We start from the raw sequence: 71,937 nt of genomic DNA on the forward strand, positions 1-71,937 counted from the left end.
CAGGAGGGCATGGAAGCCCTGCTCACCTCCACTCCTCCTGTGCCCTAAAGATCTCCTCCATTTCACTGTTTCTGATTTTATCCTATACCTTAATGTGAGGAGAGTGAGTAAGAGGTTTCCATAGTTTGGTCGCTGGTTCGATTGAGTTTTTGAGCATGGAGTTGGGGTCATGGAAAGTTCAACTTTCAGTGTCTTGGTCAGAATCATGATAATGCAGACCACATGGCTGGCATCTGAAGTCAGGGCAGTCTTGATATCTCAACCTGTGGCATCAGCATTAACTCCACAAATATGGTATCAGATGTCGATTGACCTTGGTCTGCCCCTTGGCTGTTGGGCATTGTATGTTTGGTGAAAAAAGCATGTATTTGGTGTCAGGAAAAAAACCCAGACTCACCCATCCCTGTGATTTGAGGCCTCATGTAAGGCCAGGGGAGAGGTGAGTAGAGAAAATGAAACCAAGGACCTGGAAACTCTCACCAGTTTTCTGTATTTTTGAGTTTCTAGCCAATCAATAGTGTACCCAATGGGTTGTGACATGGTAGTATCTACTTCTGACCAGGCTACACACAGGCCTGTATCCTGGGGCAAGTCATCTGCAGTTCCCTCATCTGAACAGGGGAAACATGTTCCATGAGTTCTTTGACTAGATGAAGAGTTATGAATGGAAAGACTTTGTTCATGAATCATGGCCAGGTTTGTCCATTTTCCACCACAAAGTGTTGATCTGAAAAAATTTCTCTACTTACCTACTTACTTTGGCCAAGTTAAAATATTTCTTTATCAAATAATGTTTATTCCTGTGTTACTAAAACCATCAAAAGACATTGAACCACACAGAAGTGAAAGCAGGGAAACAAGAAACACAGCCCTCGTGGGGTAGCCTGTGAGAGCAAGGCTCATACAGTATAACAAAAGTCTCCATCCAGGCCCTTTCCCTTGTTGTCTTTTGACTGTCATTTTCTTATCCATGTTTGATCCTTTCCTGTTTCATGGACCAGGCCTCCTGAAACTCTTGAAATTTCCTCCCTTTCATAGGTCAGGTGATGATTTCCAGAATACAGTTCAATAACCATACACTAGAGGAATTGCCAAAACTCAATATTGAATACTCAACACTCAGTGAGGATAATACAGGTTTGTAGATTATGCACCTCGGGAATCACGGAAGGGCACTGAGATTCTGATCAATGACCAATGATTCAATCAATAAGCCTATTTTTTGAAACTTCAACAGGGCATAAATATTTCATTGTGAATTTTGTGCATGTTCCCCCAAGATGTGCTAATCTAAAAACATGTCTTTAACCTTTTCTTTGGGCAAGAAAGAATATTTAGGTGTCGAATAATGAGGATTCCTCTTTCATGAAAAATAATTAAAAAACATGGGTTGATGTTCTGCCGGGAATGTAGCAAAGAGTCCTTATAGAATGACTCTTGATTCCAAAGCTGAGACACTATTAGGAAAGTTTCCATGTCCTTGCCCATGTCCCCTTTTGACTATCATTTTATTATCCATATTTCTTCCTTCCCTTGTCCAGTGTTGACTGCTATTTTATTTGCATATCTGATCCTTACTTGGTTCATGTCCCAGGCTTCCTGAAACTGTTGGAATTTACTGTTGTTCATAGGTGTGGAGACAAGCCATAGAAGGGGACTTGAGAAGCGTTCAGTAATAGATGTGGTTACAAGTATCATCGATGGTGTGGCTACAGGTATGAACTTTCTGCAACTCTGGGGAGAGGAGAGAGCACTGAGATTGAGAAAAGGAACCACTGGCCTATGATTCAATCATAATGCCTGTTTAATGAAACCTCAATAAGAATCCATGAATGTGGGCATTCAGAGAGTGTTTGGTGTGGTAACACATGGCGGTGATGTGAGGTCCTGTGTTCTCTAGGGCATGGAGGCTCCCCACACGTCCACTTCCACTTTGCCCTGCACCTCTCACTCATTTTACTCTGCTTAGATTTATCCTTCATGAAACATGACATCCCTATTGTGAGTGGTATTCCTGAGTATGGTCATCAGATTTACTGAGTTATTGAACATGGAGTGGGGTAATGGAACTTGCCAGTTTTAGACACTTTGTCAAATCCAGAGTAACTCAGGATAACATGGCTGGCTTCTGAACTGAGGACAGTTCTGAGCCCGCAACTTACACAATCTGTACTAACTCCCTGGATTTGCTGTCAAGAGTTAAATTGCCATGTTGGACACCCAGTGGGTGTTTGGAGGAAGGCATGCTGTTTATGCTGCTGCTGCTAAGTCGCTTCAGTCGTGTCTGGCACGTGCGACCCCATAGATGGCAGCCCACCGGGCTCCTCTGTACCTGGGATTCTCCAGGCAAGAACACTGGAGTGGGTTGCCGTTTCCTTCTCCAAATGGCGTGCTGTTTCTAGAGACCACATATTGGTGTCAGGGAAACCCAGACTCACTCTCCCTGTGCTTTAGGAGCTCAAGTGAGTCCTGGAGGCAGGGGAGTAATGAAAGCAGGACACTGTACCCAGAAGCTCTCAGCATTTATCGATATTTTCAGAGTTCCTGACAGAAGGGAAGAGTATATCAAGTGGGTTTTGACAGGGAAGTATCTTGTTCAAACTCTATCACCCTCATGCCATGTGTCCTCAGGCAAGTCATCTGTAGTCCTCATCTGAACAGTAGATCAGTGCTAAATGAGTTCTTTGAAAATCTAGCAATCAAAAAACTAAACAGCTTATTCTCCTTTCATGGCCAAATTTGCTCATTTTCCACCAGGGTATATTCATGAACTGAACTGTTATTCATGAAAAGATTTCTCTACCTGCTTCCTTGGGCTCCTGGGACCAAGGCTTGTACAATATTAATGAATTCTCCCAGCCTTTTCCTTTGTCCACTTTTGCCTATGATTTTACTTTCCTTATTTGAAACTTGTCCTGGTTCATGGTCTAATACTCCTGAAAATTTTGACATCTTTTCTTATAGGTACCAAGATCGTCAAAAAGGGAGCCAGTATACTAACAGGATTGGCTGAAATAATCAGTAAAGCAATTAAAGGTTTGAATTTTCTGCACCTATGGGGAGATAGGAGGGCACTGAGACTGAGATTAGTCACCACTGGTTGACAATTCAATACATATGCCTACTGAGTGAAAGTTCAGTAAAAATCCATAAATAATGGCTCAGAGAGCTTGTGAAGGGAGAGCAAATGGTCCTGAGGTGAGGGTGCTGGGCTCAGCATAGCATGGAAGCCCCGCTCACCTCCACTCCTCTTGTACCCTAAAGATCTCCTCCATTTCACTGTTTCTGATTTTATCCTGACCTTAAAGTGAGGATGGTGAGTAAGAGAATTCCTGAGTTTGGTGGCTGGTTTGATTGAGTTTTTGAGCATGGAGTTGGAGTCATGGGAAGTACAATTTTCAGACTCTTGGTCAGAAGCATAATAAGGCAAGACCACATGGCTGGCATCTGAAGTCAGGGCAGTGTTGATAACTCAACCTGTGGCATCGGCACTAACTCCACAGATATGGTATCAGAAGTCAATTGACAGTGCTCTGCCCCTTGGCTGTGATTTGGATGGTTGGTGGAAAAACCATGTGTTTGGTGTCAGGAGAATCCCAGACCCACCCTCCCCTGTGATTTGAGGGCTCACGCAAGGCTTGGGGAGGGGTGAATAGAGGAAGTAAGACCCTGGACCTGGAAGCTGTCACCAGTTCTCTGTTTTTTCGAGTTCCTAGCCAATCAATAGTGTATCGAATGGGTTGTGATATGGCTGTGTCTTGTCCTGACGAGGCCACCCACAGGCTTGTATGATGGGGCAAGTCATCTGCACTTTCCTCATCTGAACAGGGGAAACATATTCCCTGAGTTCTTCAAATAGATGATGAGTTATGAATGGAAAGACTTTGTTCACATGTCATGGCCAGATTTGTCCGTTTTCTACCATAATATGTTCCTCTGAAAAAAATTTCTCTACCTACTTGCTTTGGCCAAGTAAAAATATTTCTTTATCAAATAATGTTTATTCTGTATTATTAAAGTTAATCAAAAGACTTTGAGCCACGGAACAGGGAAACTTCAGGGAAACCAGAAACAGAGCCCTTGTGTGGTAGGATGAGGGACCATGGCTGAGACAATTTTACAAAAGTCTCCAGGCCCTTTCCCTTGTTGTCTTTCGACTATTTCTATCTTGTCCATGTTTGATCCATTTCTTATTTCATGAAGCAGGCCTCCTAAAACTCTTGAAATGTACTCTCTTTCATAGGTCAGGTGATGATTTCTGGAATACAATTTGATAACCATACACTAGAGGAATACCAAACACTCAAGATTGAATACTCAACACTCAATGAGGAGAATAAAGGTTTGTAGTTTCTGCACCTTGGGGAAGAGTGAAGGACACAGAGATTCAGATCAGTCACCAATGACCAATGATTCAATCAGTATGCCTATTTCTTGAAACCTCAACAGTGCATAAACACATAGGTTCAGAGAGTTTTCAGGGTGGTGAATACGATTGTGAGGGTGCTGTGCTCACAAGGGAATGGAAGCTCCACGCACACAGTCCCTCCTCTTTGCCCTACAAGTCTCCTCCATTTCACTGTTTGTGAATGCTTCATGTATATTCATCTGAGAACAACAAGTAAGTGTTTTCCTCAGTTTGGTCAGTTATTGAACATGGAGGTGAGGTCATGGACTTCCCCATTTTATCCACTTGGTCACAAGCAAAAGTAAGTGGGAACCATGTGTCTGGCACTAAACTGAGGACAGTCCTGTGTGCTCAGCCTGTGGGGTCTGCACTAACTGCTTGAATTTCATATCAGATGTCAATTGAATGGGGGACGCCCAGTGGGTGTTGGGGAATTGGTTGATGGTAGAGACATCACAGGTTTGTGTGAGGAGAAACCCAGGCTTACTCTGACCCGTGACTGGAGGCTATTGTTACCTTGGGTACAAGGAAGTGATGAACGTAGGACACTGACTCCAGATACTCTTACAAGTGAACTGTATTTTCCGAATTCCTGGTAGAATCAGGTATTGTATCAGATGAGTTGTGACATCATAGCAATTTGTCCTGACTCTACCACCCACATGTTCTGTTCCTGGGGAAAGTTATCTGCAGTTTCTTCATCTGCAGAGGGGAGATATGTTACATGGATTCTTTGAACAGGTTACCAATCATGAATATAAAGAATTTATGCCCTGCTACCTTAGTGTTTACAGCATTTGAGAGTATAGTTTCCTGACAAGGGATTGAACCTATGACTCCAATATTGGAAGCCAAAGTCTTAACCACTGGACAACCTCGGAAGTCTTACAGCTATTCAAAGGCATTATACCAAACTTCCTTAAAAGACTTCATGAGAAGATATATGTTTGTACATGATTACAATATCAGGTCACCCCTAGCAACATTCATAATTCTGTCCCAGAAAGGAGGTTTTCAAATGGTCTTTTCAATCTTGCATTCCTCCACAGCCTTAACATTCTCTATGGCAAACAAACTGGGGGTTCTCGTTGTTGTCCTTGTATGGAGCTGTGATGAGCATCCTCATAACTGGGCCATTGCCCCTCTCATTCCAGCAGCTTCTATGCCTGCCTTCTGCCTGGAGCCTAAAGTAACAGGTGGCTGCAATACCATGATGACCAGGTACTTCTACAATGCCCAGACCGGCCTCTGTGAGCAGTTTGTGTATGGAGGCTGTGAAGGAAATGCAAACAACTTCGAAAAATTAGAGGACTGCATGAAGACCTGCTCTCAAGAGGCAGGGTCCCTATGGTAAGACAGGGGGCAGGGCACAGGAGGAAGGGAAGGGCTGGGGAAAGAGGTGGAGCTCAGGGGGCCACACACCACTCACCCTGCACAGTGTCCTCCCCCTCGCTGCTGCCAGGAGGGGAGGCTGCAGTGTCCTGTGAAACCCACACTGAGCGAGGTCTTCAGGGAGAGAATGGCAGAAGGTCAGCCTCTGATGCCTCTTTGTGACCATCTCAGCCTGATCACATGCTCCCCTTTCTCAGTTGGGAACAGCGATTCAGCCACCCTCCAGGGCAGGTCTGCAGTGCTTCTGGGTGCCCTACGTAGTCTTGGAAAATTCACTTCCTTCTTGTTCATGATTCAGGAATGTGGTTCCAAATTTTTTTGAAAATATGGATTCTATTAAGTTGACCATTGTCCATGTCTGGGGCTACACTGAAGGCACTCAACAAGTTCCTTTCTTTTTGCAGAGGACACGCGAAGAGTGGATTCAGGAACTCTGAAGTCTGAGGAGGACCCCTGCAGGGCTGGGCTGTGGCTGCATCTGAACCTCTTCAGTCTCCTCACAGTCCTTCTCAGCCCTACCCTCCTTTACAGAGTCTGCCCCTTTCCTTTCCTCTGTTGGTCAACATGTCTAATTCTGTCTCTACCAGCTGGTTCTCAGCACCATGAGAGCATGTCTTCCCTTTACCCCTAGCACTTCCCACAGTTCCTGATACCAATGAGACAGTTTATAGTTATTTGAGGAAAGAAGGAAGGAAAGAAGGCACACTCCTCACGACCAGAGTAACTGCAGAGCCTGCTGTGTAACACAGGATTTTTGTTTTCACCTCCATCCTCAAGGCATCCTCACCGTCATCCCCCTGCCCACCATCACTGCTCTCCTTGTACGTGGCCAAGGTGGAATTTCCAGCATCCAGTTCCCAACATCAGTAATGAGAGAAGAGTTTGGTTTAAAAAAGCCCCCTTTCCACACAATGATGTTGCAATTTTCATTTCTCTAGCTTCAAACACTATGGTTTATATTTCAGTAAATGTATATTCAAAATTAAACTGACTGGAGTGGAGTCTGTTGTTTATAATTACAAACCTTAACAAATAGTGTCCATGGAAATGGTGGTCCTCCTAACTGTTCTGTAGACAGTGGGCACCTCCCATTCCCCTTTCCAGACACTGTGCCCTATCGGGTATAGGAAGCAAACCTATTATACCATCATCAACTCCCTAATAGCATCGCAAGTACAGATAACCCTGTGAGATACACACATCAACTTGACAACCTTTCCTTGTTACTTTTAATCTCAGTCAAACTGGGGAGCAGGTTGTCCTCCTGACTCTCAGAAGGAGAATGGGTATGAGACTGAGTTGTCCACTGATCTAAGAAATCTGATTCCCTGAGGTCACATGTGGGGAGGAGGCGTCATACTTCAGCTAAAGAAAGGTCAACTACTGTTTAGTATCCCTGACTCTGTGTTAGCATTTTGCCTACATTTTCCCATTAATCATGCTAAGAATCCATCAAGGGAGGAAATGGAGGTGTAGAGATGGCACTTACCTGCTGTATGCAGTCCCTAACATGACAGGTCCTTGCTCTCCCAAGCAGAGGGACTTTGATGATGCTTTCATGCTCTGCTTCTGGGAAGATTTAGAATGAAGGCAACTTTGGAAATAGACAGTATCTGTTTCACCACACATTAGTAAAGTTTGTCATGGAGACCTCCGCAAGTAGTAGTATTAGTGTTTGAATAAATGAGAACCCACAGGGTGTTGGTGCTGTTTTTCATATCTTTCCAGTCTTGGGCAAATTCTCAACATCTCTGAGCTTTGCTTTCTTTAGTATAAATAATGATAAGACTGGTATTTTTCAATGTTTCCAGCCTGGGACCACTGAAATACTCCACTTTTTCTTCCTGCTTTTCTTTTTCTTTGGAATAGTTTTGTTTGTTGTCTCCTGTACAGTATTACGGACCTCTGAACATACGTCTTCAGGCACACTGTTTACAAGTTCTAATCCCCTGAATCTATTTGTTGCCTCTACTATATATTCACAGTGGATTGGGTTTAAGTCATACCCGGTTGGCCTAGTAGTTTTCTGGCTTTCTTTAGTTTAAGCCTAAATTTTGTTATAAGATTCTGATGATTGGAGCCACAGTCAGTTTCAGGTCTTGTTTTTACTAACTCTACACAGTTTCTCCATCTTCAGCTACAAAGAACGAAACCAATTTGATTTCAGTGCTGACCATTTGTTGATGTCCATGTGTAAAATTGTCTCTAGTGTTGTTGAAAAAGGGTATTGGCTATGACCATGCATTCTCTTGGCAGAATTCAATTAGTTGCCTTGTTTCATTTTGTTTTCCAAGGCCAAGCTTGCCTGTTACTCCAAGTATCTCTTGACTTCCTACTTTTGAATTCCAATCTCCAATGATGAATAGAACATTTTTGTTGTTGTTGTTAGTTGTCAGAGTTCTTCTATGTCTTCACAGAACTGAGCAATTTCAGTTTCTTCAGCATCAGTGGTAGGGGGATAGACTTGAATTACTGTGATGTTGAATGGCTTGCCTTGGAAACAAACCGAGAACATGCTGTCATTTTTGAAGTTGTACTCAAGTACTGCATTTCAGACTCTTGTTGATTATGAGGGCCACTCCTTCCAAAGTTAACTGCAGGCAGAGCAAAATGCAGTATTTCCTTGAGTTTGCTTGGGGGATCAAGACTGCTTTTTCCATGCTGGTACAATGTTAGTCAAGACTCAATGCTCTTCCTCTTGTGCCCCTATCAGACTATATTTTATTTCCCTATAATGTTATCAATGATAGTTACATGCATAATTATATAGACAGGGCTCATCATCATAGAGACTCACAGGAATTTTACTTCATCCACTCTCTTCAATGATGGGGCACTTAGCATGAGTATTAAATAAGAGAGTCATTTACTTAGAAATATTTATCAAAATTTATCCTTTTGGTTCTGAGAGCATAGTTTCTTGAGTAGGGAAAAAGCTATAAACAAAATACAGTAAAAAAAAAAATATATATATATATATATATATATATAAGGGAGACAGACAATAAAAATGGGAAAATCCTATGCCAGGTCTTGATGAGAGTCATGAAGAAAGGGAGTGATGGGGATTCAGAAGGTAGCAGAGGGTCAGGGAAACTCTCTGTGATAAACAGGCATTGAGCAGAGTCTGTCAAAAAATGTGCTTAGTGTGTTTGAGAGGCAGACAAGACCAGGGTGACTGGAGCCAAGTGGATTGAGGAGGGGTTAAGTGGAAGGGGACCAGACAGAGCGGCTATGGGGACAGATCATGGAGAGCCTTTTAGAACTTTAAGAATCAGGATCTGACTCTCAGAAAACCAGAGTCACTGAGGGATTGGTCATGGGGGCCATAGGCTAGGATTCACTTTGAAACAGGATCCTGCAGCTGCAGCTGAAGAATGGCCTCTAAGGGGCAAAAGGCAGAGACAGAGGCCCCTGGGCAGGCTGCTGCAGTGGTCCAGTGAGCCACGATGGAGTGTGTACCCATATTGTTCCCTGGGCCGATCTCAGTTTACTAGAAAAGCATGAATAATTTACTCTGTTGAGGTTTCAGTGGAGGCTTCATCACAATCATGATTCATTAAATCTTTAGCCATTTGTGATGGACTCGCTCTCCAAACCCTCTCCTTTCTTTGAGGTGTGGGGGCAGGGAAAAGTAGAAGGTAGGACTCAAAACTCCTTCCTTAAATAATTAAAAATTACTTCCTTCTTGGTGGTCATTGTGATCCTGAGAGCACTGTGGTTTCTCATTTCCAGGACGGTTTAGGTCCTGTCCAGGTACACAGTGTCCAGGTCTGGGGCTTCAGAGATTCAATCAGCAAGTTCCTCTCCGTTTGCAGAGGCCATGGGAACTGGGCTCCCCTGAGAGGTTGAAGTCCAAGGAGTACCCACAGGGCTGAGCTCTGGCTGCTTCTGATAGTATTCAGCCTTTCCCTCTTGCTTCTCAACACTACCTTCCTCAGCAGAAGTCTGCCTCTTTCCTCTCTCCCATACGACTACTTGCTTTTCTCCTGTCTCATCCAGTTGGCTCTAAGCACCATGAGAGCAAGACTTCCCTTTATCCCTAGAGCCATGCACAGTTCCAGGCACATAGGTTACAGTCCATAAATATAGAAGTAAGTATGGGAACCATGCAGGAGAAAAGCTCCTCATGACTGCAGTGAAAGTAGAGCCTGGGATGTGAATTCACGATTCTTGCAATCTTCTGTCTCTACGTCCCAACCTTCATCCTCCACCCACCAGCACTTCGAGAGCCTTGGGAATGTGGCTGCCTGGATGCTGCCAGAAAGGCTGGGACCACCTCATATTCTCGTAAATGTGATTGACATTCATGAAGTCATGTCCAAAATCTTTGATGCATCATCTGTGTTAATATCAAATAGATTTGCATGGGTGGTATTTGTATGCTTGTGTATTAGTATGCTTGTGTATTAGTGACGTTGACTAACAGGAGACACTTGACTAACAGGCAAGTGTCTTCCTCCTGATTTTCAGCAGTTTGTCTTTCCAGCAAGTCAGTTTTCCGTCGCTGTAGTTCGGTATCTTCATCTCTGAAAAAGAATAATACTACTTAGGTGATAAGATTGTTAAAGAAGAATAAGCTATGTCTTTTTCAATACTTACTGTGAGCTCACATGACAGGTCACAATTTTAAATGCGCTTCAGGCCATGTGAGTAATATAAATGGAAGCATGGGAACCATAAAGAATGGTGGTGATTATGGAAACTGGAGAGAATGCTCCCCTCCTGAGAATAGAGCTGCTCTCTTCGGTTTACTGTATGGTTTTCAAAGTGCGGTCCTTTGAGCAGCACCCTCAGCACCTGGGGAACCTTGTTAATGCAGCTACTCAGGCCCCACTCTCTGCTCCTGAACCGAAACTCTGGGGAAGAAGATCTAAAATCTGTGTCTGACCAAATGGCTAAGGGATTCTGATGCTCACGCAAGTATTAGACCCTTGGCCCTTGTTAAATTACAGGACTGTGATGCCAGTTTGTTAACTTTTTCAAGCATTCAAATAAATTTTTATATGAAATTTCCCATTGTGAAATTGTATAAATGTTTAAAATGGTAAAATAATACTCTGTGGGTTCACCATACATATATTCCAGCCAGTTTTGCAACCTCTGGTTTATGCTTTTCTGTTTAATCCTGATGATAATCTTTAAGAAACATACTATGTGGTCCAAACATTGAGCTGCTGTTTTATCATGTCATGAGAAAATGGTCACTTATTACTTGAATATGAATGTACCTCTCAGAGGGCACAGCACCTCAAATATATAAATATCTTCTGTCTTCCCCAAGATCATTCCATCCATTTGAAGATGCAGCCTTAGATAGCATGGAATTCTAGATTGCCTTTTTTTCAGAAGGAGAAACCGAGAAAAAAAGAAACACAGATATGATCTGGGATTCCAGAGGTTTAGATCACTTGTCTGCATCCAGAAGTCAGCTATAGTTTTGTTCCTGTCCTGTAATTTCTGTAAAGAAGCCTGCAGGGGCCAGGAATGTTTCTAATTAGAGACCACACTTCCAAGAGCAGGGAAGGGCGAGGGGGAGGGAGAACTGGCCCATCAGGGGGCTCGTGGATCTTGAGGTCTCTAACTTGGACCAGAGTGAAGAGGGGAACATGAGAGGGGGACACTGGGAGAAAAAGACAGATGAGAGAGGAGGCGGAAGAAAAGAGGAGTTTCTGATATTAAGGGGAGTCTCTGCTACTCCTTGGTCTCAGATGCATAGACTGAGGCAGGAAGAGGAGAAGCACAAGAGGGCCTTCTGAACTAGAATCCTTGTTGTACCATCTGCAGGTTTGTGTCCTGGGCAAGTGGCTTTACCTCTGAGCCTGTGCTTTCTCCTTGACACAATGGGATGAGTATCCTAGATATTGAAGGATGGACATGAGGCTAAATGAAATCATGCATGTGAAATGTCTCAAGAGACAGCAGATCCTCCACTCACAGTGGCTTGTTTGGTGAGTTGCAGGCTATTGATGCCCTTCTGTCCTGGGGCAGCTCGGTACTGAGAGCTCCTGTCCTTCTCCAGGGAAAGGGTATCTGTGCAGGAAGGCAGCCCCCCGTGTCCTCTCAGCTCATCACCCAGCTCTGGGCCTGCTTGACATTTGGCTGGACTTGCTCCTGCGGCTTCTGGGCATTGAGCCCGGCTCCCTCCTCCCTGAGCCTGGAGTGGAGCACAGGGTGTGTGTGTGTGTCTGTGTGTGTGTGTCTGTGTGTGTGTGTGCGCACGCGCGTGTGTGCACATGAGTGGAAAATGCTTGTCTGAGTGCAGATGAGTTGGAGGGAGGCTAGGGCTATGTGATTGTAACTGGGAGTGAATATACAGGAGTGAGTGAAGGGACTGTGGGTGTGTCACCCCTCACACCTCCCCTGTAGATAACAGCTATCAAAGCATCAGAGTGCATATGCACAAACTCTGCAGCCAGATCCCTGGGTTCGAAACCTCTCTCTCTACTCAATGACTGTAACCAACTTACTTTATTTTGTGTAGCTCAGGTTCCTCCTCTGTAACATGAGGACTTATCAATACTTCCTCATCCCCTCATTTAGGGTTTTTGAGAATTAAATCTGTAAATATGTGTCAAGTGCTAGGATAATGACTGATATACAAAAGAATTTACATTTTATCTGTTGTGGTTACTCATACTATTATTATTAACACTACAAAGGACTCTGACTTCTCAGGGCGAAGGAACATATGTCTGTTGCGTCCGTTGCTTCCATAGCAACCCCGTGATGTGGGCAGTGCTGACCTCACCCGACACCTGAAGACAGGAGGACTCTGGGAGATTTCCATCTGCAGACACAAAGATGGGAAAAGGCAGAGCTGGTCATAAAAAGGGGGCCGTGTGACCCCGAAACCACTGCAGGAGAGAGGAGGAGGAAGTGGGTGGTTGCGGGCAAACTTCCAAGGTCCCCTGAAGTCCACTCAGGCAGACAGCTCTCCTGTTTGTGAAACCAGGTGAAGAACGGCAGGTGGTCAGGCTGTGGAGACCTGTGCAGCTCCCTCCTTCCCCTCTGCCCCCTTCCCTTACTCCTTATTTGAAACAGAAAACAGGGTTGCTGCCCTAGCAGGACATCACTTTCCTAGCTAAGTTCCTGCAGGGAGCAGCCAGGTAAAGAGCAAGTCTCCATCCAGTAGAGACGCTGTAGCAATGGATGCAGGAAGGTGTCTGTTTCACACTGGCCTTCTGAGCTAGGTGAGGGTGGTGGGGGCAGAGGGTGGTGGTAATTCATGCCCAGACGTGATGACCCCAACAAAGGGCCAAAAAGGAGGACCTGAGCTCACACACTGCTGTTCACTTATTCGACCTGTGGTTTGCTCTTTTGCCCTCACTGATTGTCCATCACTTGCCATGCACTGGTCTAGGTGCTAGGATCCTCCCTGAGTGACCATATTGGACAAAGTTCCACCTGTACAACTACAAAACATGTTTCCGTGAAACCCACAGCAAAGTCAAGTTTAAGAAGCATTGATACTGGACACTTTACCCCAGCAGGCTGAAGCAGGACAATGGATAGTGGGGGGAGCACACACTGTACAATACTGACCCCAGGCCCTTCTCTTCCTCACTCCCCTCCTTGTGTCTCTTCCAGGCACTGAACTGGGGCGTGAGAAGCTCAGTCAGCTGCCATCTTTCCTCAGGAGCCCTCCTGCAAGGCCATGAAGATAAGCCAGCTCTGCTTTTTGGCAACCCTTCTTGCCCTCCTGGACACGCTTGTGGCCGGTATACCAGGGTGTGAAACTAGCAACCAGGTCCAGGGTAAGTCCAGGCTCATCTCTCCTCTCTGGAGGCGGGGGATGACGGGAGTCTATGGAAGGGGTTGGGTTGTTTGGGTGGGGTGAGTGCTGCCAACCATCTCTGGATTTCTTCTGGGAAGTGGGCAGTTTAACACCATGAACAGTTTTTGACTCTTAAAAGATATTATTATGTGTTCAGCTTTTAATCAAAAGTATCTCAACCAACTCCAGCAGATGAGGGACCCCATCACTGAAACTCTTGCTTCCTGGACACAACCTTCTGTGTACACCTCAGTGTAGTGTAATCACTAGATCCACTTTTGTTCTCTGTCCTCGTTCATGCCCAGGCTTCCTGAGATTCTTGGAAATTACTGTCTCTCTGTAAGTCGTGAGATAAGTCTAGGATGGGAACCTAGATAGCGTCTGGATGGGACTGGACTCTAGAACATGCCATCAGGTGCTTAGAGGGTTAGAACTATCAACTTCCAGCCCCTCTGGGAAGAGGAGAGGATACTGATACTGAGTGCAGTCACCAATGGCCAATGATTCTGTCAACTTGTCTACCTCCAACCCTCAATTAAAACCCTGAATACTGGGTTCAGAAAGCCTCAGGAGAAGCGAACATTTCAAGATACTGCAAGAGGGAAAAGTCCTGAGAGGGCTTGGAAGTTCGGCACCCCCGAGTCCCCATTTGCCCTACACATCTACATTTCTTTATGCTTTATTATAACTGGGGACAGTAAGTAAAGGGCTTTCCTGAGTTCTCTGAGTGATTCTAATAAGTTATTGAATGTGGAAAATGGGTCATGTCACCTCTGAGTTTATAGCTCACTGGTCATTTGTGTAAACAACCACAGAAATGGAGCCCTCACCCTGTGTGGTCTGGGTCGCCTCTAGGGGTTTAGTGTCAGAAGTGACTTGACTCCTGGAATTTCAGTGGGTATTGTGGAACTGGTTGCTGTTGGCAGAGACCCTGCATATTTTGAGTCTGGGAAAAAAACCCAGACTCACTCTTCTCTCCCATTTGTGTCTGGTGTGAGGGTCAGGGGCTCTGGGACTATATTATGTGGGGCAGAGCACTCAGAACCCCTTTCCAGTTCTCTGCATTATCAGAATTCCTGGCAGAATCAGGTACTTGATTAAGTGGATTGTGACAGAACAGTGTCTTGTCCTGATCCTGCCACTCACATGCTGTGTGTTGTGGGGCAAGTCATCTATCATTACCTCATCTGAACAGGGAGACCAGGTTATGTGAGTTTTTTTGAAAGGATTACCAGTCATGAGTATAAAAGTTTGCAAATTCATGGACAATGATGTCCATTTTCCACCAAAATGTTTTAGTCTCAAACACTTGTCTATCTACATTTCCTCACCACCCATTCAAAAGAAATTTATGTGTCAAATAATTATCATTTCTCTGTTATGAAATTAATCAAAACTTTGAGAGACAGCTGAACTTCATCCCTCCAGAGGCAACTGCAGTAAGAGCAAGAAATGCAGTACTTCCTAGAGTTTGCTCAAGGTGCAAAGACTGTTCTTTCCAGGTTGGTACAATATTAATCAACGCAAGGTGCTTCACCCTGCTATCCTCTCAGACTACTATTTCATTATCCTATCAGGCTATAGGATGTTAGAGGAGACTCAAAATTATATAGACAAGCCTCATTATCAAATAGACTAACAGAAATTTTATTATATCCCGTCTCTTTAATAACTATGCACTTGACTTGAGTGTGAAACGGAAGATTCATTTACTTGAAAAATATTTATCAAATATTTGTGCTTTTTTCCCTAGAAGGCATATTTATTGGTGTAGGGAACCAGCTGTAAACAAAATAAAGTAAAATAATATGCCTTCTAAGAGGCTGACAGTGAAGACAGGGGAGAATCCTATGGCAGATGGTGATGAATGCCATGAGTGATGGGGTTTCAGGAGGTTAGAGGGTGAGGGAAACACTCTGTAGTAAGAAGGCCTTGAGCAGAGGCTGCCAAAAATGAGCCTGGTGTGTTTTCCCAGCAGCCCAGACCAGGGTGGCTAGAGCTGAGTGGGTGAGGGGAGGGGAGTGGAAGGGGATGAGGCAGAGATGCCATGGGGGCAGGTCATGAGGAGCCTTGTAAGACTTTATAAGAATCCGAATTTGACTCTGAGAGAGCTGGGGAGTCACTGAGGGATTGGTCATGGAAGCCATGTGATAGGACTCAAATTTTAAGAGGATCCCTGAGTCTGCAGAGTGAAGAGTGGCTTCTCGGAAATAAGAGCAGAGACAGAGACCCCCGGGCAGGCTGCTGCAGTGGTCCAGTGAGCCATGGTGGAGTGTGTACCCGTGTTGTTCCTAGGGTAGATCGCAGTTCTTTAGAACATGAATGACTTGCCCTGTTAAGGTTTCTGTGGAGTCTTCATCAAAAATCATGAATCATTAAATCTTTAGGCATTTGTGTTGGATTCACCCCCCCACCCCTCTCCCCTCTTTGAGTTGTGGGCGCAGGGAAGGGGAAAGGTGGAAATGAAAATCCCCACTCCCTAATCAAGTGCTGGTTACCCAGGCAACCAACCTCATTTTGGGGTTAGGTTGAGTTTTTCCTAGTCACCTCCCTCACATGATAAAAGACTCCCTGTCGCTGTCATCTCTCAGGAAATTGTAATGGTTTTAAGAGCTCTGTGCCATGAATGGGAAACAGAGCAAATTAGTATTTCTTATATAGTCGTAGTATCAATATTCTTTCAATATTCCATTATTCCAGTGCCCATGATGTAATCAAAATGAATACTCTGGTGGGTTTTCTTCCACGCATTTTTTTCCAGTACAGCATGATGCTGTCAGACTTTTTTTTTTTTTAAAAAAACTCTTTATTTTTTATTGGAGTATAGTTGATTAACAATATCGTGATAGTTTCAGGTGGACAGCAAAGAGACTCAGCCATATATACATGTATCTATTTTTCTCCAAACTCCCCTCCCACCCAGACTGCCACATAGCACTGTGCAGAGTTCTATGAATAACCAACAAGGACCTTCTATACAGTAGGTCCTTGTTGGTTATTCACCTTCACACTTTCTTTTTTTAATGGTGAAAATTTTGAACCACACACATGTACAGAAAATAGTTTTGCAAACCCAGAGACCATTGTCCAGCTCTAATCATTATCAACACGTGGAGAATATTCTTGATGCACATCCTCCATGTTTGTTCTTTTGGAGCTACTCAGTGGCATTTATGCCAATTAATCTATGTATATTCAGCAACTGTATGTAATTACCTACAGTACTACCCTGTCAGTGTGACACCTAACAACACTGGTAATAATGCCCTGGACAGAGAACATCAAATGGCCTTTTCACATTCACATCCATGCACCCCTACCATCTTTACTGGAAACAAACTGGTGTCTCAGCTGTTCACTTTGTAGACTGAACTGTGATGACCGTCCTCCTTATTTGACTGAGATCCTCCCATTCCTGCAGCCCTGTGGTTGCAGCAGTACCTTCTGGAACCTGGGTCCCTGACTGTCTTCTGTAGCCTAAACTGCTGGAATATTCCTCCTTTTCTTGATCAATATGATTTACTACTCATGAAGTCATGTCCAGCATTCAATTCATCATCTGTGTTAGCATTGGGTTGCTTTGCTTGAGTTTTGTTTTTGTGTTTAGTAATACTGAAAGAATTGGATCCTATGACTAACACTTTATGTGAATGTCTTCCTTCTGATTTTCAGCAGTTTTGCTTCCAACAAGAAACTTTTCCTTAGGTGAATTTCATTTCTTCGTCTCTAAAATAGGAATGTGTGTGTGTGCTCAGTTGCTAGGAGATGTGTGACTCTGTCACCTCATGGACTGTAGCCAGCCAGGTTCCTCTGTTCATGGGATTTTCCAGGCAAGAATACTGGTGTGGGTTGCCATTTCCTCCTCCAGGGAATCTTTTGGACACATGGATCAAACCAGAGTCTTCTGTGTCTCCTGCATTGGCTGGTGGATTCTTTACCACTGAGCCACTTGGGAAGCCCCAAAATAGGAATAATGATACTTAACTCATAAGGTTGATAAATAAGAACAAGTTACCTTTTCTTGGAGTGTGAATTCAAGTGGCTCTTAGGAAGCATTACTATGAACTAAGCTAGTGGAGGTGATGGAATTCCAGCTAAACTGTTTAAATCCTAAAAGATGATGCTGTTAAAGAGCTACACTCAATATGCAAATTTGGAAAACTCTACAGTGGCCACAGAACTGGAAAAGGTCAATCTGCATCCCAACCACAAAGAAGGGAAATGCCAAAGAACATTCAAATGACCATACATTGTGCTCATTTCACATGCTAGCAAGGTAACGCTCAAAATCCTTCAAACTTGGCTTTAGCAATATGTGAACTGAGAACTTCCTGATGTACAAGTTGGATTTAAAAAAAGGAGAGGAACCAGAGATCAAATTACAAACATCCTTTGGATTATATAAAAAGCAAGAGATTTCCAGAAAAACATCTATCTACTTCCGCTTCATTGACAATGCTAAAGTCTTCAACTATATGGATCACAGGAAACTGTGGAAAACACTTCACATATTTCTTGAGACACCTCTATGCAAGAAGCTGCAGTAAGAACCAGACATTGACTAACAGACTGGTGCAAAATTGGGAAAGGAGTGCGTCAAGACTGTATATTGTCACTCTCCTTATTTAACTTATATGCTGAGTACATCATGCGAAATGCTGGGCTGAATGAATCACAAGCTGGAATTAAGATTCCTCAGAGAAATATCAACAACCTCAGATATGCAGATGATACCACTCTAAGGCAGAAAACGAAGAGGAACCAATGAGCCTCTTGATGAGGGTGAAAGAGGAACATGAAAAATCTGGCTTAAAACTCAACATTCAGAGAACTAAGACAATGACATCTGGTCCCATCACTTCATGGCAAATAAATGGGGAAAAATGGAAACAGTAACAGACTTTATTCTCTTGAGCTCCAAAATCAATGCAGACAGTGACTGCAGCCATGGAATTAAAAGACACCTGCTCCTTGGAAGAAAAGCTATGGCAAACCAAGACAGCATATTAAAAACCAGAGACATCCCTTTGCCAACAATGGTCATATAGTCAAAGCTATGACTATCTTTTCCAGTAGTCATGTATGGATGTGAGAGTTGGACCATAAAGAAGGCTGCTGCCAAGGAATTGATGCTTTCAAATTGCTGTGCTGGAGAAGACTCTTCAGAGCCCCTTGAATAGCAAGGAGATCAAACCAGTCAATGATAAAGGAAATCAACCCTGAATACAGATTGGAAGGACTGATGCTGAAGCTGAAATTACAATACTTTGGCCACCTGATTCGAAGAGCTGACTCATTGGAAAAGACCCTGATGCTGGGAAAGATTGAGGGCAGGAGAAGATGGGGGTGACAGAGGATGAGATGGTTGGATGGCATCATTGTTTCAATGAACATGAGTTTGAGCAAATTCCTGGAGACAGTGAAGGATAGGGAAGCCTGGAATGCTGCAGTCCATGGGGTCCCAAAGAGTGGAACATGACTTAGCAACTGAACAACAGCAAACTTCTCCTGAGGGCATCCGTGGTGACTCAGTGGTGAAGGCCTGCCTGCCAATGCAGAAGAGCAGGTTAGATCCCTGGATTGGGGAGATCCCCTGGAGAAGGAAATGGCAATCCACTGCAGTATTCTTGCCTGGGAAATCCCACAGACAGAGGAGCCTGGATGGCTACAGTCCATGGGGTCACAAAGAGTCAGACAGGACTTAGGGGCCAAACAACAACAATGGGATAATGGCTTGGTATTATTGAAAAGAGATTTGCTTAAGTGACTTGCTATGCTGCTGTGTGGTCTTGGGCAAGTCATTTCATCTCCTGGAAACACAGATTCTTTTTTTGTAAAAGAGGATGATGGTGTCCACATTAAGAAATCCCCAGACTGGGTTACTTTTGAGAATCATGTTGATTACTCACTAGTGTGGTTTGAACACCACAGAACAAGGCAAATTGTCTAGAACAAAATAGAGTTTTAGTCTCTTTGGCTCCTGCTGCTCTTTAAATGTGCTGTCAACTATAGTAAATAAAGGAACGAACAGGATTGAAGTTCACCATCAGGAAGTTCCCGAGTGTCATAGCGGTCACGGTGTCTCTTCCAAACAGGTCTCCTTCTTTCTTAGAGGTAACCGAAAGCCTTCTTGCTTCAGTGAGTAAACTTACCCAGGTCCAGCCCTTTTTCCACCCCATCTTGCCATTATTTGACTCTCTGATCAAAAGAGTTAAGTGCTAACTGTCATCATTACCCATTATTATTATTTCAAAGGACTTTGGCTTTGCTGGGAAAAGAATATATGTCTATGGAGGCCATATACACTGCTTTCAAAACAACCCCATGATGTCAGCAGCATGATCTCATATAACAAATGAAGACGAGGGAAATTTCAGGCCACAGATCACATAGTTAGGAAAAGGCAGAACTGGGATACAAACCTAGTCCTCTGACCCCAAAACCACAGGTGTCTAGACCAGAGTTGTCGGGGAGAAGGGTTTCAGATGGCAGCAGCAAAGCCTCTCTGGATTTCTTCTGGTAAATTAGACATTTTTAATGCAGGGACGTTTCTTGATCTCAAAAGGTATAATTATGTGTTTAGTGTAAAAAAAAAAAAAAAAACACTATGAAATCCTACCTGACTCTATCAAATCAGGGACCTCATAACCGAGATCCTATTCCTTGTACCTACTGTAGTGTCATAACAAGTTGCAAATTTGATCTCTGTCTCCATTCATGCCCTAGGACCCCTGAAACACTTGGAATTCTCTGTATATCCAAAATCATGAGATGAGTGAAGGATGGGACCTGAGATAGTGTCTGGATGGGACTGGACTCCAGAACACATCATCAGGTAATTAGAAGGTTTAAACTATTAACTCCCATTCCCTCTGGGAATAGGAGAGGGGACTGATACTGAGTTTAATCACCAGTGGCCAAAGATTCAATCAACTTTCCTACCTCCAACCCTCAATTAAAATACATGAACATTTGGTTCAGAGAGCTTCAGAAGAGGTGATCCCATCAAGAGATTGAGAACAGGGAGAACCCTAAGAGGGCCTGGAGACTGGGCATCTCCAACTCTCCATTTATCCTACACTTCTCCTCCATTTGGCTTTCCCTAAGTTTTATGCTTTATGATAACATGGGGCAGTAAGTAAAGGGCTTTTCTGAGTTCTGTGAGGGTTTCTAATAAATAATTAAATATGGCAGATGGGTCATGGAACCTCTGAATTTATAGCCAGTTGGTCACACATGTAAGTGATGGCAGGACTTTTATCAACACTTGAAAGTATGGCAGTCCTCAGGGACCAAGCCCTCCCTTGTGAGATCTGGGTCACCTCTGTGGATTTAGTGTCAGAAGTGAATTGACTCCTAGATGCCCAGTGGGTTTGGGAGAACTGGGTACTGTTGGTGGAGACCCTGCATGTTTGGAATCAGGGACAAATCTCAAACTGAGTCTTCTCTACCATTTGTGTCTACTATGAGGGTCAGGGCTCTGTAATTATATTATGTGGGGCAGAGCACTCAGAACCCCTTCCCAGTTCTCTGCATTGTCAGAATAATTGGCAGAATAAGGTATTGATTAAACGGGTTGTGACTTATCCTGATCCTAACACTCAAATGCTTTGTGTCCTGGGGCAAGTCATCTGCAGTTTCCTCACCTGAACATGGGGACCCAGTTACATGAGTTTTTTGGAAAGGATCACCATTCATGAGTACAAAGAGTTTACAAATTTGTGGTCAGTGGTGTCCATTTTACACCAGAATGTTTTACTCCAAAAGACTTGGATACCTACATCTCTTCACCCCTCTAAAAAAATTTATATGTCAAATCATGATCATTTCTGTTATGAAATTCATCAGAACACTGAGTGGCAAATGAGCTTCTGCCCTGCAGAAGCAAGTGCAGGGAGAGCAGGAAATTTCTGATACAAGTCACAGTGTCAATATTGCCTCAATATTCCATTATTCCAGCACCCATGATGCAACTAAAGTGAACACACTGGTGGCTCTTCTTCCATGCATTTCTCTAGTACAGCATAATGCCTTCCCACTTCTTCTTTTAATTGTTTATTTTGCATTGGAGTATAGTCAATTAACAATATTGTGATAGTTTCAGGAGGTCAGCAAAGGGACTCGGCCATACACATACATGTATCCATTCTCCCCAAAGCTCTCCTCCCATCCAGGATGCCACACAGCACTGAGAGGCTTTGCATGTGCTATACAATAGGTCTTGTTGGTTATCCACCTTCACACTTTATTTTGTAATGGTGAAAAGTTTCTACCACACACATCCAGAAAATAGTATCATAAACCCACAGACCATTGTCCAGCTCTAATCATTATCAGCATGTGGAGAATATTCCTAATACGCATCCTCCATTTTTGTTCTTTTGGAGCTAGTCAGTGGCATTATGCCAATTAGTCTATAGATATTCAGCAACAATATGTAATTATTTGCAGCATTATCCTGTCTCTGTGATGCCTAACAACATTGGTAATAATGCCCTGGACAGGAGGATATCAAAGGGCCTTTTCACATTCACATCCCTGCACCCCTACCACCTCTATTGCAAACAAACTGGTGGTTTCATTTGTTCACTTTATAGACTAAACGGTGATGACCATCCTCTGTTGGACCAAGATCCTCCCACCTTTACAGCCCTGTGGCCTGACTTCTGCCTGCAGTCTCCACACACAGATCCCTGCAAGGCTAAAATGAGCAGATACATCTATCACACCAAGTACGGGATCTTCGAGTCCTTTGTATTCGGCAGCTTCAAAGCAAAGAAGAACAATGTCAAGATGGGGGAGGACCATCCTGACCCACAGTGGTGCTATCAGGGCCTGGCCTAAGACAGGAGGCAGCACCATAGAGGGGGAGAGGATGGGCTGCAGTCCATGGGGTCTCAGAGAGTTGGACATGACTGAGCGACTAAACACCAGCACCACCCCTCACACGTGCGCCGTATTTACAGCTTGCCATGCAGCAGAGTGCATGTGCAGACTCTTAAAGTCAGACCTTTGGGTCCAATCCTCTCTCTACAAGTTATGAGCTAAGGAAATTACTTCATTTCTTGTTATCTCAGGTACTTCCTAGGTAACATGAGGACATATCAACAGTTTCTCCCCCTTTCCTTTAAAGATTTTTGAGGATTGGGTGAATTATATGTGTCAGGTGCTTAGCATAATGCCGGCCACAATGAAGAATTTAAGTTTTACCTGGAGTAATTACTCATTACTGCTATTACTAACACTGCAAAGGACATTGACTTCTCAAAGAGAAGGAATATATGCCTGTTGCATCCATCGATTCCACAGCAACCACATGATGTGGGCAGCACGGATCTCACGTGATACCTGAAGACACGGGATTCTAGGAGATTTAAATCCACAGGGACAAAGTTAGGAAAATGCAGAGATGGCCCCCACACTGAGGTTATGTGATCCCAAAACCACTGAGGGAGAGAACAGGAGTAAGGGGGTGACTCCAGGTGATCATCCAAGGTCCCCTGAGGTCCACTTAGGCAGGCAGCTTTCCTGTTTGTGAAACTACGTGAGGGGCAGCTATTGGTTATGCTGTGGAGACATGTTCAGCTCACCGATTCCCCTCCGCCCCCTCCCCCTATTGCCTTTTCAATGCATGAACAGGCTTATACGCCAGAGCGAAATCACCTTCTCCAGCTAAGTTCCTGCCCGGACCAATGCCTGGTGAAGGGCAAATGTCCATCCAGTGGAGAAGCTGGGGCAGTGGTTGTAGGAAGGTGACCTGTGTCACACCTGTCATCTGAGGTAGGTAAGGGGGGTCAGGGCATTGAGGCCCAGATGTGATGACACCTGCATGAGGCTGAAAAGGAGGACCTGGGCTAACATACTACTTTTCACTCATATGTCTTGTGATTTGCTCTCATCCACCCACTAACCATACACTGTGTGCCATGCACTATTGTAGGTGCTGGGATGCTCCCTGAGGGATCATATTGGGCAAAACTGCATCTGTCTGATCACAATCTGTATTTACATGAGACCATAGCCATAGTCAGATCTGAGAACTGCTGTTACTGGACATTTGGCCCCTGCAGACAGAAGCAGGAGGCATGCCTTGGAGGGAGATTTTGCAATAAACAAGACTGACCCAGCTCCTCCCCTTTCCCACTCCCCTCGTCATTGCCTGATCCCACCCCTCAGCCAGGATATTAAAGCTCAGTGCATCCCCAGCATCCTCAGGAGCCCTCCTGCAAGGCCACAAAGATGAGCCAGCTCCGCCTCTCCACAGCCCTACTCTTCCTCCTGGTTATCCTGGTTGACAGCACCCCAGTGTATGAACACCATACCCAAGATCAAGGTAGGTCCGGACTCACCTCTCCTCTACAGGTTCTGGGGAAATGATGGTGTTATGCCCAATGTCCGAATCCCCGAGCGGGAAGAGAGAAGGCCTCCAAGACAATGCAACTGGCAGGAAGGGAAGTTTATTACTGACTCGAGCCAGGACTCTCCGCCCGCAACCAACGCAGTGGTGCGGGTCAGAGAGCCCCGAGCCCAAGCTGTTACACAGATTTATAGGGTGAGAAGCGGATTGGTTACACGTTTGCAAAGCAATTTCATTGGTCAATACTTTCGCGCGCGCGGGACTTTCCTGGGGGTTTCCGCCCCGTTCCGAATTTCCTAATTGGCAAACATCGGTGAAAGCTAATTGGTCCTAACTGGCAAACAGTGGTCATTGTTAAGCGAAAGCTACCTGATAGTAGGAAGGCCTACTCCTAATCTAAGTTGCGTTACTTCTGCTCGCCTGACAATGGAAGTCCATGGAAGGGGGAGGGCAGGTGTGAGGTGGGTGCTGCCAACCCTCTCTGGATTTCTCCTGTCACATTGGCCAGGAATTTTGTTTGTCTGGTTGGTTTTGGCAGCATTGACCTTCCTCCCTATGCGAGAATATTCTCTAGTTACAGGGTTACTTTCTCATTACGGTGTGTGGGCTTCTCATCATGGTGGTTTCTCTTGTTGCAGATCAGGGGCTCTAGGCATCTGGGCTCAGTAGTTGCAGTTCACCTGCTTAGTTGCCCCCAAGGCATGTGGAATCTTCCCAAATCAGGAATCAAACTCATGTCCCCTGAATTGGTAGACCAATTCTTATCTCTTGGACCACCAGGGAAGTCTGAATTTGCAAACTTTTATCTCCATTGACATCGCAAGTCTCATGAGGATATATATTAAAATTTTATATTAAATATGCATATATACCACCCAAGTCTACCAGATCAGGGACCCCATTTCTAAGACTATATTCCTTGTCCCTGCCTTGTCCCTGAACCTCACTGTAGTGTAGTATTAAAAAGCTGCATAATTTATCCTTCTCTTGGTTAATGGTCCAGGTCTCCTAAAACTCTTGGAATTTACTGACTTTATAGGCAGGGTAAAAAATGTGACTCAAGGTAACCTCAAGATGCAGCTGATCTCCAAGAAACCTCAAATATCCATTTTGAGGTTACAGTTTTCACCACCTCTCTCATGCTAGCACCTCTGAGCACAGGGGAGGGAACCGAGAGTGACATCAATCACCAACGGCAGATGATCCAACCAATACACCTGTTTAGTGAACCCTAGAAAGAAATACGTAAATACTGGTCTCAGAGGGCTTGTGGATTAGTGAATACAGGTAGATGACATGAGGGTGCTCTGCTCACTAGGGCACAGAGTCTGGGCACACCGCCCTCCCTGTTTGCCATATACATTTCCTCCATTCTACTTGTTTGAGTTATATTTTGTATATTAATTTTGGGATAGTTAGCAAGGCACTTTCCAAAATTTAGCAGGCAGTTCTATGGCGCTGTTGAATTTGAAAGTGAGGTCATGGATACCCCGATTTTACCTATTTGATCACAAGCATGAGTGACTCTGAACCTCTTGGCTGGCATCTGAACTGAGGATGGTCTTGAGCCCTCAACCTGCAGAATCTGCAGTAACTCCACAGATTTCAAATCAGAAGTAACTGATTTGCTGAACACCCAGTGGGTGTTTGGGAAACTGGTTGCTGTAGGTTAAGATACCACATATTTGCTGTCAGAGAAAAACCCCGATTCACTGTGATTTGGGGATTCAGGTGACGTTCTGAAAGCAGGAGTAATGAAAGTAGGACATTGCACCCAGAAACTCTTTTCGGTTATCTGAACTTTCAAAATTCCTAGTAGAATCAGGTAGCGTATCAAATGGGTTGCAACATGATAGTATCTTGTTCTGGCCTTACCACCCACATGCCATGTGGGTAAGTCATCTGCAATTTTCTCATTTGAAGAGGGGTACATGTTGTAGGGGGTTTTGAACAGATTACCAGTTATGAATATAAAGAGCTGATTCACATTTCATGGTGAATTTTGTGCATTTTCCACCAAGATGTGTTCATCTGGTGGAATCTCTACCTACTTGCTCTGGGCAAGAAAGATATTTAGGTTCAAATAATGATTATTCCTCTATTATGAAAAACAACCAGAAGGCTTGGTGAATAAGCACAGCCACTGCATAGAAAACAAGAAACACAGCCCTGTGTCGGTTTGCCCCTAGGACCAAGGCTGATACAATGTTAGTAAAGTCTCCAGGACCTTGCCTTTGTCCTCTTTTGACTATTATTTCATTATACATATTTGTCCTATCCCTTGTTCACTTCTATTATTTTATTATGCATATCTGATCCTTATCCTAGTACATGGACCAGGCCTCCTGAAACTCCTGGAATTTACTGTCTTTCATAGGTCTGGAGACAAGCCATAGAAGGAGACTTGAGAAGCGTTCACTAATAGATTTGGTTTCAGTTTTCATCGATGCTGTGGCTACAGGTTTGAACTTTTTGAACCTCTGGGGAGAGGAGAGGGCACTGAGATTGAGAACAGTCACCACTGGCCAATGATTCAGTCACTATATCTGTTTAGTGAAACCTCAATACAAATCCATGAATATGGGCATTCAGGGAGCTTTTTGGGGGGCAACACACGGTGGTGATTTGAGGGCCCTGTGTTCTCTAGGGCGTGGAGACTCCCCACACCTACATTTCCACTTTGCCTTGCACATCTCACTCATTTTGCTGTGCCTAGATTTATCCTTTATAATAATGTGAGAACTGTATTTGAGTGGTCTTCCTGAATTTGGTCATCAGATTTACTGAGTTATTGAACATGGAGTGGGGTAATGAAACTTCTGTGTTTTAGATACTTTATCAAATCACTACCACTTCGCTGTCATCTGGACTGAGGAAAGTTTTGAGCCCTCAACATGCAGAATCTGTGCTAACTCCTTCAGTTCATATCAGAAGTAAATTGACTTGTTGTACACTTAGTGGGTGTTTGGGGTATTGGATTTCTTTCTGGAGACACCACATATTTGGTGTCAGAGTAACCCAGACTCACTCTCCCTGTGCTTTGGGAGTTGGTAAGAGTCTTGGGAAGGGGAGTAATGAAAATAGCACACTGCACCCAGAAACTCTCACAAATTATTGATATTTTCAGAGTTCCTGGCAGAATAGCGTAGTATATCAAATGAGTTGAGACAGGGAAATTTCTTGTCCCAACCCTGCCACCCATATGCTGTGTATTCTGGGACAAGTCATCTACAGTTTCCTCATCTGAATAGCAGGTACGTGCTACATGGATTCTTTGACCATATTACCAGACATAAATATAAAGAGTTTATTTGCATGCCATGGCCAATTTGGTCATTTTCCACCACAATATGTACATTTGAAAAAATTCCTCTACCTACTTCCCTGGAACCAGAAAGTATATTTATGTGTCAAATAAGGATTATCCCTCTATTATAAAAATTAATCAGAAAGACCTGGGACCCCTGAGCAGAGTAACTGCAGGGAGAGCATGAAACAGCCCTTGCGTAACTGGTTCATGAGACCAATGTTGATACAATATTAGCAAAGTCTCCAGGCCTTTTCCCTTGTCCACTTTTGACTATCATTTCATATCCATGTTTGATCCTTTCCTGATTCATGATCCAAGACTCCTGAAAATGTTGCAATTTTTGTCTTTTATAGTTGCCAACCTTTTTAAAGGAATGGGATTCAATGAAATAAAAGGATTGGCTCAAACAATGAGTAAAGGTTTGAACTTTCTTTACTTGTGGGGATAAGGGAGGGCACTGAGATTGAGATTGGTCACCATTGGCCAATGATTTAATAAATATGTCTATTTAGTGAAACCTCAATAAAAAATCCTTCAATATACCCGTGGCGGATTCATGTCAATGTATGGCAAAACCAATACAATACTGTAAAGTAATTAGCCTCCAATTAAAATAAATAAATTTATATTAAAAAATAAATAAAATAAAAATATATAACATAAACAAAAAAATGAAACAAAACAAAGATCCATCAATATAGGCTCAGAGAGCTTATGAGGTAGAAGCCAATGGTGGTGATGTGAGGTTGTTGTGCTCACCAGGTCGTGGAGGCTCCGCCCACCTCCATTCCTCCTTTGCCCTAAACATCTCCTCCATTTCATGGTTCCTGAGTTTTATCCCGTACATTAACCTTAGAACAGTAAGAGTCTTCCTGAGTTCGTTCGCCTGTTCTATTGTTATTGAGCATTGAGGTGAGGTCAGGGAAACTCCCACTTTTAGTCACTTGGTCAAGAGCATGAGTGACTTGAGAACATACGGCTGACATCTGAAGTCAGGACAATATTAATGCCCCAACCTGTGGCGTCAGCACTAACTCCACAGATACGGTATCAAAAGTCAGGTGACTGTGGTTCACCCATTGGGTATTGGGAATCAGATGGTGTTTGTGGAGAAACCACGTATTTCTTGTAAGGAAGAAACAGACTCACCCTCCCCTGTGATTTGACGGCTCACATGAGGCTTGGGGAGAGGTGAGTAGTGAAAGTGGGACACTACTCCCAGAAACTCTTACCAGTTATCTGTATTTTCAAGTTCCTAGCAAATCAGTAGCGTTATCAAATGGGTTGTAACCTGTCAGTGTCTTGTCCTGATGAGTCCACACACATGCTTGTGTGCTGGGGCAAGTCATTTGCAGTTTCCTCATCTGAACAGGGAAAACATGTTACATGAGTTCTTTGAACAGATGACGAGTCATGAATACAAAGTTTATTCACTTTCGATGGCCAGATTTTTCCATTTTCCACCACAATATGTTGATCTGAAAAGCATTTCTCTACCTACTTGCTTTGGACAAATAAAAATATTCACTTATCAAGCAATGATATTCCTCTATTATTAAAAACTAATTAAAAAATGTGGAACCACAGAGGAAAGCAACTTCAGGGAGAGCAAGAAACAGCCCTTGTGTAGTGGGCTGTGGGACCAAAGCTGGTACAATATTACAAAAGTCTCCAGGCCCTTTCCCTTGTCCTTTTTTGACTGTTATTTTCTTATCCATGTTGATCCTTTCCCTGTTTCATGGACCAGGCCTCCTGGAAACTCTTGTAATTTACTCTCTTTCATAGGTCAGATGATGATTTCTGGAAGGCAACTGGAGAACCATACAGTAGAGGTGTTCCCAACACAAGTGCTCAAAGAAGAGAATAAAGGTTTGTAGTTTTTGCACCTCTGGGGAAAGGAAAGTTCACTGAGAGTGACAGCAATCGCCAATGGCTAGTGATCCAACCACTATGCCTGTTTAGTGAAATCTAGAAAGAAATACATAAATGCTGGGGTCAGGAAGATTGTGGGTTGGTGAATACTGGAAGATAATGGAAGGGTGTCCTGCTTACTAGGGAACAGAGGCTGGGCACACATCCACCCCCACTTATCCTACACATCTCCTCCACTTTACTGCCTTGAATTATATTTTGTATATCAATCTGGGAAGAGTAAGCAAGGTTTTCCTAAGTTTAGCTGCAGATTCTATTTAGTTGTTGAATTTGAAGGTGGGACGTGGATTCCCCGATTTTAGCCATTTGGTCACAAGCATGAGTGACTCGGGACCTCGTGGCTAGCATCTGAACTGAGGACAGTCTTGAGCCCGTAACCTGCAGAATCTGCAGTAACTCCACGAATTTCAAATCAGAAGTAAATGGACTAGCTGGACACCCAATGGGTGTTTGGGAAATTGGTTTGTGTTTGTAGGGACAGCACATATTTGTTGTCTGGGAAAAACCCAGACTCATTCTCCCTTGTGATTCAGGGGCTCAGAGATGCTCTAAAAAGGGGGAGCAATGACAGTAGGACATTGCATCCAGAAACTGTTCTCAGTTATCTATTTTTCCAGATTTCCTGGCAGAATCAGGTAGTGTATCAGATGAGTTGTAATTTGAGAGTATCTTGTCCTGGCCCTGCCACTCACATGCCATGTCCTGGGGCAAGACGTCTGCAGTTTTCTCATCTGAACAGGGGATGCATGTTACATGGGTTTTTGAAGAGATTACCAGTCATGAATGTAAAGATTTGAATCACATTTCATGGTGAATTTTGGGCATTTTCCACCAAGAAGTTTAATCTGGAAACAATTTCTCTACCTACTTGTTTTGAGTAAAAAAGTATATTTAGGTGCCATATAATGATTATTAATACTTCCCAGGTGGCATTAGTGGTAAAGAACACACCTGCCAATGCGGGAGACCTGGGTTCAATCCCTGGGTCAGGAAGATCCCCTGGAGAAGCGCACGGAAACCCACTCCAGCATTCTTGCCTGGAGAATCCCATGGATAGGGGAGCCTGGTAGGCTACAGTCCACGGGGTCGCAAAGAGTAGGAAATGGCTGAGTGAATTCACTTTCAGTTTTCACTTTTCTGGGCTCATGAGGGTCTTCCAAACTCATCAACTTCACATGCCAAAAGACACTTTTATTGTTTTCATCACATCACAAATACTAAGATTTTTAGGAACAGTGTCAGGAAAAAGATGAAAAAACAAATACGTACATTTCTTCTTACAATCACAGTATCAATAGTATCAATATTCAATTTATAGAATCCCTGTGAGGTAACCAAAGTAAACACAGAGGTATGTTTTCTTCATGCCTTTTTCCATTGTAGCACAATCCCTTCAAAATTTTTATTAGTGATTAATTTTATTAATGATTTTATTAAAATTTTATTAATAACCATACAGATAAGTGCAGAGAATATTAATAGTATTATAAAACTCAGGCATCCAGACCCAGTAATTATTGACACGTAAGGAATATTTCTTACCTGTGACCTGTTTATGTTGTAGAGTTGTGGGTTTTTTTTTTTTTTTTTTTAGCATTTCTGTATTTATTGGGGTGAGTTAGTTAGTGGCAGACCCCAGGTTCAGTAGTTATGGCATACCAACTTAGTGCCTACAGTATTTGGGGTTTAATTTTCTGACAATGGATTGAACCCAGAATTCCTTTCTTGGAAGGCAGATTCTCAACCACTGGACCACCAGGGAAGCCTTATAGAAGTTTTAAGGCTAATCAAAGGCATTATCCCAATTTTGCTTGGTACTTCATGAGAAAGTATACATTTGTACATGAATACTGTATCCAGGAGATGGTGAAAGATAGGGAAGCCTGGCTGCAGTCCATGGGGCCGCAAAGAGTCCAACACAACTGAGCGAATGAACAACTACAACTGTATCATGTCACGCTTAGCAACAGTCATAATTATGTTCCAGAAAGAGGTTTTCAAATGGGCTTTTCAATTTGACCATCCCCCACAACCCTAACATTCTCTATTCCAAACAAACTGGTGGTTCTAGTTGTTGACCTCTTAAAGAGCTGTGATGACCATCCTCATAACTGATGATTCCCCTCTCATTCCAGCAGATTCTAAGCCTGCCTTCTGCCTGGAGCCTAAATTAACAGGTCACGGCAAGGCCTCGAGGCCCAGGTACTTCTACAATGCTGAGACTGGTCACTGTGAGCCGTTTACATATGGCGACCTCGGAGGGAACAAAAACAACTTTGTAACAGAAGAGGAGTGCATGAAGACCTGCGGTCAAGAGGCAGGGTCCCTGTGGTAAGACAGGGGGTAGGGCACCGTGGGAGGGGAAGGGCTGGGGAAAGAGGTGGAGCTCAGGGGGCCACACGCCATTCACCCTGCACAGTGTCCTCCTCCTCGCTGCTGCCAGGAAAAGAGGCTGCAGTGTCCTGTGAAACCCACACTGAGTGAGTTCTCCAGGGAGAGAATGGCAGAAGGTCAACCCCAGATGCCTCTTTGTGGTCATCTCAGCCTGATCACATGCTCCCCTTTCTCAGTTGGGAACACTGACTCAGCCACCCTTCAGGGCAGGTCTGCAGTGCTCCTGAGCACCCCACCCAGGCTTGGAAAATTCACTTCCATCTTGTTCGTGATTCGGGTCGTGGGACCATAGTTCCATATTTTTTGGAAAGTATAGTATCTGTCAAGATGACAGGCTTCCACGTCTGGGCCTACAATGCTGGAGCTCAGCAAGTTCTTTTTTTCTGTTTTTTTTTTTTGCAGAGAACATGCAAAAAGGTCCCCAGGAACCCTGAAGTCTGAGGAGGACCCCTGCAGGGCTGGGTTTTGGCTGCTTCTGAAACTGCTCAGTCTCCTCGCAGTTCTCTCCTCTACCCTCATCAGCCAGACCTGTCCATTTCATTTCCTCCATGGGTCTACATGTCTTAATTCTGTCTCATCCAGTTGGCTGTCAGCACCATGAGAACATGTCTTCCCTTTATCCCTAGCACTTAGCACGGTTCCTGGCTAAGGAGACAGTTCATAATTATTTGAGGAAGGAAGGAAGGGATGCAGAAACACATTTCCCATGACCAGAGTAACTACAGAGCCAGCGGTTTTATGACAGGATTTTTGTTTTAACGCCCCTCCTCACAGCATCCTCACCTTCAACCCCCTCCCCACCATCATTGCTCTCCTTGTGCGTGGCCAATGTGGAATTTCCAGCCTCTAGTTTTCAGCATCAGTCATGAAAGAAGAGTTTGGGATAAAGAAGCTCCTTGACCCCACAATGCTGCTGCATTTTCTTTTCTGTGGCTTCATCCACTGTGGCTTATATTTCAATAAATGCATATTCAAAATTAAACTGACTGGAGTTTGCAACTACAAACCTTAACCAAGAGAGTCCATGGAAATGGTGGTCCTTCTCACTATTCTGCAGAGTAGTGGGCACCTCCTGTTTCCCAGTCCACAGACTGTGCACTACTGGGTATAGGAAGCAAATCCATCATAGAATCATCGACCTCTCAGTAGGTCCCCCAAGCTACACAAAACCTGGGAGACAAACACCTCTACATGACAGCTTTTATTCCTGTCTTCTAAGTTCAGTCAAATTTGGGGGCAAGTTGTCCTACGGGGCTCCCAGAAGAAGAATGGGCTTTAGGCTCTATTGTCCACTTTTCTAAGGAATCCGATACCCCGAGGTGACTTGTGGGGAGGAGGCTTCTTAGTTCAGTTAAAGAAGAGCAACTACCCTTTAGTGCCCCAGGCTCTGCGTTAGCTGCATTTTGACTGCATTATTCTATTAACCATCCTAAGAGTTCTTCAAGAGAGGAAATGGAGGCATAGCGATGCCACTTAGCTGCTGCATTCGTTTCCTAACATGGCAACTTCCCACGCTCAAGTAGAGGCACGTTGATGATGTTTTTCTTCTCTGTGTCAGAGAAGATGTAGGACTGAGGCACTTTGGGAAAACAGAGTATCTGTTTCATGACAGATGAGTAAAGTGAGCCATGGAGACCACAGTAGGCACAGTATCGCAGTAAACAAGAACACAGATGGTGCTGATGCTATTACTCCCATGCAGTCTTGGGCAATTTCTCAGCATCTCTGAGCTCTCTTTTCTTTAGTTATAAATAAGGATATAAGGATAGATAACAATCTTACTTGCTAATATTTCTAGCCAGAGACCAGTAGAAACACCACATTCCTAGTTTAACGCCCGTTCCTAGTTGAACTCTGTTGGGTTTATTACTCACAGCAGCAAGGAACAGGAATCATCTTGGAACAATACGCTGTCTCATTAAGACAACGTTAGAAAGAGCTTACAGGATGTGGGCTGTGTTAGGTGATTTGGGGGAGGGTTTCAGGAATTTGGCTTTGCTCTGGATGTTGGAAATGCTCCCAAAACTGTGTCGCAGGAATAGAACAGACAATCAAAAATGGCTCGGCAAGGTAGTCTTGACTTCTACAGAAGGGCACGCTACAGAGGAAGGTCTGGGAGCTAGCACACAGAGCTGGAAGTCCCTTCAGTTTTTATTCCTAAAACACAGGTTCCCTCCTCCAACTCCTCATAGGCTGAGAGTCACAGAGTTACAGTCTTTCTCGATGTTGCCTAAATTTTTGATTGGACGACTTATAGTAACTATTTCCCTCACCCTTTCAGTTCTTTGCGCATGTCCAGGCTAAAGCCCGCAAAATTAGTGTGCCAGGACAAAGCCTGCGGAATTAGCCCACCAAAACGTTCTTGTGAGGATGGAGAATCAGGAAGTGAAAAGAACAAAGGATTGCCAACTAGCCACCATTTTAGGCTATATACCTTTCTGTTCAACTATTCTAAGAATGAATCGCTTCTTTATTTCTTATAAATTCTCCTTTGATAGGAAAAATCATATCTTTCTTACATGGATGAAGGCTGTGAAGAAGTGGGACAGATCTCTAAATGGGTATCTTGATTTTAACTCTAATAAGGGGAGACTAGATAGAGGTGAGAGCTGTACTTGATCAAGAAGTAGCAATCATTCAAGATAGGAAGGTGCTTGGTCATACTGGTGCTTTGTGTAATTTAGCTCCTTTTGTCAGTACTCAAACATGGTAATCGAAAATCCTGTTTTAGTCTAGATCTTTCACAAATGCAGAATGGCCTCATCTGGTGTTGAAATTTTGTGAAATATTTATGTTGAGCAGAAGAACATAGGACCATTGTGGTACCAGCTCAGGTCTTGACACTCAGAGGTTGCTTTTATCTTTCTCTATCAATCTCATAATGTCTGATAAGAATAAAAAAGTTGTATTTGTTAAATTCTTTGTCCACATCCTGGCAGAATAACCATTTAATGACTGTCAGAGTTGATAGAAGTAATGGTAATACTATAAATATATGATAATTTTTATTAATAGCTATTAGTTCATAGCAGCATCATGAAATGACTTGGTATTAATGACAGATTAGCTTCAGTAACTCGCTATGTTGTTGTGTGATCTTGGGCAAGTCACTTCACCTCTCTGAGTCATAGATTCTTTCTTTGTGAAATAGAATGATGGCGTTTGTCTTAAGCACTAAGCAGGTTTGGGTACTTTTGAGAACCATGTTGACTTCACTGCTAAAGTGCAAACCCCTGGACTGTAGCCCTCCAGGCTCCTCTGCCCGTGGAATTTTCCAGGCAACAATACTGGAGTGGGTTGCCATTTCTGTCTCCAGGGGATCTTCCTGATTTCTGTCTTGAGTTTTAAAAGGCTTTGAGGCTAAGAAAGCCTTGAAAACCCTCACCTCTGAGATTGGCCCTGTGCGGTCAGAGAGAGGGGATGGGGTGGGGGTGGGTTGAGATGAGGGGAAGCAGCCGGTCCCGCCTTACTGTCCCCTCCTGATGCCCAGCTTCTGAGTCTCCCACAGCTCGAGCTATTTCGTGAGGCTCTATTTGGAGTCCCTGCTGGTAAGCCTGCCCACGCCGGATTTCAGCATAGCCTACAACGTCATCTGCCTCACATGCACGGTGGTGGTCTTGTGCCATGGCTCTTCCTACAACCTATTCTCCCACACCTTCCACATCAAAGAGCCGAGAAAGGTGGCCTGACCAAGTGGCTGGCCAACCTCATCCGACAAACCTGAAGCATCTCCCCTCCCCCTATCCCCGAGACTTAGAGCTGTGCTGTTCAGGACAGTAGTCATGAGTCTGACATGACATTTGAATTTAAATTAATTTAAACTGAAAGTGCATTTCCTCAGGTGTACTCGCCACATTTCAAGTGCTCAGTAGCCATACGTGATTAGTGGCTACTGTACTGGGCATCATGGGGACAAATGTTCCCACCACTGCGAAAGTTCTGTTGGACAGCACTGGCCTGGGTAAGAGGATTTGTTAAAATATTTGTACCACTGTGTGGTAGGTGGAGATTACTGATTGTGGAATAAAAAGTATCTAATTCCTTGATTCTTTATCTCCTGTCCTTGAGGCCTGGGGAGAGTTGGGGCCTAGGGAGAGTTTGGCAGGTACCTGAACTGGATCTCCTACCTGATCCCCTCCCCCACCAAAAAAACAACCAACCAATCAACCAAAGGTCCCTGCTTCCTCCCACCCCTGCCAGAAATTCCTTCTCATCTCCTGCTTCCCTCCTCCCCCAGCATCCTCCTCTGACTGGTTCCCAGAACTCCCTGGGTTTGACGGGGAGTGTTTATGTCAACATCTCCACGGCCATGAAAATGAATCATCCTGTGCCTTTTAGGAGCCCCTGAGAGCCAGTCCTCTATCACCAGGGGTCGCTCTGGAGAGACGCTGGAGACACAGAAGAGCTTTGGGTGATCATTTTCCAACCAGATGCTGCATTGCAGCCATTTGGGGCTCTTGTGAAATAATGCAGGTTCCTGGGATCCAGACCCTGTGAATTCAGTCAGTTTGGGTGGAGCCCAGCCTTCCAGTTTTTATGTTTTTATCTGACTCTTTGAGATCTTGGATTCTGGGTGGTCTTCAGACCACCCACAGGCTTTGAAACCCTTGGATTGAAGCCTGCCCCTGCCCACGTCCTAGCTATATAACCTCAGATTCCTGTGAAACAAGTTCTCTGGCAAATGTCTGCCCTGCCCCCATCTTCGTAATCTTCCTCTGACACATTTGTCACGTGTGTACATTACTTGTGGTCCGCCCCTCCCTCTCTTAGTTTTCCCATCCTAGTCTTTTTGTAAATTACCCGGCAAACAGAATGCCTTGCTCCACTAATCACCACGCTCCTCTCAACTGCCAGGTTTCCTCTATTTACAAAACCAGGTAACATGTTGCTTCCTCCAGGAAGGCTTCCTTGACACAAGGTTCTGTAGGTGTCCCTCCCCTCCCTGGACAGCTTTCCTATTCCTTAGCTCCCTGGTTGTTACTGTCCTTTAACTTCCACTAGACTAGGAGCTTCTTGGAGGCACAGGGGCTGTCCTCCACCTGAACGCGTCTGCACTCAGGACAAGTTGTCAGTGCTCAGTCAACAAATGTAATTGTAAAAAAAAACAAAAACAAAAACAAATGTAATTGTATGAGTGGGTGTGGGCTACTGTGGCTTGGGGCCTGGTTTCTAGAGGTAGGATGAGTAAGGTGAGGGGCTCTCTAGAAACCCCACCAGTATGAGTGCAGGGTCTTTAATACAGTGCATGCATCCAGTGTACAACTAACAGAGATGTGGCTGTTCAGGTTACCTCTGAAGGTTTTCCAAGAGCTTCAAGTGATGTGTGTGCATGTGTAGGACAAGAGGTGGCGTGAGTAAGCTAGTCCAGACCATGGGCAAAAGCAACTGGATCAAGATGCTTTTACTCAAGTTTACTTCCAAGCAGTAAACACACCATATGTGACGTAAGAATGCAGGTGAGTATGGGATTTCCCAGGTGAGTATGGGACTTCTTAGCCACTGGTCGTCCAGTGGCTGAGACTCTGAGCTCCCAGTGCAAGAGACTTGCAGAGAACTAAGGTTCAATCCCTGGTCAGAGAACTAAGATCCCAGAGCAGCCAAAACAAACAACTAAATGAAATGAACCAATAAATAAATAAAAAGAATGTACATTTTGATATAGGCTACAGCATGGTTGAAACTTGAGGACAAGATGCTATGTGAAACAAGCCAGTCACAAAAGGACAAGTGCTGTACGCTTCCATGTATATGAGGTTTCTGAATTAGTTAAACTCATAGAGGCAGAAATTAGAGTGGTGGCACCCAGGGATAGCAGGTAGGGAGAAAGAGGAGTTAATTTTTAATGGGTGCAAAGTTTCAGGTTGGGAAGGTGAAGAAGTTCTGGAGGTGAGTGATGCTCATGATAGTACAACAATGTGTGTTTATGTGATGCCACTAAATGGTACACTTATAAATGGTTAAAATCGCAAATTTCATGTAGTATATGTGTTGTGTGTGCTCAGTTGTGTCTGACTCTTTTCCACCCCATGGATTTAGCCTGCCAGGTTCCTCTATCCAAGGGGTTTTCCAGGCAAGGATACATGAGTGGGTTGCCTCTTCCTCCTCCAGGGGATCTTCTGGACTCAAGGATCGAACCCACATCTCAAACCTTCATTGGCAGGTAGATTCTTTACCACTGCAACACCTGGGAAGCCACATGTTGCATATATTTTACCACAATTTTTAAAATATGTAAAAAAATTTTTCCAGTATTCCTCTGGGTGGAGAGGAGAAAACCAAGATTCCCTGAATTTGTACCCTCTCCACCCTCCTCCAGGCCATGGTTCCTGCTGGACAGGAAGAACATTCTGGCTCATCATGTAGCACTGGATAAGAAAGAGCAGCAGGCCAGGATCCAGGGACAGACATCCAAGGTCCCCAAATTTCCATTCAGTCTGGCTTCCTTGAGGACCCCCTGGTGAAAGGGGAACTGGTGTCCTTTGTCCTGTCTTCATTCTGGGAACAGAGGACAGTGAGGGCCTGGAGGGCTGGGAATGGGGTGATGTAGGTTTGATCACCCCTGTAACTGTGAGCAATTTTTGAGGACAAAATCTTCCCAGGGTCCTTGTAGGAAGGTTTCAGGCCACATCAACTTTGAACACTTTATTGACCCAGTCCCGGAGGGACATAGGATGGGTTTAAAACGGCCTTTGAGCCGAAAGAGCAGCCAAGCCAGCTTTTGGTCAATGCCTGGGAACATGCAGGTGTCATCGTCAGCAGGTCTTGTCCTTGGTCTCTGTGATGGAGATGACAGTCAGCTCCTTTCTTGGCTGGCCCGTTGGCATCCTAGAGTCAGAGCTATCAAGCTGGACTCCTTACCCAACCCCTTCAACATCCACCAGCCTGGGGACCTCCTCACTTCTATCACGTCCCACCATGATCATTGCTACAATCACGTTCATCACCTCTGCCAACAGGATCACCCATAAAGGTTACATTTCTCTCTTCACCTCTGCCAGCCCCACTACGTTTTTTATTTATTTGGTTGCACTGAGTCTTAGGTGTGCCATGGGCTATCTTTTAGTTGTAGCATGAGGAATCTGGTTCCCTGATCTGGGATAAAATCCAGGCCCCCCCCCCCCCACATTGGGAGGGTGGAATCTTAGCCACTGAACCACCAGGGAAGATGCCTCACCACGTATTTTAAGAGGGCTTGCTACAATAACCAATCTTCCTTTCATCTTTACTATCCGAGTCACCATCCACCAAAGCCTTGCTGTCTACACCTCCAGCACCTTCATTATCACACCTCAGCACTCAGTGACAGGTATCTCATTCCTCTTATTCTCAGCATCACCCACTCCCATATTAACATAATCTCCTGCATCAGTGTCAGCATCCTCACACACCTTCACACCCAGCTCTCCCTTCACACCCAGCGTCCTATCACCTCCATTACTCTTCCTGTGTCTATCAGAGGGTTCACCAGGGGGTTGAAAAACCGTCAAACACACCTCTGTGGTCTCAAAATTCTTGTAATTGCCCTGACAACCACCATAAATAAAGGGCTCACACACGTTAGATGTAGAGGTATAGAAGTATCAGAACAAAGAAGCTTTGCCTGGGACTCTGACTGGGGGGAAGCTGGCACATGGCAGGGGTAGTTTGAAACAAGTCCCGGGAAGCCTCTTATTGAAGATTGTCTGCAAGGGTAAGAAAGAACAGAATGGTCACTGATGTGTCCTGTTAATGAACTGATCAACACTTTTTCCCCAGCACCTACTCTACACCAAGCACCCTTCTAGGTGTTTGCTATACTTGCCATTAGTTAAACAACCAAACAGAGAAGGTATTACTGTCCCCATTTCACAAATGTAGAAACCAAGGCTTGGAGAGGTTTGGGAATCTTCCCAAAATCATAAAGCCTGTAAGTTGAGAGAGCCTTGGGGTTTAAACCGAGATCCAATTTCAAATCCCAAGTGCTGTATCCTATGGCCTCTCATAACTTGACATCAAGATGTTGGTTGGAGCTTTGTTTATAATAGGAAAAATTTCTAATTTGGAAAAAATGTAAATGTTCACCAACAGGGGATCAGCGGACCATTATGCAGTCATTAAAAAGCATAGAGTTGATGATATACAGCAACATGGAGAGAGGCACTTACCTTTTGTTGAATAAAAAATAATAAATTGCAAAATAAGACACCTGGTGTGTTCCTATGGCTATAAAATATATATATAAGCCCCTAGAATGATGACATGAAGGTTATTCCTCAGTATATTTACAGCAGTTATCTCTGGGTGGTGGAATTTCAAATGACTTTTATTTTCTAAAATTCTTTTTAGTGTCAGTTGAATGACAGTGAGCAAGTGTCAATTTTCACTACTTTTCATTATTTTCATTATTTCATATTAAATAATCTTTAATATCATGGGTAATCAGCAAATAAAGAAACTGGCCTCTTTTACTGAATCACTTGTGATTTTAACTCCTTTCACATCTGGCTCTGGTTATCAAACACAGTGATTTATCAAACACGCACACACACACACACACACACACACACACACACACACACACACACACACCCTCCCTCAACCATCTGCCTTGAACACTCAGGACTCAGTGTATCTTTTATGGATATAGCACACAGCACTTTGAGAATGACACTTGCCCTAACAAGGACAGCATTCCTCAAACTTATAAGCACATGGTCAACTCAACTCCACCAAACCATTTTGTGAATCTGCAATGAAAGTGACCTTGACCATGCTGGATTTCCTGGGAGAAGCTTAACCTGGAATAGGGAAAAGGCATTGTAGAAAGGAACTTGAGAGCTTCTATTTAGGCAGCAAATTCTCAATCTTGGTTAGAATATTAGAACCTCTTGAGGGACTTTAAAAAAGTCCTGATGCCCAGGCTTTGTCCCAGACCCATTAAATCAGAATTTTTGAATGTGGGACCAGAGAGACCATAGGGGACTTGTGCGTGCAGCTAAGTTTGAGAAGCTGGCCTCCTGTTCAAAGCACCATCAATATTTCTTTTCTTGCTTAAGAATTCTAGGGAGTAGGATTCTGGCGAGCAGGATTGTAGGGGACCCACTTTTAAACTTCATACATTTGTGTGTAGTTTGTCTTTTTAAAACAAACATATGTCTTGCTTTTTAAGAAAAATTAAAATTTGGTGATGTCAAAGACATCTGGGAGGTCTGGCCCCAGATTTTTCTAAGACTGGATGCTGACCACAGGGAACCTTTTCCCATGTCTAGGTCCTTGTTTTCTCTTGAGGTGGAAGTGACCAGATGGCTGGTTGGACCCAATACTCCCCCACCAGGCTATGATCAGGGACCCTGTGTCCAGCACCTCAGCTCACCTGAGGTCTCTCCTGAGCTTGCCAAGCCCACCAGGCAGAGGGTGAGGCAAAGGGCTAGTAGGCAGCTGAGCTTCATGGTGTGAGTAGCTTCATGTTCTGGGGTGAGGCTGGGAGGCTGGAACTTATAGCTGCCGCTGAAAGAGAAGGCACCCTTTCCCCCAGAGTTAAGGGAAGTATTGTGCTTTTCATTACTTGGAAGAAGAAGCACCCTGGGCCAGAGGTGTTGGCTGCAAGAACTGGACTTCTTACCTGGAGGCAGTGCCAATGTCCTTGGATGGATTCTTCCTGGCCATTGGGCAAGTCCTCTAGGATGATGCTTCTGTACCATCTGGAATGTGTTCTCCAGCCTTATCTACTGCAGACTTGAGTCCCTCTGACCTTGCACTAAAAAGGGATCTTTGGAGACCTCAGCTTCCCTGTCTGTAAAACAGGTGGGCTGGACCACGTTGTCCCTGAAAGCCCAGCACAGCTCTTCTCCATTCTATTATTATTGGTTCCCATCCAGAGCCTCCAAGCTAGTGTCTCAACATCCCAAGAGAGAGAACACAGCTCTTTGTTCATTGGCTTATTTATTTCACTTTGGGATAATGAGTTTATTGTTTCATATATATCATCATGGGCTTCCCAGATGGTGCTAGTGGTAAAGAACCTGTCTGCCAATGCAGTAGACATAAGAGAACTGGGTTCCATCCCTGGGTCAGGAAGATCCCCTGGAGGAGGGCATAGAAGCCCACTCCAGTATTCTTGCCTGAAAAATCCCATGGACAGAGGAGCCTGGAAGGCTATGATCCATAGGGTCTCAGAGAGTTGGACACAACTAAAACAACTTAGCATGGCATACATCATCATATTTATTTCTAAAAGTTCAAGCTATGGTGAACATGAATAGCATAAGCAAAAGGCAAAATCACTCCCCCCACAGTCTACCATAGTGCTATGCAGCAGAAAAATAATGCAAGCAACAAAGAGACTTTAAAATTTTCTAGTACCAGCATTTTTGGGGGGCTGTGCTGCATATGGAATTACTTGATTCCTCATCCAATGATCTAATCCCGGGCCTCCAGGGCAGTGAAAGCACTGAGTCTTAACCACTGGACTGACAGGAAATTCCCAGCATCTTTTTTTTTTTTTTTTTTAGTAGCAATATTTTAAAGAGTAAAAAGAAAGAGATAAAACTAGCTTTTATAATGGTTTATTTAACCCAAGACAGAGAATGAAAATGGTTGGATGATGGTTGGATGGCATCATCTACTCAATGGACATGAGTCTGAGCAAACTTCACGAGATGGTGAAGGACAGGGAAGCCAGACATGCTGCAATCCATGGAGTCACAAAGAGTCAGACACTACTGAGCGACTGAAGAACAACTCAGTAAATCCAAAATAGGACAATTTCAACATATAATCAACATGTAATAAAGAGTAATATGATTTTTATTTTTCTTTATATTGTCTGGAATCTCAGTGTATTTTGCACTTAGGGTACAGTCACATTTCCTGTGCTCAGTAATCACCTGTGGCTGATGGCTACCATGGTGGACAGTCAGATTCCACCTCGTGAAGTCAGTGTCTTTACAAGGTATCCTCATAAACATTTTGTTAGGTAGATAAAGCAATTCTACTAACACAAAGGGTTTATAGGTATTATTCTCCCTTAGTTTTTACATATTGCCTTTATACTTGAAGGACAATTTTTTTAAAAAAATTTTATCTTGTTTGGGTTATAGCTGATTAACAAAGTTGTAATAGTCACAGGTGAACAGTGAAGGGACTCAGCCATACGTGAACATGTATCCATTTTCTCCCTAACTCCCCCTTCCAGCCAGGTTGTTCAGGGACAATTCAACAGGATAAAAAACTCTTGATCAGATTTTTTTCCCCCAGAACAACTGTGGACCTTGACTGAATCCTGCCATGGACTGTCCCCATTAAATGGCCAGGATGCTTTTCTGCCTTAGAGATGACTTTTCCCCTACCTGAAAGCCTAAGCAAAGACCTCTTTGTTTATTCTTGAGATAACATATTTGGGGATCATTCTGTATCATTTTTTTTTTTTTTTTTGGTACTGAAATATGGAATGCTTTTTCAATCTACATATTTTTAAAGGGAAATTTTCTTGTACTGATTTCATTGACCAGAAAGTTGTTTGGGTTTTTCTGTAACATCTTATGAGACTTTTTGGCCAAACCAATACTCTATCTTGATATGTTTTCTTTTCCATTTGAGTTTTCTATATGAGAAACCAGTTATGTTAGATTGGCTTCACATGTGGTTCAGTAGCTGTTAAAAGCCTCATCATTGGAGATAGAGAAATTTAAATTCCAGCTTTGCTGTTCATGATCTGTGTGACCCAGATAAATGATTTAACCTCTATGGATGTAATTTCTATTTGGGAGTAACAAGAGAAGCTCTTGCTGAAAACAACATTCACCTCCATTCGCCTCCATTCACCTGCACCAAGCAGAAAACACAGAGACAGAGATTTGCAGAAGTAGAAAGGAGCAGCTTTATTACTTTGCCAGGCACAGCAGGCCAACACTCAAACAGTGCCCCACCCCGCTTCCTGGGAAGTGGGAAGGGGTCTTAGTTTCTGGCTACAAAATAGGGCTGAAGATAAGGATGGAGCTGATGTAGTCTTGCATTCTTCTTTTCTCTTGGAGACAGTGAGATCGTTAGGTGGTTCTGGAACAGGTTCTGATCGTCTCCAAGTTATCATTCTGAGACCTTCTTTCCGGATGGAGAATGCTCACAAAGGGCAAGTGTTAGGGAGTGTTGTCCTGGAGAAGTAAACATCAGGTGCATAATACAATTGTAGCTAGAGGGCGATCATTTTCAGCATGCAATTAATCAAGAAAGAGAGGTGGGTAAACACCAACTGTAGGAGCCAAGTTGAATGGGTGGAAAGAAAAAGGGCTTAATAAGGACAAACATAATGAGGGGGCTTAACTAGTTTGTGCGACAGCACAACTATTTGTGCTTAGAATCCCTGAGACCACCGTAGACTAAAAAAAATTCACAGTCTCAAAGTTGAGAGTTATGTTTTATCCAGTGGGATTTTTTTTTTTAAGACTTTAAGCCCAGGAGGCAGCATCTCAGGTAACCCTGAGAGAATTGCTATGAGGAGGCAAGGAGGGAGTCAGGTTATACAGAACTTTTGCAACAAAGAGCAGGTAGTCTGAATGTCAAAGGATTATTGTAAATTAAAGAAAACCAAGTATCCCAAATTAAGGAATTTAGCACTTTTCTCTGTGTGGAAAGATGCAAGAATCTGGGCTCACTGAAATCGTTCCTTTGATACACGTCTCATCTATTAGGGGCCAGCGTTCTGTGTTTTTACATCCTGAGTTTCATCAGGGCTCAACTTAGGGAGTGGCTGTTGTCTGTTATCTGTTTAGATGGAGAGTATTGTTTCCTTACTGAGTTCCCTCAGGGCTCACCAGTTCACATTCCAGTGGTGGATGACTGTGACATCCTTTGTTTGCTGATATGGTAGGAAATATTCCATTTCTCAACACTCAGGTTTAATTCATTAAAGGATTCACAGGACACAAAGGTGTTTTTTTATACTTGAGTTAATAGCGAACGGATGCAGAGTAGAATCAATAAAGGGAGAAAGTGCAAGGGGTGAACCTGGAAGCACACAGGCCCATACTTTTGCTTGTTGGGTTCCCTCAACCAAAAATTCCTTGGTGTTGCCAAGGAATAGAGAAGCTCACTCCTGTCTGGGAGTTTTTACTGTGCTCTGGCACATGGGCATACATTGCCTGTGCCCTAGACCTCAGGGAAGTCCCAGACCCCAGAAGAAAAGAGGCATTTCCCACATTAAAAATGATTAAGAAAAAAAAAGTGACTAAAAAAGATAGTTCAAACTTTTCTTAACACTTCATTAAGTGGGCAGTCTCCACTCCCAAGGACTCAAAGAACTGTAGATCATTTACAAATACAGAATTATTTTTCAGTTTGCTGACATGGCACCTTGGACAACTTGAGTCTAGATATTTATTTCAACACAGGCATGAGATAGGATCCAGAAGTTCCTACTGGGAGTTGGGTGTCATACTGATGATCATAGGAGGAGTCCTGAATCTTTGAGCATCTATCACCCAGGGGCACAGAGCAGAGCATTTTCTATTCACTCTCTCAAGTGCATTCACAGCATCCCAAAGTAATGGGCTTGATTTTGTAACTGGAAGGGTTAATTTTGAACTTATGCTGGATCTGCTTCTGGGACTTTAACTCTCATCCTGCAGATTTGTTGTTATTGTAGGCATACATAATGGCCTGCCTCAGGGTGATAACCTGAGTCACCCACCTGTGAAAGGCTGTGAGGAGATGAAACTAAACACTCCCCTGCCTGAGGCTTGTCATTCTAGGGAACATTTGCAAGGATTGAATAGTTTTTTGCTCTCTTTTCTTCACCTCCTCCCTTTTCTCTGATCCATAAAAGAACCTGGCAACCAGGCCCCGTGCATGCTGACTCTTATTGACTGTAGCCCACCAGACTCCTCTGTCTGGATGGGATTCTCCAGGCAAAAATACTGGAGTGAGTTGTCATGCCCTCCTCCAGGGGATCTTCCCTACCCAGAGACTGAAACTGCATTTCATGTGGCTCCTGCATTTCAGGCAGATACTTTACCGCTGAGCCACAGGGAAGTTCTAACAAGGACCCTCAGTACAGTTGAGTCACTCAGTCACGTCCGACTTTTTGCCACCCAGTGGACTGCAGCACACCAGACCTCCCTGACCATCACCAACTCCCCGAGCTTACTCAAACTCATGTCCATTAAGTCGGTGATGCCACCCAACCTTCTCATCCTCTGTCATTCCCCTCTCCTCTTGCCTTCAATCTTCCCAGCATCAGTGTCATTTCAAATGAATCAGCTCTTCGCATCAGGTGGCCAAAGTATTGGAGTTTCAGCTTCAACATCAGTCCTTACAATGAACATTCAGAACTCATCTGCTTTAGGATGGACTGGTTGGATCTCATTGCAGTCCAAAGGACTCTCAAGAGTCTTCTCCAACACCATGGTTCAAAAGCATCAATTCTTCAGCACTCAGCTTTCTCTGTAGTCCAACTCTCACATCCATACATGACTAATGGAAAAACCATATCCTTGACTAGACGGACTTTTGTTTGCAAAGTAATGTCTCTGCTTTTTAATATGCTGTCTACGTTGGTTATAACTTTTCTTCCAAGAAGTAAGCATCTTTTTATTTCATGGCTGCCATCACCATCTGCAGTGATTTTGGAGCCCAAAACATAAAGTCAGCCACTGTTTCCACTGTTTCTCCATCTAGTTGCCATGAAGTTGTTAGGGGAAGCACACTGATTGAAACCGCCCACCCTGGCCAGGCACCATAGTAACCATTTGCATGAGTTGTTTTATGACAGGAGATCCTGATAAGGAATACGGAACTAATAGGCCACCACCAGCCGGAAGAGTTCGGGAAAGATCGAGAGGAGACACTACCTGTCCGTCCACTTCCCAGAATCCCTCTTGCTAGCATCCATCTTGGCTGAGCGATGCGTGCGCCACCAGGAAAGACTGTGAATTAGAATGATTGGCCAAAGACCACCCGGAAACTAATCCCATCACCATAAAACCCAAGACTGCGAGCCACGCGGCAGAGCAGTTCTCCTGGGTTCCCTTACCTACTGCTCTCCACCCGGGTGCCCTTTCCCAATAAAATCTCTTGCTTTGTCAGCATGTGTCTCCTTGGACAATTCATTTCCGAGTGTTAGACAAGAGCCCAGTTTCGGGCCATGGAAGGGGTCCCCCTTCCTGCAACAAAGTGATGAGACCAGAAGCCATGATCCTTGTTTTCTGAATGTTGAGCTTTAAGCCAACTTTTCCACTCTCCTCTTTTACTTTCATCAAGAGGCTCTTTACATTTTCTTCACTTTCTGTCATAAGGGTGGTGTCATCTGCATATCTAAGGTTGTTGATATTTCTTCCAGCAATCTTGATTCCAGCTTGTGCTTCATCCAGCCCAGAGTTTCTTATGATGTACTCTGCATATAATTTAAATAAGCACGGTGACAATATACAGCCTTGACGTACTCCTTTCCCTATTTGGACCCAGTCTGTTGTTCCATGTCCAGTTTTAACTGTTGCTTCCTGACCTGCATACAGATTTCTCAAGAGGGAGGTCAGGTGGTCTGGTATTCTCATCTCTTTCAGAATTTTCCACAGTTTATTGTGATCCACACAGTCAAAGTCTTTGACATAGTCATTAAAGCAGAAATAGATGTTTTTTCTGGAACACTTGCTTTTTTGATGATCCAGCGGATGTTGGTAATTTGATCTCTGGTTCCTCTGCCTTTTCTAAATCCAGCTAGAACATCTGGAATCTCACGGGTCACATACTATTGATGCCCTGCTTGGAGAATTTTGAGCATTACTTTGCTAGTGTGTGAGATGAGTGCAATTATGCGGTAGTTTAAGCATTCTTTGGCATTGCCTTTCTTAGGAATTGGAATGAAAACAGACCTTTTCCATTCCTGTGGTCACTGCTGAGTTTCCCAAAATTTGCTGGCATACTGAGTGCAAAACTTCCAGAGCATCATCTTTCAGGATTTGAAATAGCTCAGCTGGAATTCCATCACCTCTGCTAGCTTTGTTTGTAGTGATGCTTCCTAAGGCCCACTTGACTTCACATTCCAGGATGTCTAGCTCTAGGTGTGTGATCACACCATCCAGATTATCTGGGATAAAAGATACATATCAAGAATACTGTCCATATGTTGATCATGATTGGAGCTGGGCAATGGTCCACGGGTTTATAATACTATTTTTTATACATGTGTTTGGTTGAAATCTTCCACTATTAAAAAGAAAGTGTGAAGACATCATGATTTAATGAAGAAAGGAATGGAAGAAAACTCATTATTGTGTTTAGTTTGTTTAGGTCATGGGCACAGGAATAAAGGAATATTGAGGGAATACTGATAATGTGACCTATCTGTGAAAATGAATGTCACTCAGTCGTATCCGACTCTTTGCAACCCCATGGACTATACAGTCCATGGAATTCTCCAGGCCAGAATACTGGAATGGGTAGCCATTTTCTTCTCCAGAGGATCCTCCCAACCCAGGGATCAAACCCAGGTCTCCCACATTGCAGGTGAATTTTTTACCAGCTGAGCCACCAGAAGCCATAAGAAATACTAATTTAGTATTCTTCCTGTTCCTGGACCACGGCTTCTAAAACCATTGGATTTCCTAGAGATGACAGCACCAAGGGAGTCTTTTACCATGTGAGTGAGGTGACAAGCAAAGCCTTAATCTAACCTTAGAATGGATGTTGGTTGTCTGGATAACCAACATCTGATTAAGGGGTGGAGTTTTAACTTCCACCTTTTCCTTTTCCCTGCCCACATACCTCAAGGAAAGGTGAGGGTTTGGAAGGTAAATTCATCACAAATGCCTAAAGATTTAATGAATTGTGATTTGTGTAGAAGTCTCCACAGAATCTCAACAGAGCATGTTATCCATGGTATTCTAAGGAACTGAGATCAATCCAGGCAAAAATATGAGTACACTCCATCATGGCTCACTTGGGACAGTGCAGCAGCATGCTCAGAGGCCTCTGACTCTGCCCTTCGCCCCCTAGAGACCACTCTTCACACCGCAGCTGCAAGAATCCTGTTTCAAAGTGAATTCTATCCGACCAATTCCTCATTGCCTGAGAGTCAGATTCTGATATTTAAAGTTATACAAAGCTCTTCATGATCTGTCCCCGTGGCCTCTCTGTCTCATCCCTTTCCATTCTCCTCCCCCAAACCCACTCAACTCCAGTCACCCTGGTTCTGTCTGCTGCTCAATCACACCAGGCACGATTTTGGGAGCCTCTACTCAAGGCCTGCTTATCACAGAACACTTCCCTGGCCCTTGCTGGCCTCCTTATCCCCGTCAGTCTCTTTCTTCACAACACTCATCACGACCTGGTATAGGATTTTCCCTTGTCTTTATTGTGTGTCTCCCTTCTAGAAGGATATTATTTTATTATATGCATTTGTGTGTGTGTGTGTGTGTGTGTATATATATACATATATATATATATATATATATATATATATATATATATATATATTACAGCTGTTTCCCTACCAAAAACACTATGCTCTCAGAACCAAAAGGATACATTTTGATAAATATTTCTAAGTAAATGACTCCATTTCATACTCATGATAAGCGCCTTGTCATTGAAGAGAGTGGATATAGTAAAATTCTTGTTAGTCTCTATGATGATGAGACCTATCTATAAAATTATCAGTGTAACTATCATTAAAGGAAAATGAAATATAGTCTTATAGGGGAGTAAGAGGAAGGGCATTGTGTCTTAACTAATATCATAGCAGCCTGGAAAAAGCGGTCTTGGCCCCACAAGCAAACTCAAGGAAGTAATGCCTTTCTTGTTCAACCTGCAGTTGCCTCTGGAGGGAAGATGCTCAGCTGCCACTCAACTTTCTGATTAATTTGATAAAAGAGAAATGATCATTATCTGACACATATATTTTTGGAAGGGTCATGAGGAAATGTAGGTATGTCGACAAGTCTTTCAGACTAAAACATTTGGTGGAAAACAGAAGTCCCTGACCACAAATGTGTGAATTCTTTGTACTCATGACTGGTAATTCTTTCAGAAAACTCTAAAACATGGACTTCCTGCTCTCATGAAAAAACTGGAGGTGGAACTATCCCAGGACACAGAGCATGTAGGTAATAGGATCAAGACAAGACAAACACAGTCTGTCACAATCAATTTAAATAAGTATCCGATTCTGCCAGGAATTCTGAAAATGCCAAGAAGTGGTCAGGGTTTATTTCTTTTTTAATTGGAGGCTAATTACTTTACAATATTGTAGTAGTTTTTGCCATACATTGACATGAATTAGCCATGGTGTACATGTGTTCCCCATCCTGAATCCTCCTCCTAACTGTCTCCCTATCCCATCCCTCAGGGTCATCCCAATGCAATGCCCCTGAGCACCCTGTCTAATGCATTGAACCTGGACTGGCAATCTATTTCACATATGGTAAAATACATGTTTCAATGCTATTCTCTCAAATAATCCCACCCTCGCCTTCTCCCACAGAGTCCAAAAATCTGTTCTTTACATCTGTGTTTCTTTTGCTGTCTCACATATAGGGTCATCATTACCATCTTTCTAAATTCCATATATATGCATTAATATACTGTATTGGTGGCTTTCGTTTAACTTGCTTCACTCTGTATAATAGACTCTAGTTTCATCCACCTCATTAGAACTGATTCAAATGCATTCTTTTTAATAGCTGAGTATATGTACCACAGCTTTCTTATCCATTCTTCTGCCGATGGGTATCTAGATTGCTTCCATATCCTAACTACTGTAAACAGTGCTCTGATGAACACTGGGGTAGACGTGTCACTTTCAACTCTGGTTTCCTCGGTGTGTATGCCCAGCGGTGGGATTGCTGGGTTGTATGGCAGTTCTATTTCCAGTTTTTTAAGGAATCTTTGCACTGTTCTCCATAGTGGCTGTACAAGTTTGCATTCCCACCAACAGTGTAAGAGGGTTCCCTTTCCTCTGCACCCTCTCCAGCATTTATTGTTTGTAAACTTTTTGATAGCAGCCATTCTGACTGACATGAGATGGTACCTCATTGTGGTTTTGATTGCATTTCTCTGATAATGAGTGATGTTGAGCATCTTCTCATGTGTTTGTTAGCCATTTGTATGACTTCTGTGAAGAAATGTCTGTTTAGGTCTTTGGCCCATTTTTTGATTGGGTCATTTATTTTTCTGGTATTGAGCTGCATGAATTGCTTGTATATTTTTGAAATTAATTCTTTGTCAGTTGCTTCATTTATTATTATTTTCTTCAATTCTGAAGGCTGTCTTTTCGCCTTGCTTATAGTTTCATTCGTTGTGCAAAAGCTTTTATTTCCATTTCTCTGGAGGGTTGGTCATAGAGGATCCTGCTGTGATTTATGTCAGAGAGGGTTTTGCCTATGTTTTCCTCTAGGAGTTTTATGATTTATGGTCTTACATTTAGACCTTTAGTCCATTTTGAGTTTATTTTTGTGTATGGTGTTAGAAAGTGTTCTAGTTTCATTCTTTTACAAGTGGTTGACCGGTTTTCCCAGCATCACTTTATAAAGAGATTGTCTTTTCTCCGTTGTATATTCTTGCCTCCTTTGTCAAACCTAAGGTGTCTATCAGTTCAGTTCAATTCAGTCGCTCAGTTGTGTCTGACTCTTTGTGACCCCATGAATCGCAGCATGCCAGGCCTCCCTGTCCATCACCAACTCCCGGAGTTTACTCAAACTCATGTCCATCAAGTTGGTGATACCATCCAGCCATCTCATCCTCTGTCGTCCCCTTCTCCTCCTGCCCCCAATCCCTCCCAGCATCAGGGTCTTTTCCAATGAGTCAACTTCTTCACATGAGGTGGCCAAAGTACTGGAGTTTCAGCTTTAGCATCAGTGCTTTCGGTGAATACTCAGGCTTGATCTCCTTTAGGATGGACTGGTTGGATCTCCCTGCAGTTCAAGGGACTCTCAAGAGTCTTTGCCAACACCACAGTTCAAAAGCATCAATTTTTCGGTGCTCAGTTTTCTTCACAGTCCAACTCTCACATCCATACATGACCACTGGAAAAACCATACGTCCATAGGTGCCTGGAAGTATCTCCAGGCTTTCTATTTTGTTCCATGGATTTATATTTCTGTCTTTGTGCCAGTACCATACTGTCTTGATGACTGTAGCTTTGCAATATAGTCTGAGGTCAGGCAGGTTGATTCCATTCCATTCTTCTTTCTCTAGATTGCTTTGGCTGTTCAAGGTTTTTTGCATCTCCATACAAATTGTGAAATCATTTGTTCTAGTTCTCTGAAAAATCTTGTTGGTAGCTTCATAGTGTTTGCATTGAATCTATAGTTTGGTTTGGGTAGTATACTCATTTTCACTATATTTATTCTTCCGATCCATGAACATGGTCTATTTCTCCATCTATTTGTGTCTCCTTTGATTTCTTTCATCAGTGTTTTATGGTTTTCTACATATAGGTCTTTTGTTTCTTTAGGTAGATTTATTCCTAAGTATTTTATTCTTTTCATTGCAATGGTGAATGGAATTGTTTCCTTAATTTCTCTTTCTGTTTTCTCATTGTTAGTGTATAGGAATGCAAAAGACTTCTGTGTGTTAATTTCCTATCTTGCATATTTACTATATTCATTGATTAGCTCTAGTAATTTTCTGGTGGTGTCTTTAGGGTTTTCTATGTAGAGGATCATGTCATCTGCAAACAGTGAGAGTTTTACTTTTTTTCCAATCTGGATTCATTTCTTTTTCTTCTCTGATTGCTGTGGCTAAAACTACCAAAACTATGTTGAATAGTAGTAGTGAGAGTGGGCACCCTTTTCTCATTCCTGACTTTAGGGGAAATGCTTTCAATTTTTCACCATTGAGAATCATGTCTGCTGTGGATTTATCATATATGGCTTTTATTATCTTGAGGTATGTTCCCTCTATGCCTGCTTTCTGGAGGGTTTTAGTAATAAATGGATGTTGAATTTTGTCAAATGCTTTCTCTGCATCTATTGAGATAATCATATGCTTTTTATCTTTCAATTTGTTAATGTGGTGTATCACGTTGATTGGTTTGCCAATATTGAAGAATTCTTGCATCCCTGGGATTAAGCCCAGTTGGTCATGATGTATGATCTTTTTAAATGTTGGATTCTGTTTGCTAGAATTTTGTTAAGGATTTTTGCATCTATATTCATCAGTTATATTGGCCTGTAGTTTTCTTTTTCTTTCTTTCTTTCTTTTTTTTTTTTTTGAGGCATCTTTGTATGATTTTGGTATTAGGGTGATGGTGGCCTCATAGAATGCGTTTGGCAGGTTATCTTCCTCTGCAATATTCTGGAAGGATTTGAGTAGGATAGGAGTTAGCTCTTCTCTGAATTTTTGGTAAAATTCAGCTATGAATCCATCTGGTCCTGGGCTTTTGTTTGCTGGAAGATTTTTTTTATCCCAGTTTTGATTTTGGTGCTTGTGATGGGTCTGTTAAGATTTTCTATTTCTTCCTGGTTCAGTGTTGGAAGGTTATACTTTTCTAAGTCATCCATTTCTTCCAAGTTGTCCATTTTATCGGCCTATAGTTCCTGACAGTAGTCTCTTATGATCCTTTGTATGTCTGTGTTGTCTGTTGTGATTTTTCCGTTTTCATTTCTAATTTGGTTGATTTGATTCTTCTCCCTTTTTTTCTTGATGAGTCTGCCTAATGGTGTGTCTATTTTATTTACCTTCTCAAGAACCGGCTTTTAATTTTGTTGATTTTTGCCATAGTCTCCTTTATTTCTTTTTCATTTATTTCTGCTCTAATTTTTATGATTTCTTTCCTTCTACTAACCCTGTTGCTGCTGCTGCTGCTGCTGTTACTGCCAAGTCGATTCAGTAGTGTCCGACTCTGTGCGACCACACAGATGGCAGCCCACCAGGCTCCTCCATCCCTGGGATTCTCCAGGCAAGAACACTGGAGTGGGTTGCCATTTCCTTCTCCATAGGGTTCCTCATTTCTTCTTTTTCTAGTTGCTTTAGTTGTAGTTAGGTTATGCATTTGATTTTTCTCTTCTTCCTTGAGGTAAGCTTGGATTGCCATGACCCTTCCCCTTAGCACTACTTTTACTGAATTCCATAGGTTTAGGGTCCTCATGTTTTCATTTTCATTCATTTCTATGGATATTTTTATTTCTTTTCTGATTTCTTTTGTGATTTGTTGGTTATTCAGAAGCATGTTTTTTATCCTCCGTATGTTTGTATTTTTAATAGTTTTTTTTCCCTTAGTTGATATCTAATCTCACTGCATTGTGATCAGAAAAGATGCTTGAAATGATTTCAATTTTTTTTTTTTAATTTACTAAGGCTAGATCTATGGCCCAGGGTATGATCTGTCCTGGAGAATGTCCCATGTGCACTTGAGAAAATGGTGAAATTCATTGTTTTGGAGTGAAATAGTCCTATAGATATCAATTAGGTCTAACTGGTCCATTGTATCATGTAAAGTTTGTGTTTCCTTGTTCATTTTCTGTTAAGTTGATCTATCCATAGGTGTGCATGGGGTATTAAGGCCTCCCACTATTATTGTGTTACTGTTAATTTCCCCTTTCATACTTCTTAGCATTTGCCTTACATATTGTGGTGCTTCTATGTTGGGTGCATATATATTTATAATTGTTATATCTTCTTCTTGGAATTATCCTTTGATCATTTTGTAGTTTCCTTCTTTGTCTCTTTTCATGGGCTTTATTTCAAAGTCTATTTTATCTGATATGAGTATGGCTACTCCTGCTCTTGGTTTGTCTCCATTTGCATGAAACAGCATTTTCCAGCCCTTCACTTTCAGTCTGTATGTGGTCCCTTGTTTGGAGGTGGGTCTCTTGTAGACAACATATATAGGAGTCTTGTTTTTGTATCCATTCAGCCAGTCTTTATCTTTTGGTGGGGGCATTCAATCCATTTACATTTAAGGCAATTATTGATAAGTATGATCCTGTTGCCATTAACTTGGTTGTTTTGGGTTTGAGTTTATAAATGTTTTCTGTTTCCTATCTAGAGAAGATCCTTTAGCATTTGTTGAAGAGCTGGTTTGTTGGTGCTGAATTCTCTCAGCTTTTGCTTGTCTGTAAAGCTTTTGATTTCTCCTTCATACTTGAATGAGATCCTTAATGGGTATAGTATACTAGGGTGTAGATTTTTCTCTTTCATCATTTTAAGTATGTCCTGCCATTCCCTTCTAACCTGAAGAGTTTCTATTGAAAGATCAGCTGTTATCCTTATGGGAATCCCCTTGTGTGTTATTTGTTGTTTTTGTTTTGCTGCTTTTAATATTTGCTCTTTGTGTTTGATCTTCATTAATTTGATTAATATGTGTCTTGGGATGTTTCAGCTTGGGTGTAACCTGTTTGGGACTCTCTCAATTTGTTGGACTTGGGTGGCTATTTCCTTCCTAATTTTAGGGAAGTTTTCAACTATTATATCCTCAAGTATTTTCTCATGCTCTTTCTTTTTGTCTTCTTCTGGTACTCCTATGATTGGAATATTGGCATGTTTAACTTTGTCCCAGAGGTCTCTGAGGTTGTCCTCATTTCTTTTAATTCATTTTTCTTTTTTCCTTTCTGCTTCTTTTATTTCCACCTCTACATTCCACCTCACTTATCCTATCTTCCACCTCAGTTATTATAATGTTGTTTCCCTCAGAGCAGTTTTTAATCTCATTTATTGCATTATTCATTATTGATTGACTCTTTTTTATTTCTTCTAGGTCCTTGTTAAGCATTTCTTCCATCTTCTCATTCCTTATCTCTAGTCTATATATATATATATATGTAGCTCCACTTTGTTTTCAAGATTTTGGAACATGTTTCCTATCATTATTCTGAATCCTTTTTTCAGGTAGACTCCCTGTCTCCTCTTTTGTTTGGTTTGGTTATCATGTTCCTTTACCTGCTGAATATTTCTCTGCCTTCTCATTTTGTTTAGATGGCTGTGTTTGGGGTGGCCTTTCTGCATGCTGGAAGTTTGTGGTTCATCTTTATTGTGGAGGTTGCTCCCTGTGGGTGGGGTTGGACGAATGCCTTGTCAAGATTTCTTAGATAGCGAGGCTTGCGTTGGTGTTCTGGTGGGTGGAGCTGGATCTCTACTCTCTGGAGTGCAATGCAGTGTCCAGTAGTGAGTTTTGAGATGTCAGTGGATTTTGTGTAACTTTGGGCAGCCTGTATTTTAATGCACAGGGTTATGTTCCTGCGTTTCTGGAGAATTAGCATTGTGTGTATTGTTCTGGAACATGTTGACTCTTGGGTGGAGCTTGATTTCAGTGTAGATATGGAGGCTTTTGTGTGAGATCTTGTCAATTAATGTTCCCTGGAGTCAGGAGTTTTCTGGGGTTCTCAAGTTTTGAGTGTAAGCTTCCTGCCTCGGGCTTTTAGTCTTATTCTTACAGTAGCCTCAGCTCTTCTCCATCTGTACAACACAGATGATAAAACATCTAGGTTAATAGTGAAAAAATTCTCCACAGTGAGGGACACCCAGAGAGGTTCACAGAGTTACATGGAGAAGAGAGAAGGGAGCAGGGAGAGAGAGTTGAGCAGGAGGACAAAAGAGGGACTCAAAAGGGGAGAGACCAATCTAGCCAGTAATCAGTTCTTTAAGTGTTCTCCACAGCCCACAGCACCTAGAGAGATTCACAGAGTTCAGTAGAGAAGAGAAGGGGGAGGGAGGAGATAGAGGTGACCTGGGGGATAAACGGGAGAGTCAAAAGGGGAGAGAGCAATCAAGCCAGTAATCGCACCCCTAAGTAAAAATGGGTACTGAAGATTAGATTCTTAACAGTAGAAAATTGATAACAAATACCAAAAAGTAGAGATTAAAAATCTAGAGTAGAGGTTAGACTCTCAAAAATGCAGTATTGAAAATACAAAACAAAATAAAAAATACAAAAAAAAATCAATCACAAAAATTATAAAAAATATATATATGAAATTTTCTTTAAAAATAGGGTCCTTTTTTTTGCAAGGTAGTAGGACATGAATTTGAGTAAACTCTGGGAGTTTGTGATGGACAGGGAGGCCTGGCATGCTGTGTTTCGGGGGTCACAAAAAGTCGGACATGACTGAGTGACTGAACTGAACTGAACTGAACTGAGTAGGCTATAAAAGGGAAAATTAAAGGAGTAACAAAATACTTAAAAATAAAAATTCTTTTTTAAATTAAAAAATGATCATAGTAAAAATAAATCTAGGAATTTCTCTGGAGCTGTAGAGGGCAGTGTGGAGTCAGTTCAGTTTCAGATAGTTCCCTGTTACAGCTTATACTTCTTCTCAAGGTCTATACACTCTTTCCAATGCTTAGTTAATGCTAACTGCAGGATTTTAATCTGTTGCACCTGTCACTTCCAAAACGGTTGCCTCTTCTTTGTTTATTTCAGCTTCCTCTGTTTGCAAGTCTCTTCAGTGTCTAATTTCTGCCCTGACACAAGGGCAAAGGTGGTCACTATTTAGGCTCACTTGTTCAGTTGTGCTGTGGAGAGGGAAGAACACTGCAGACAAATATCACTGGTGTGTATGGGGAGTGATCGCAGTGTATGGACCACACTGGGTTTGCCCCAGTTAACGGCACATGTGCTTTCCCGGTCTACACTGCTCAGGCTCCAGGTTGTTCTGCAGGGGAACTGTCCAAAGCGCACCCTGGGATTTGTGCGCTTCCCAGGTCTAAGTTGCTCAGGTTCATGTTCTCGGGTATTCCACAGATGCACAGACTCAGTTGGGCATGCGTTTTGTGCCCTTCCCAGGCCTGAGGAGCTCAGGCGACCAGGTGCTTGGTGAGCGCACTGGGTGGGTTGTATGTCTTAATCACCTCCCCAGTCCAGCCTCTTGATTTCCCAGGTGCACTGCAAAGCGCCATCTCAGGTGTGCCCTGGGTCTCCTCCGGGGAGCTGATATCTGGCTGCGACCCTCCTGGCAGATGTCAACCGTCCAGGATCCCAGGAAGACTTGGTTAGCAACTGGGAGCCTGCTCACAGTTAGGTGGAGGATGTCATCTCTGGGGCCGAGATGGCCCCTTTCCTTCTGACTCTGGCTATTGCCCGCCTGCCTCTCTGCCTCTGGCAGGGGGATGGGCTGGTCCATACCCGGTTAGCTCTCCTTTAGTATCTGCTCAATCTTTGTTCTGTGAGTGAGCCAGGCTGTGCCTTAGGTTAGCGCTTTTCAAGGGAAATTTCTCTCTCTCTCTCTTTTTCTCTTTCTCTGGCTATCCCAAAGTCTTGGTTGGGATCACATTAGCTCCCTCGTATTGTCCACAGGCCATTCAGGCCCGGTTTTTAGCCTAAGCATGCAACTCGCACCTCCCTGCTCAGCCCCGGCTCACTGGAGGCAGAAGCAAGCATCTGGGTTACTTCTCCCCTGGGACTTGCCGTTAGCCACGTATTCTGTGTGTGTGTCTGTTTCTCCTTCCAGATATGTTGCCCTCTGAAATTACAAAACTCCCCCACAGACCCTCTGGTGAGAGGGTTTCCTGGTGTTTGGAAACTTCACCTCCTGCACGACTCCCTCCCCCGGATGGGTCTGCATACCTAACACTTTTGTCTCTCTTTTTGTCTCTTATATTTTGTCCAACCTCCTTTTGAAGAGAGTGGGCTGCCTTTCTGGGTGCCTGGTGTCCTCTGCCAGCATTCAAAAGTTGTTTTGTGAAAGTTGCTCAGCAGTAAAATGACCTTTTGATGAATTTGTGCGGGAGAAAGTGGTTTTGATTCTTTTTGTGTGTGTGTGTAATAAAGTTTTATTAAAGTATAAAGGAGATAGAGAAAGCTTCTGACATAGGCATCAGAAGGGGGCAAAAGAGTACCCCCTTTGCTAGTGTTAGCAATGGAGTTATATACTCTCCAATGAATCCAAAGAATGTCTGGAGGCTGCAAAGACCTCACCAGACCCACTCCCATAATTTACATTTTAAGATAACAGAGTTGGCCAGAAGGTTTAATCCAAAGATTGTCCTCAGGCAGGATACATCCTTGTAAAGACCAGACCTACTCCCATAATTTATGTTTTAAGATAACAGAATTAGCCAGAGGGTTTAATCCAAAGACTGTCCTCAAGCAGGATACATTATTGTTATATAATCCTAAGGAATGCAGAGGAAAAAAAGTAAAAGTTTGTCCTTTCTTCCTCCTTGAATATCCCAGACCTCTCTCTCCTTGGGGACCCCTAGACTTCTTATCAACCTGCCTAGGAAATGACTCATTCCCCCCTTTTCTTTTAGGAGAATTATGTTGCCTAGGGAAAAGGGGCGTCGTTCTCATTCCATAACTGCTTCCGAGCTGACAAGGGGCGTTGTCCCTAAATTGGTGAGGCAACATATTCTCCTAATCCTCATGGTGAGGATGTCTGATCCAGGGGCTCTAAGTAATAGTTGGAGGAGGCTGTGGCACTCATAGGAGCTTGGACAACTATTTGTAAATTAAAAGCTTTTAGACTGTTAGAAAACCCCATTATACAGTTACAGACGTAAGGCAAAATAGTCATTAAACCAAGTTAAAATCAAAATGAAAAGTCACATTATGTCCATAGTTACATCAGTCCATCTTAAGGTTGTTAGATGTCATCAGTTTAAGAAGAGGTATCACATGCGATTGTTGAAGTTACTTGCAGACTTGGAGAAAGTCCTTTCCTTGAAGTGGAGATGTCCACCATGGAACGCCTTCCACTGATGAAGAGGGGAGTGCTCCGCAGACCCAGCAGTTAGACCGATTGTGGAATGCAGCATAGGAGTGAGCTCAGGACAGGAAGGCATTGTCTTGAGGATCAAACGGCAGACTCAGGATTTCTGGAGTCAGCAGAAGTAGGCTCACATAGATTATCGGGCCCATCTTTTGGCTCCTCCAGACAGTCCCATTACGGAAGTGGATCGGGAAGAAAGTGGGCCAGGGGCTTCAGTAAGCACGGAGTAAGTTGCCCCAGTATCCTCCAACTGGCCACCGTTCGCCATCCTCCAGTGGGTACCGTGGCCATGCAGTATCACATAGTAAGACCAGGTGTGTCTTCTTTAAGCCCTGGGGATCAAATCTATCCCAGTTTTTGAGGATACAGTTCAAAGGAGTGAGGCTGGAATTGTTAGCTCCCATCTTGTCCTGAAGGATCCCAGACGAGCCCCCAAGATGAAAGGTTGTTATTGAATGATGAGACGTGGGATTCTTGGCCTCCGGAGGAGATGAATTCAATCTGGGGCCAGAGACGAGGCTGGATCGCTCAGAGCTTTTGTGTAATAAAGTTTTATTAAAGTATAAAGGAGATAGAGAAAGCTTCTGACATAGGCATCAGAAGGGGGCAAAAGAGTACCCCGGTTTTGATTCTTATTCCTCTGCCATCTTAGGACTGCCACACCCCCCGTGGTGAGGGGTTTTGAGTACTTTGCTCAACATAATATCTTCCCCAGTGTCTGAGGCCCAGACACAAATGGTAGAAAAGAGAGAATCTGAGTTTGTCCCAGACACCAAATATGTGGGATCTCTGCCAACAGGAACCAGTTCCCCCACACTGACTGGGCATCCAGAAGTCAATTCACTTCTGATGGTAAATCCTCAGAGGTGACCCTGAACCCATAGGGTGAAGGCTCAATCTCTGAGAACTGCCCACAATTCAAGAGTTGATCTTGAGCCCTGGGGTCACGTATACTTGTAAACAACTGGCTATTATTTCTGAGATCCTTTGACTCACCTCCCATGTTGAACATCAGAACCACTCACTGAATTCAGATAAGCCCTTTACATACTATTGCCAGTCATTATCAATGATAAAACTCAGGGACAGCAAAATGGAGGAGAAGCATAACACAAAGAGGGAGTAGGAAATGCTGAGCCTCCATGCCATCTCAGGACATGCCTCCCTTACAAGCCCTTAATGTTATCACATCCCTTGAAGCTCTCTGATTCTAGTGTTGGTGGGTTTCAATTGAGGGTTGGATGGAGGCAAATTGATGGAATCTTTGGCCATTGTTAATGGAACTCAGTATCAGTACTCACTCCTCTCCCCAGAGTAATTGGGGACTGATCACTTAACCCTCTAATCATCTGATGGCATGTTCTGGATCCAGGTGCACACAGACACTATCTAAGACCTCATCCTCCACTGATCTCATTACTTAGAGCAGGACAATAAAATCCAAGAGTTTTAGGAGGCCTAGGGCATGAACTGGTGCAAGTATCAAATATGGATCTCTTTACTATTCTAAAGTGGTTTTTAGGGACGGGGTAGAGTCTAGCAATAGACAGTGACAGAGGCGAAGTTCATAATTCTGTAAAATGAGGTGGGAGATTTTTATTAAAAGCAGAACACATAATGACACTTTTTGAGAGTCAAGAAATGTCCCTGGAGTTCAACTGCTCACTTTCCAGAAGAAATCCAAAGAGGGCTGGCAGCATCCACCATACGCCTCTTCCTGCCTCTTCCATGGACTCACCTCCTTTCCCTCCAGCCTGTAGAGAACAGGTGAGCTGGGACTTACTCTGAGCCTGGTTGCTTGTTTCACCTCCAGGGATGGTGCCCAGCATGGTGCCAAGGAGAATGAGCAGGGCTGCAGAGGAGCAGAGTCTGTTCATATTTGTGACCTTGCAGAAGGATGTCTATGGAAAGACAGATGCTGAGAGATCAGCTCACATCCCAGCAGATGGGTAAGAACAGGTGAGAAGGAGGGGAGTGAGGAAATGGAGGATCTGGGGTCAGTCATGTACAACAAACATGTAATCTCGCCAGCTTCCATTATCCTGCTTCTGCCTGTGTGTGCATGTCTGCTGAGTCACTCAGTCTGCTCTGAGTCTGAGATTCCCATGGACTATAGTCCACCAAGCTCCTATGTCCTGTTTCTGTCTGGTGGGGCCAAATGCCAAGTACCCTGATTCTCAAACTTGACTCTGTGGCCTCGTGAAAGCACAGAATGTGATTCTACGGGTGGAATTTTGTGCAATATGGTTACACAAAGAGCATCCCAGCACCTAGAGCAGCACATGGCATTGGATGGTCAGTGAGTAGGTGAGAGCAGATCAAAGGAGTAAGTAAACAGTAGTGTGTTCGCTCAGGTCCTCCTTTACAGACTCATGCAGGTGTCATCACACTTGGGTGTCAATGCCCCCTCTCTTACATTAACCCCACCTACTTCAGAAGACAGGTGTAACACAGGTAAGCTACCAGAAATCATTGTGGCAGCCTCTCTATTGGACAGAACCCAGCTCTTTACATGGCAATGGCCCAGGCAGATGTTGAGCTGGGGGAAGAGCATCTCCATCTGGGGCACAAACCCTGATATTCTGGGTAGAAAAAAAGTAAGGAGAATGGGCAAAAGGGAGGAAGAGACAAGCAACGTCTCCAGAGCTGACCACACACTGCCCCTCACCTGGTTTCACCAACAGGAGAGTTGCCTCCCTGAGTAGATCTCAGGGACCTTAGAAGATCGTTTCCAACACTACCCCACCACAACTGTGGACTCTGCACTAGGGGTTCTTAGAACAGATGACCCAGTTGGAGTCCCAGTTCTTTCTTTTGCTAACTCTGTCATCTGGGGCCTTATTTTATAACTAAAGAAACCAAAGCTCAGAGAGGTTGAGAATTTGCCAAAGATTTCAAGGAAGGGTGTAAGAGCACCAGCACCCTGTGTGTTCTCGTTCATTTAAATACCCTACTTGCTGAGGTCTCCAAGTCAAACTTCACCGATCTGAATTGAAACAGATACTCTCTGTTCTCCAGGTGCCTCCATCCTAAATCTTTCTAGAAGCACAGCAGGGTAATGTCATCAAAGTCCCTTTACTTGGGAGAGTGGGGACCTGCCATCTTACAAAATGAATACAGGATATAAGTGCCATCTCTATGAGGCCATTCTCTTCCTTGAAGGATTCTAAGCATGACTAATAGAATAATACAGGCAAAATGCTTACACAGAGACTGGAATACTAAATGATAATTGCCCTTCTTTAACTGAAGTAAGAAGTCCCTCCCCACCTGTTACTTCAGGGAATCATATTCCTTAGAAAAGTGGACAACTGAGCCTCATGCCTATTCCTGAGGGTCCAGGAGGACAGCCTGCCCCCAAATTTGACTGAACTTAGAAGAAAGAAATGAAAGCTCATGTGGAGATTTGTTTCTCCCAGGTTTCTGTGTAGCTTGGAGTGGCTATTAAGAGGTCAATGATGCTGTGATGGGTTTGCTTCTGATACCTGGTAGGGACAGTCTCTGGACAGTGAACCAGGAGGTGCCCACTGTCTGCAGAACAGTGAGAAAGACCAATATTCCCATGGACCCTCTTGGTTAAGGTTTGTAGTTTCATGCAAAAGACTCCACTTCAGTCAGTTTACTTTAGAATATACATTTATTGAAATGCATTATTGAATTATTTATTAAAATGCATTATTATTGAAATATAAGCCAGTGTTTGAAGCTATGGAAAGGAAAATTCCAACATCATTGTAGGATCAAGAAGCTTCTTCATCACATACCCTTCTCCCATTACTGATTCTGAGAACTGGATGCGAGAAACTCCACATTCGGCACTCACAAAGAGAGCAGTGATCGTGGGGAGGGGGATGAAGGTGAGGATGTAGTGAGGATATGGTTTAAGACAAAAATCCTGCGTCAAACTGTAGGCTCTATAGTTACTCTGGTCGTGACGAATGTGCTCCTACATTTCTTCCTTTCTTCCTCCAATAATTAGGAACTGTCTCCTTGGTGCTAGCAGCTAAGCTCAGTGCTAGGAATAAAGAGAAGATGTTCTCATGGTGCTGAGAGCCAGCTGGGTGAGACAGATTTAGACATGTTGACCAATAGAAGAAAGGAATTATACAGGTTCTGCTGAGGAAGGTAGGGGAGAGAAGGACTGTGAGAGACTGAACAGTTTCAGAAGCAGCCATGGCCCAGCCCTGCAGGGGTCCTCCTTGGACGTCACATTTTCTGGGAACCATTCTTCACATGTCCTCTGCAAAAAGAAAGGAACTTGTTGAGTGTCATCATTGTAGCCCAGATGTGGACACCCATCATCTTGACAGAGTCTAGAGTTTCCAAAAAATATGAAACAATAGTCCTCATGCCCTGAATGGCAAACAAGAAGGAAGTAAGTTTTCCATGCCAAGATGGGGTGCTCAGGAGCCCTGCAGACCTGCCCTGGAGAGTGGTTGATTCAGTATTCATATCTAAGATGGAGGAGCATGTGATTAGGCTCAGATTGTCATAAAAGGCATCTCGCTTTGACCTGCCACGCTGACTCCTGGAGAACTTGCTCAGTGTGTGGTTTCACAGGACAATGCCCCCTCTTCTACCGGGAAGCATTAAGGAGGAAGACACTGTGCAGGTTTGACTGGTGAGTGGTCCCCTGAGCTCCACCTCCTTCCCCAGTCCATCCCCTCCCCCTGTGCCCAGCCCCCTGTCTTACCACAGGGATACTGTCACTGGACAGCAGGTCACTATGCAGTCCGATAGTGTCTGGAAGTTGTTCTTGTTCCCTTCGCAGCCGCCATATACAAATGGCTCGCAGTACCCAGTCTTGGCATTGTAGAAGTACCGGGTCATCTGGTCCTTGCAGGGACCCTTTAACTCAGGCTCCAGGCAGAATTCAGGCTTAGAAGCTGCTGGGAAAGGAGGGGCAATGGCTCAGTTATGAGGACGGTCATCACAGCTCGTACAAGGACAACAGCTAGAACTGCCAGTTTGTTTGCAATAGAGAATGCTAGGTTTTGGAGGATGGTCAGATGGAAAAGGCCATTTGAAAACCTTCTTTCTGGGACAGAATTAGGAATGTTGCTAGGGATGACATGATATATTAACCATGTACACTTCTATACCTCCTCATGAGTATTTTAACAAAAATTGGTATAATGCCTTTGCTTAGCCTCAAAAACTTCTAAAGAACTTCCCTGGTGGGCAACTGGTTAAGAATCTGCCTTACAGTGCAGGAGTCCAGGGTCCAATCCCTTTATAAGAGAATTAAAGTCCCACATCCTGAGGGACATCTAAGTCAGCAGGCCACAACTACTGAGCCTGTGGCCTGCAACTAACACCAAAAGCACCAAATAAATGTTAAAAAAAAAAAAGAAATACACAACTCTATAGCAACAAAAAGAGGTCACAGGTGAAAATCATTCCCTATATGTCAATAAATACTGGGTCTGGGTACCTGGGTTTTATAATATTGTTCTCTGCGCCTTTGTATATGGTAAAAACTTTCCACTGTAAATAAAAAAAGTGAAGGAATCATGTTATAATGGGAAAGGGCCTGAAGGAAACATACCAGTGTGTTTACTTCTGATCCCTCAGGAGGACTGAATAAATTGAATGTTGAACTATCAACATGTTGATACTGTGATTATAAGAAGAAATAGATGTGTTTTGTTTTTGTTTTTTGATCCTTTTTCTGACACTGAGTTCCTAAACATCTTGGTATTTCTAATGTGATGAGAACAATAAAAGTGTCTTCTGGTATGTGAAGACAGTATTTTGGAAAGACACTTGTAAACCAGAACGGGTTATTGCACAGGAAAGGACTGTCTACAGGGCGGTGGGCACTTTCATTCCCACCCTCCACTGTGGTCTTCTATCCACCACCTCTTTGCCTTCCCTCAACCTCTGGGAGGATAATGGAGCTGTCTGCTGAACAATCTCCAATGGATAATGATTTAATGCATCATGGCTAGGTAATTAAGCCTCCATAGAAACTTCAACAGAGCAAGACATTCATTTTATTGGAGAGACCTGGGATCCATCCAGGGAACAACATAGGTCACACTCCATGTGGACCACTGCGGCAGCCTGCTCACTGGGCACTGGGCCTCTGTCTCTGCTCTTTGCCCCCTAGAGGACACTCTGTGCACTGCAGCCTCAGAGATCCTGTTACTGAGCCCTATCCCATTGTTCCCAAGACCACCTCCTCAGTGACTTCCCTTTTCTCTGAGAATCAAACTCTGATTCTCATAAAGGCCCACAAGGCTCCTCAAGACCTGCCCCCATGACATCTCTGCCTCATCCCCTTCCGTTCCCCTTCCCTCCACCCACTCAGCTCCAGCCAGCCAGGTCCCAGCTGCTGCTCAAACAGACCAGGCACGTTACTTCTGCAGCCTCTACTCAATGCCTCCTTATCATAGAAGGTTTCCCTGAAACTGTGGAGAAGAAGCACAGCATCCATTTTGCGCACCACTCTCTACCTTCTAAAAACTTATAACCTACCATAGGATTTCTCCTCCTTGCTATTGTTTGTCTCCCTACTACAAGACAAGCTATATTGCCATATTTTTTCACAGCTGTTTCTCCACCCCAAGAACAATGCATTGTAGGGACATAATAACTCCCATTGTCATTCTCTCCACAGGTGCACAGTCATCACATAGAATGGATATAATTGATTTCCTTTTAGTAAAAGATGGGGCACATCTACACAATGGTCAATCTCCCTCTAACATTCAGTCTCCTTACAGGATAGTGAAATAGTCTGTATGGGTTATCATTAGCCACAAAACTTCTCTGAAACCAAATATTTATGGATTCTTATGGAGGTTTTCAATAAATAGCCATATTGACTGAGTTAGTGGCCATTGCTGATTGATCTCAATCTCAGAGTCTTCCTTCCTCCTCAGAGGTGCTGGCAAGAAAGTGGTGAAATTTCCAACCTCTAAATGGGTGTTTAAGTTTTTGGAGGACCAGCCCAGACCTGAAGATTTCCTGGGTTGCTTTCCCTGAGTGCTCTCATGACTTAACAAAGAAAGGAAATTCCAAGAGTTTCAGGAGGCCTGGGCAATGAAGCAGGACAAGGATCAAATATGGAACAAATATAGGATTAATAAAATAATAGTCAAAAGAGGACTAGTGAAAGGGCCTAGAGACTTTGCTTGTATTGTCTTAACCTAGATCCCATGAGACAAAGACTGTGTTTCTTGTGTTCCTGCAGTTTCCCTGCTCAGTGATCCTGTGTCTGTCTGCTCATGTTAATCATAGAGGAATAATCATTACTTGACATATTAATGTTATCTCTTGACCAAAGGAGGTCAAGATCATGTTCTTCAGATTAACACACTGGTGGATAATGGACAAAACACAGAGCATAGGGGTGGTAGAGTCAGGAAAAGATACTATCATGTCACAACCCATCTGATACAATACCTGATTCTACCAGGAATTCTAAAAATACCGTTTACTTGTATGAGTTTCTGGATGCAGTGTCCTACTTTCATTACTTCCCTGTCCGTAAACCTCACCTAAGCTCCCAAATCACAGCAGAGAGTGAGTTTGGGTATCCTTTGACACCAAATATGTGTTATCTGGACCAACATCAGCCAATTCCCCAAACCACTCCTGGGTGTCCCCTAGTCACTTAACATGTGAAATGAAATCCGTGCAGTTGGTACAGATCCCACCCACTGAGGGATCACAACTGTCCTCACTTTAGTACCAACCGTGTGGTCCAAAGTTACTTATGCTTGTGACCAAATGGCTAAAATTTGGAGGTTCCATGACCACATCTCCATGTTCAGTAACTGAATGGAACTGACAACCAGACTAAGGAAAACCCTTATTGACTATTCTCAGATTAAGTAAGTAACTAAGTGTTAGTCGCTCAGTCGTGCCCGACTTTTTGCGACCCCATGGACTGCAGCCCACCAGGCTCTTTTCCAGACAAGGATACTGGAGTGGGTTGTCATTTCCTTCTCCAGGGGATCTTCCCAACCCAGGGATTGAACCCGAGTCTCCTGTACTGCAGGCAGAGTCTTTACCGACTGAGCTACAAGGGAAGCCCATTTTCAGATTAATAGAAATGAAAATTCACAAAGAGTGAAATGGAGGAGATGTGTAGGATGAAGGGGGACTGTGGGTTGGCAGAGCCTTCATGCCCTAGTGAGCACAGCACTCTCACATCATGTATTTGTATTCACCACCCAAAAACTCTCTAAATCCCAATATTGATGCAGGTTTGAGGTTCTAAAGTGAAGAAGATCTAAAGAACCACTTGATGAAAGTAAAAGAGGAGAGTGAAAAAGTCAGCTCCAGTAGATGGTGATGGCCAGGAAGGCCTGGCGTGCTGCAGTCCATGGGGTCGCAAAGAGTTAGAAATGACTGAGTGACTGAACTAAACTGACTGAACTGAGGTTTCAAGAAACAGGCTTATTGATTGAATCATTGGCCATTGGTGATTGATCTCAATCTCAGTGACCTTCCCTCTCACCAGAGGTGCAGAAAATACAAAACCTTTCTTACCATGTTTGAGTATTTGTGTTGGGAACTCCTCGACTGTATGGTTCTCAAGCTGTGTTCCAGAAATCATCAACTGACCTATGAAAGAGAGTAAATTGCAAGAGTTTCAGGAGGCCTGGTCCATGAAACAGGGAAACGATCAAATATGAACAGGAAAATGACAGTCAAAAAGGACACGGGAAGGAGCCTGGAGACTTTAGTAACATTGTCTCAGGCTTGGTCCCACAGTCTACCACACAGGGGCTGTGTTTCCTGCTTTCCCTGCAGTTGCTCTCCGCAGTGGCTCCATATCTTTCAATTAGTTTTCATAATAGAGAAATAATCATTATTTGATAAAGAAATAGTTTTAATTGTCCAAAACAAATAGGTAGACAAAGTTTTTTCAGATTAACACATTGTGGTGGAAAATGGACAAATCTGTTTATGAAATGGGGATAAACTGTTTATATTCACGACTCATCATCAGTTCAAAGAACTCATATAAGAAATTTCCCCTATTCAGATGAGGAAACTGCAGATGACTTGCTCTGTGACACAAGCGTGTGGGTGGTGGGATCAGGACAAGACACTGTCATATCACACCCCATTGATACACTATTGATTCTGCTAGGAGCTTGAAAATATAGATAACTGGTAAGAGTTTCTGGGTGCAGTGTCCTATTCTCACTACTCACCTTCCCAAGCCTCATGTGAGCCCTCAAATCACAAGGCATGGTGAGTCTGAGGTTTTTTCTGACTGCAAAGATATGGTTTCTGCACCAACCCCATCCAATTCCCAATACCCAGTGGGCGCCCCACTGTCAATTGACTTCTGATACCATATCTTTGGAGTTAGTGCCCATGCCACAGGTTGAGGTATCAAGACTCTCCTGACTTCAGATGCCAGTCATGTGGTTCGAGTCACTCACACTTCTGACCAAGTAACTAAAAATGGTAGTCTTCATGACCCCACCTCCAAGCTCAATATCTCAATCAAACCGGCGACTGAACTCAGGAAAACCTATACTTACTGCCCTCAGATTAATATACAGGAGAAAACTCAGAAACAGTGAAATGGAAGAGACATGGAGGGCAAAGAAAGAGTGGAGGTGTGGTGAGCATTCATGCCCCAGAGAGCACAGCACCCTCACATCACCACCATTGGTTCCCATCCATAAGCTCTCTGAATGCCAGAATTTATGGAGTTTTATTTTTATTTTTTAACCTTTACTGAGGTTTCCTTCAATAGGGATATTGATTGAATCTTTGGGCAGTGATGACTGATCTCAACCTCAGTGCTCTCCCTTCCCCCTAAGGTAAAGAAGTCTCAAACCTTGAATTCCATTACTGATTATGTCAGCCAATCCTTTTAGTCCATGAAATATCTTGGTACCTATGAAAGACAAAAATTCCAAAATTTTCAGAGTCTTGGACCATGAACCAAGACAAAGATAAAATATGGATAATAAAATGATAGTGAAACATGGACAAGAGAAAAGGCCTGGATACTCTGATCATTTTTCCCAGGTTGTTCTGATTAATTTTTATGAGAGAAATAATCATTATTTGACACATAATTATTCTCTCTGGCCCCAAAAAAGTAGGTAGAGGAGTTATTTCAAATGAACATATCCACAGGAAAATAACCAAATTTGGCCATGAAGGTGAATACACTTCTTATATTTATGGCCAGTAATATGTTCAAAGAATCCATGTAGCAGGTATCTGCTGTTCAGATGAGGAAGCTCTAGATGACTTGCCCCAGGACACACAGCATGTGTGTGGCAGGTCAGGACAAGATAAGGTTATGTCACAACCCGTTTGATATACTATCCTATTCTGCCAGGAACTCTGAAAATACAGATAATTTCTGAGAGCTTCTGAGTGCAGTGTTACACTTGCATTACTTCCCTGTCCCCAGAACTCACCTGAGCTCCCAAAGCACACAGAGGGTGAGTTTGGGTTTCCCTGACACCAAATATGTGGCGTCTCTAGCAACAACATCCAATTCCCCAAACACCCACTGGGTTCCTGCAAGTCTATTTTATTCCGACAGAAAATCCGGGGAGTTAGTACAGATTCTGCATGTCGAGGGCTCAAAACTGTCCTCAATTCTGATGACAGTGAAGTGGTTGTGATTTGACAAAGTAGCTAAAACTTGGAGGTAACATTACCGCACTCCATGTTCAATAATTCAATAAAACTGACGACCAAACTCAGGAACCCCACTCAAACACAGCTCTCACGTTATTATTAAGGATAAATCTAAGCACAGCAAAAATGAGTGAGACATGCAGGGCAAAGTGGAAGTGTAGTTGTGAGGAGCCTTCGTGTCCTAGAGAACACTGGACCCTCACATCACTGTTGTGTGATACCACCCCAAAAGCTCCCTGAATGCCCATATTTATGGATTTTCATTGAGTTTTCACTAAACTTGCATGTTGATTGAATCATTGACCAGTGGTGACTGTTCTCGATCCCAGTGCCCTCCGCTCTCCCCAGAGGTGGAAAAAATTCAAACCTTTAACCACACCATCGATGACATTTCTAATCACATCTATTATTGACCGCTTCTCAGGTGTCCTTCTATGGTTTGTCTCCAGACCTATGAAAGACAGTAGATTCCAGGAGTTTCAGGAGGCTGGGCTCATGCAACAGAACAAGCATCAAATATGCATAATTAAGTAATGGTCAACAGTGGACAAGGAAGGGGACAATATGGATAATAAAATAATAGTCAAAAGAGGACAAAGGAAAGGGCCTGGAGATTTTTCTAATATTGTATCAGCCTTGGTCCCAAGGGCAAACCCACAATGGGCTCTGTGTGTTTCTTGTTTTTTTCTGCAGTGGATCTGCTGCTCACTCATCCCAGGTTTTTCTGGTCATATTCACAATAGAGGAATGATTGCTATTTGACACCTAAATATACTTTCTCACCCAGAGCAAGTAGATAGAGAAATCATTTTCAGATTAACACATCTTGGTGGAAAATGCACAAAATTCACCATGAAATGTGATTCAACTCTTTATATTCATGACTGGTTTCTGTTCAAAAACCCATGTAACATGTATCCCCTGTTCCAATGAGAAAATAGCAGATGACTTGCCTTACGACATGTAGGTATCTGGGTCAGGACAAGACACTGTCACATTACAACCCATTTGATACACTACCTCATTCTGCCAGGAACTCTGAAAATACAGATAACTGAGAACAGTTTCTGGGTGCAAGGTCCTACTTTCATGAATCCCCTCTTTTGGAGCATCACCTGAGCCCCTGAATCACAGGGGAGAGTGAGTCTGGGTTTGACTCTGACAACAAAGATGTGGTCCTTTAAGAGCAACTGAGTCCCCAAACACCCATTGGGTGTCTAGCAAGTCAATTAACTTCTGATTAGAAATCTGTGGAGTTAGTGCAGATTCTGCAGGTTGAGGACTCAAGACCATCCTCAATTCAGCTGCCAGCCCTGAGGTCCCAAGTTGCTCATGCTTGTGATCAAACGGCTAAAATCAGGATGTCCATGACCCACCTTCAAAATCAATGGCTCAATACAATTGGTGGCTGAACTTAGGAAAAACACTTGCTTACACTTCCCAGATAACTATACAAAATGTTACTCAAGGCAGTAAAATGGAAGAGATGTGTATGCAGAGTGGGAGGGAGGGGTGCCCAGCCTCTGTGCCCTAGTGAGCACAGCACCCTCACATCAACTTCCTGTTTTCAAAAACACACAAGCTCTCTGAGCCCAGTTTAATGTATTTCTTCCCAGGGTTCACTAAACAGCCATAGTGGTTGGATCATCAGCCACGGGTGATTGATCTCACTCTCAGGGCCCTCCCCTCTCCACAGAGGTGCTGGAATGAGACATGGTGAAAACTGGAACCATGAAATGGATGTTTGAAGTTTCTTGGAGAACAACTCCATCCTGAAGGTACCTTGAGTCTCCTCTTGTGACTCATCTTATAACCTATAAAGTCAGTAAATCCCAAGTTTTAGGAGGCCTGGGCTATTAACCAAAACAAGGATCAAATAGGCAGCTTTTTGTTACTACACTACAGCAAGGTTCATGGACAAGGCAGGGACCACGAATAGAGTCTCAGAAATGGGCCCTGATCTGGTAGAGTTAGGTGAGATAGATATATACTTAATATAAAATTTTGAAGATATTCTCATGAGCATCATGATATTAGCTGAGTTAAAAGTTTCCAACATAAGACTTCCCTGGTGGTAGAGTAGATAAGAATCCACATACTAATGCGGGGGACATGGGTTCT

At 43.4% G+C, this 71,937-nt stretch overlaps 3 protein-coding genes across 3 annotated transcripts in view; 2 read left to right on the plus strand and 1 right to left on the minus strand.

Annotated features, from left to right (window-relative positions):
* LOC122681122 (trophoblast Kunitz domain protein 1) overlaps positions 1-6,670 on the plus strand; it is a 22,614-nt gene extending 15,944 nt beyond the window's left edge. Inside the window, exons 16-21 of the mRNA XM_043882836.1 lie at positions 1,039-1,137; positions 1,632-1,715; positions 2,965-3,036; positions 4,244-4,342; positions 5,563-5,758; positions 6,550-6,670. Coding sequence (XP_043738771.1) covers positions 1,039-1,137; positions 1,632-1,715; positions 2,965-3,036; positions 4,244-4,342; positions 5,563-5,758; positions 6,550-6,670 — 671 coding nt within the window. The remainder of the gene's footprint in view (positions 1-1,038; positions 1,138-1,631; positions 1,716-2,964; positions 3,037-4,243; positions 4,343-5,562; positions 5,759-6,549) is intronic.
* A 17,146-nt stretch (positions 6,671-23,816) lies between these two features.
* On the plus strand, positions 23,817-32,082 carry LOC122681048 (trophoblast Kunitz domain protein 1-like). The gene is made up of 6 exons (XM_043882765.1): positions 23,817-23,910; positions 26,312-26,395; positions 27,598-27,657; positions 29,030-29,113; positions 31,312-31,507; positions 31,973-32,082. Coding segments are annotated over exons 1-6 (519 nt in total). The 3' UTR covers positions 31,974-32,082.
* Positions 32,083-62,807: 30,725 nt separating this feature from the next.
* The window catches only part of LOC122681567 (trophoblast Kunitz domain protein 1-like), a 9,573-nt gene continuing 443 nt past the window's right edge, over positions 62,808-71,937 (minus strand). The window contains exons 2-6 of the mRNA XM_043883776.1: positions 70,184-70,267; positions 68,996-69,055; positions 67,687-67,761; positions 63,878-64,073; positions 62,808-63,424 (exon numbers count right to left, since the gene is read on the minus strand). Of these exons, the coding sequence (XP_043739711.1) occupies position 63,424; positions 63,878-64,073; positions 67,687-67,761; positions 68,996-69,055; positions 70,184-70,267 (416 nt within the window). The 3' untranslated portion in view covers positions 62,808-63,423. The remainder of the gene's footprint in view (positions 63,425-63,877; positions 64,074-67,686; positions 67,762-68,995; positions 69,056-70,183; positions 70,268-71,937) is intronic.

The sequence above is a fragment of the Cervus elaphus genome, chromosome 23 (genome assembly GCF_910594005.1).
Source record: "Cervus elaphus chromosome 23, mCerEla1.1, whole genome shotgun sequence".
In the NCBI taxonomy this organism is placed as follows: Eukaryota; Metazoa; Chordata; class Mammalia; order Artiodactyla; family Cervidae; genus Cervus; species Cervus elaphus.

Bases quoted from the DNA above. Each gene is read 5' to 3' on its own strand.
- LOC122681048 (XM_043882765.1), top strand. From the start codon at position 23,817: ATGAGCCAGCTCCGCCTCTCCACAGCCCTACTCTTCCTCCTGGTTATC. The intron at 23,911-26,311 runs GTAGGTCCGGAC...TGTCTTTCATAG, and splicing joins ACACCATACCCAAGATCAAG to GTCTGGAGACAAGCCATAGA. The intron at 27,658-29,029 runs GTAAAGGTTTGA...TCTCTTTCATAG, and splicing joins AGGATTGGCTCAAACAATGA to GTCAGATGATGATTTCTGGA.